This window comes from Apostichopus japonicus, chromosome 20, assembly GCF_037975245.1.
Source record: "Apostichopus japonicus isolate 1M-3 chromosome 20, ASM3797524v1, whole genome shotgun sequence".
NCBI classification, from domain to species: domain Eukaryota; kingdom Metazoa; phylum Echinodermata; class Holothuroidea; order Aspidochirotida; family Stichopodidae; genus Apostichopus; species Apostichopus japonicus.
The window spans coordinates 29107453-29161813 of record NC_092580.1 but is presented as its reverse complement, the minus strand read 5'-3'; the positions used below and the strand labels follow the sequence as shown (position 1 = coordinate 29161813).

General features: G+C 37.3%; 2 protein-coding genes and 2 long non-coding RNA genes across 5 annotated transcripts in view; 1 reads left to right on the top strand and 3 right to left on the bottom strand.

Annotated features, from left to right (window-relative positions):
* The window catches only part of LOC139961401 (uncharacterized), a 5201-nt gene extending 3794 nt beyond the window's left edge, over window positions 1-1407 (bottom strand). Inside the window, exon 1 of the long non-coding RNA XR_011790833.1 lies at window positions 1037-1407. This is a non-coding gene — a long non-coding RNA (uncharacterized lncRNA). The remainder of the gene's footprint in view (window positions 1-1036) is intronic.
* Window positions 1408-7927: 6520 nt separating this feature from the next.
* On the top strand, window positions 7928-11937 carry LOC139961945 (histamine H4 receptor-like). The gene has a single exon (XM_071961651.1). It carries the CDS (start codon window positions 9735-9737, stop codon window positions 11010-11012), a length of 1278 nt encoding a protein of 425 aa, XP_071817752.1. The 5' UTR covers window positions 7928-9734; the 3' UTR covers window positions 11013-11937.
* A 2024-nt stretch (window positions 11938-13961) lies between these two features.
* Window positions 13962-51393, bottom strand: LOC139961383 (conserved oligomeric Golgi complex subunit 5-like). Its single transcript, XM_071960531.1, has 20 exons — window positions 51203-51393; window positions 50326-50465; window positions 49322-49434; window positions 48624-48693; window positions 47524-47644; window positions 46656-46786; window positions 46313-46478; window positions 45438-45547; window positions 44037-44114; window positions 43245-43326; window positions 42562-42727; window positions 41417-41578; window positions 40915-41014; window positions 39831-40004; window positions 39140-39243; window positions 33231-33356; window positions 27397-27505; window positions 24407-24610; window positions 20246-20325; window positions 13962-16598 (listed from the first exon to the last, which is right to left on the bottom strand). Exons 1-20 carry the CDS (start codon window positions 51237-51239, stop codon window positions 16457-16459), a joined length of 2415 nt encoding a protein of 804 aa, XP_071816632.1. The 5' UTR covers window positions 51240-51393; the 3' UTR covers window positions 13962-16456.
* On the bottom strand, window positions 28180-31225 carry LOC139961399 (uncharacterized). Of its 2 annotated transcripts, none has more exons than XR_011790830.1 (3): window positions 30895-31225; window positions 30061-30217; window positions 28180-29789 (listed from the first exon to the last, which is right to left on the bottom strand). It is a non-coding gene; the product is annotated as an uncharacterized lncRNA (long non-coding RNA). The 2 variants fall into 2 exon arrangements; XR_011790831.1 differs by having other exon boundaries at window positions 28180-29784.
* Window positions 51394-54361: the final 2968 nt, after the last annotated feature.

The window sequence follows — 54361 nt, the reverse complement described above, 5'->3', positions numbered from 1 at the left end:
TCTCACAACCTTATCGAAGCTACCGTCAAAGCTATACCAGAAGCTGTCAAAGCTAACATTGCTTTTATTTCCTCAATCTAATTTGGCAGTGTATAGAATCGACTTGCGTGTTGACTGCTCGATAATATGTATTAGTAGTCACCGTCATCGTCACCGTCTTCGTCGTCATCGTCGTCATTGTCATCGTCATCATTATCGTCATCGTCATAATCATAATCATCATCAATACCACCATCTTCTTCATCATCATCATCACCCCCATAATAATCATCATCATCATCACTACCATCATCACCATCATCATCATCATCATCATCATCATCATCATCATCATCATCATCATCATCATCATCATCATCATCATCATCATCATCATCATCATCATCATCATCATCATCATCATCATCATCATCATCATCATCATCATCATCATCATCATCATCATCATCATCATCATCATCATCATCAGAACAACCACAACCACCATCATCATCATCATCCCCACCATTATCACCATAGTCATTATCAACAACAACTGTTAAAAAAACAACATCATCATCATCATCATCATCATCATCATCATCATCATCATCATCATCACAACCAGAATAATCATCATCATCACCACCATCATCAACACCATCATCATCATCAACACCATAATCATCACCGTCATCACCACCAGCACCACCATCATCACCTTCATCCTCATCATCATCCTCATCATCATCATCATCATCATCATCATCATCATCATCATCATCACAACCAGAATAATCATCATCATCACCACCATCATCAACACCATCATCATCATCAACACCATAATCATCACCGTCATCACCACCAGCACCACCATCATCACCTTCATCCTCATCATCATCCTCATCATCATCATCATCATCATCATCATCATCATCATCATCATCATCATCAACAGCACAATCATTATAATCATCATGATCATCAACATCAACAAGAAAGACAGCATGATTGATTTGCAAATATTAATTAATAGCTAGTGTAGTATACTTACCAATATTGGAATTGCAAAACTGCTGGTGTGTTGGTGGAGGACTCGCACAGATGCAACAATTAACAACAGATATGCCGAAAAATAGTATGCAGGTCACCAAAAGAATACGAACAGCCATTTTATTTAGTTTGATCGAAAGGTTTTCGAAGTAACTCTTTGTGAATCAATTACACTTCAACAGTCGATGCTTTCACAAATGTAGTAAAATTTCCATAAATTTCAGGTTGTTTTTTTCCCTTTTCATGTAAAAAGTAGAAAAGTCAATGTTAGGCCGAATATTGATTTGAGATCACGTATAATCTTGAATAGTGTCTAACACACTTGCTAAATATACGTATCTTGTAGTGTTTGTGTGACGCATTTGTCATTTGGCCAAAATGTAATATTTTGTATCCCCATAACAACATGTTGTTATTGTCTATTCTTATCTCTATAGGGTTACATCATTTAATGTAAGGTCGGTCGATGGCACGTTCATCGGTTCAAAGGTTTACTACTTGTTAAGCTAAAACACCTGTTTTCGATAAGTCTCTGTGGGACGTCATATAATCCAGAGCAAACTAGTAGATTTTTAACCCTGACAGATAGACGGTTCCTTTCTTTTAGTAAAAAGTCACGTACGATAAAGCTCGTGAAAGAGAAGCTATAATAATCCCCTCCCTCTCCTTCTCTCAAAATCTCATCACACTCCCCTACCATACTGTAAACATGTGATCATGCTGGTATTTCGTCAAGTATGAAGAATTACGAATATCTTCCAATTAAAAATCGATACTACAGATCAAGAAAGACAAGATCGCAATCTGATGTCTGCAAGCGATAGATACTCCTAAAATTAAACGTGACCTAAGTTGAAGCTGGATAGGGATTCTACCAACATTACACAAACGAGGGATAACATAAGATTGAACAATTGATCAAGCTTCTGTTTGCATGGGAGGGCCGAATTTGCAGATCTTATCATCGAAGCAATATTGCCAGATTGGGAGGGCATGTTATCCCTCGTTAGTGTGATGTCGGTAAAACCCCTTTCAAACTGCAACTTAAGTATCGTTTAAATTTAGGATCCTACCACCATCACACTAAACTTCGGAATGACATGAGACTTTAAAGCAGTTGTTCATGAGCATATAAGACAACACAGAATCGGTAGCGTTACTCGTTCAATTTTATTAAGAGTTCCTGTTCTTGTTTAGATTCTTGTACTTCTCTCATCGATGATGATTCTTTTTAAGATCAATGAACTATAACACAAATCAGAATTCTACTTTAGTTGTACCAATATCTCGTATCTTTAGTATATGAACGATATGCTGCCGTAGTTTAACATAATGAGCTTCTTTCCTTTTTCCCAGCATAATATTACACACGCTCTTTCCATCATTTGCATGGTAGGAACATGTCAAGTCCCCAGTCATTCAATAAAGTTTGTGCAAACGTTGTTTGCTTTCCTTAAATTGGTATATTATAGAACATGGCAACGTTTCCTCGGACTTCCAGCCTGCCACTTGGAGGATATTTTTAACCGGGAGATTATTTGCTTCTGCCGCTGAAAAGGCTGCTGACCTAGTACTGAGAGCTTCTTAATGCTCCACATTTATTCCAGAGGCTGCCTCTTCTTTAAGCCACCGTGATAACGAACTTGTCGACACATATTTGTGTGGTGGCGCGTTACTAATAAACAGTTATGTCTGATATCCTCTTAGGTGTAATGTACGCTTTATATAGCTTCTAAGGAGTTCGAGAACGTCTAGGCTAGCAACAGCTTGGTACGATTCTAGTACAACTTCCATAGGTATTGAACCTGGTCGAGATTGTTTCACATGACTGTTTACCATGAAGCGTTGTCTCTATTGATATGGAGATCTTTCGTATCTACTACTAGTAGGGTTGGTTGAATACTGAAAGTTTGGCTCAGGGATGTAAACTGCATTATGCAGCCATGTTAGGTAGGCATTTGTGTCTTTTTATACTCATTACTAGGTTAGCACTTAGGCCTGGAGTTTTGAAAATCATTGTCTGAAACTGTAAAGAATGTTCATGAAACATGGAAGGTGTAAATTCACAACAAATGTAACCATAACAGTACATTGTATCACGCTTGTTATTGTGGACATCAAGGGCCCACATTAATACATTTAAACTTTCATAATTTTCTTTTCAGGCAGTACAGATACATAGCATTCCGTCAACAGGTTCCATGTTGCTAGGGGGTCCTAACATGACTAGTCAGGGGTTTGTTACCATCATGTGCAGTCCAAAGGATCAGAAGTGAGTTTCCATCCAATGGTATGTACACTGGATTCAAGTTGCCAAGAGAAAACGCTATTGTATAGGAAGCCTTGGTTGAGAAATCCCTCCAGAAACATCTTTTCTATTCTACGATTGTGTTGGATTATCAATCCGTCAGGGTTCCTTAAGTGTTGATATATTGAAATTCAAGACTTTTAATTAAGGATGAAATGGTCATTTTCCAGACCCAATATCAACAATGAAATGAAAAGGCATGTTTTGAAGCATTTGGATACATGTATTGGCGTGACAATGATGTCATATAATATGAGCATAAGTGAACGGGGATTTACCATTTTCGGAGCATTTACCTCCCAAACATGTTTGCTTCCATGATATTTGTCAAAAAGTCATAATAAAGATTAATGGAGGTAGAAGAACTCTTGAATGTTTAGAGTTGTTTCTTCAGCAGCAGGTGGTTTGTTTGACAATCTTTCTTCAGAAACTCATAATGCGTGTCATGCTGTGTTTCACGTTGCGTCAGTGTTGTACGTGTCGTCATGTGTGGTAACATTGTTGCATGTGAGTTGCGTCATGCAGTGTTTCTTGGTTGAAATGACCCTTTATTCTGTTTGCCTCTGGTTTATTCTAATTAATTTGTCACAACAACGATTGATGGCAATGAACATGTATCTTTTTTAGGCTTGAAGCCAAAACTTTCATGTAAGTTGTTTTTCCTTAAACCTCCTTTGATGTCACAAATTACATCAGTGTAATTTAAGAATGATATTGTCTATGAAAAGTACAGTTTTATATTGATGACATAAAGCAATGATTGTTGTTAATGTTGGTTTAGTCACAGGCTTGTTCAGATTGTCCAGAATGACGACTGTCTAGAACTGATATTGAATGAACTTCGTTCAAAGATTTAATATTTGAACTACGTTGTGCCAATTTTTGGCTCTGTGACTGTTTAAAATAAATCTCTGTGAGATTTAAACACCCTTTGGAATATAATCTTTATAACCTTATTTTGACCAATCCCTTTCACCCTCACTCCCTCCCCAACATAAAATCAGGTGCGTATCCAGGGGGGGCGTTGGGGGCGCGCGCCCCCCGGGTAAGGAAAAGAGGAGAGAAAAAAAAGAGAAGAAAAAAGGGAAAAGGAGGGGAAAAAAGAAAAGGAGGAGAGGAAGGAAGGGAAAAGAAAAAGAAAAAAGAGAGAAAAAGGAGAAAAGGAGGGAGTAGAAGATAGCCAAGACCTCGGGAAGAGAAAGATCCCTATTATATACACAGGGTAGCCAGTGACAGATCAAGGATTACGGAGGGGGTGTGCGCCTCACCCTACCCCTTACCCCGACAACTCCATTTTTGACGTTTCCGTTTTTCCTCTCTCACTAATGTACTTGAACTCGACCGAGTCATCGGCGAACATAACGCATTTCGGGAAGGGGGCGACCGCCCCCCCCCCGAGCAAATTTTCTTTATGACATCGCTAGTAATTTCAAAATAGACAATGCTTAGATGCAACTTACAAGGCCTGGGAAGTGTCATTTCCAGCGATCTGGGAGGCATTTTCGGCCAAAATTTTTCTTGTACGCTTCGCGCCAACGCATGGTGGCGCTTCGCTTAAATAGTTTGCCTACAGGCTTCGCCCTCCCTTGGCAATCACTCGCTACACGCCTGTTCGAATTTGTAAAGCAAAGAGCAGATATAACATCATATCAATGAGCATTGAAATGCATGTTCCACGATGTACAGCCTCAAAAACTGTCAATGTGTGTAGTCAAAGAAGCACGCATTCAACATGTCGATGCCAATATCATATAGGCAAGATCGGTCATTACATTGTATGGCATCGTGTACCGCACGGTCCGTCAAAGTTGCACAGTATACCGCCGGATGCTAATGTAAACAACCAAATGTCTTATGTAGATGGAGAAAAAGCATACAGATCCATTATGTCAAAACTCTCTTTTACAGTAGTAATGTCGGCCAAGCTTACAACTTTATTTAAATTACCAAGGAGATCATTTTAAGCTATTCATTGCTATTTATTTTTCTTTCAGTAGGTGCCCAAAAAAAATGGGAAAAAAATTGGGGGGGGGGGGCTGCAGCCCCCGCCTCCTACGGGACCTACGCCAATGAGTGAAGTGTTCGGTTTCGATATACCTGATATCGGAAATATCTCCTATTTTTCTGTTCCTTCAACCAAGTTTTGTAAAAGCCATTATAAGAGGTTGCAATATTTCTACACCAATAAATTAACTGTGTCGGAATTTTCCAAAATTTCCTCACCAACATTCTTCATCATACTTTCCTCTACTCGTTCAATTTTGACCTGTCTGTTAGGGGTTCAAGGAGGTTTTTCTATATTGGTTGTTTATAGATTGAATTTTGTGCAACATTATGGGTATGTTTTCAAGTGATTTCAGGCGCGGCGGAACGTAAAAATTATTGGGGGGGGGGGGGGGGGCTAATGTGTGGAGACTATCTAAGCGGAGCGCCACCATCGGCTGGCGCGGAGCGTACAAGGAAATTTTTCATTGGGGGGGCTGAGCCCCCCCAAGCCCCCCCCCCCGGTTCCGCCGCCACTGAGTGATTTTATTCACGAGAAAAGTGAATTTTCAAATTCTCAACAAGTAATGGGCTTAAAACCTTTAAAAGTGGGGCTTTCGGATATTGTGGGCCGTGACGTAGAATAACCTACAAAAGCAATGATCCATAGGACATGCAATCAGGTCGAACATGATGTGTGACTGGTGACAATCTTCAAAAAGGTTATGGATGGAAAAAACTTTTGGGAAATACTTGGTTCTCAGGCAAAAGTGTACATCTGGTTGCTCATTTTCAAGCCCGAGAAGTGCCATTTCCGGTGATCTGGGGGGTATCAAAACCAAAAATTTTCTTGTACGCTCCGCGCCAACCGATGGTGGCGCTCCGCTTAGACAGTAATTCGCGCATCCCGGGTTAGAAAATCCTGGATACGCGCCTGAAAATGGTTTTCCTGGGATACGAATAAGAAATAACTAACTGACCCAGCATATTCCAGAAAGAAATTGTGGCACTGAGATTTTTCACAGACGGTGTAACCCATCCCTTCTGAAGCTAACCTTATAGTTCTTACTACACAACTATAGGGCAATTAAGGGGTGTGAATTAAGATGATAATGGAAACACTCTTCGTCTTTTGCGACTTCAGTGTAGTAACGCTAATACTAGCATTAGTGCTTGGCCGCGCTTCCTCCAAAGGATCGCCACTTGTCCCACTGGAGGTTTCCTGTTCCCCGCTCTGGTCTTAGGAGTTTTTAATGTGGGGTACTTGCCAGTATGAACGACTCGTTTATGTCGACCCATTAAAGCCCATTTGTTTTATTTCAGTAGAAGGAGCGATCGTAGTCTGCTTCCGTGAAGTGTTCGCTACATACGGAGCTGTATACTGGCTGGTGTTTTTTTCGTCCTTTGGCCAACGATGAAGGCTAATTGCACGGGTTATGACATAACTGCAGACTCCAACAACACAACGGACAGGCATTTTTCTCTGATATTTTACATGTTGTAAAGAAAAGTTGAAATCTCTAACGATATAGCGAAATACAGTGGTTGTTTTTCTCAGTGTAAATGTATGTGAATGTGGGACGGTATGATCGTCGCGCATCCGGTACATGCCTGTGCTTGGCAGTTGTGTTCCTAATATGGCGTCATCGTTTTCTTGTTTTGAAATCACATTTTTCAGAGGTCTGTTTTCGGATGAGAATATGAGAACGTTAATTCCTAATTAGTCCTTGAGGTTTTGAAGGTGATGAGAATAGTTTTGAACATATAATTTCTCATATTTTAGGCAATTAAGAATATTTAATAGCATATACGAAGAGCATCAAAACTGACATCCAAGAAAATGACAGTGTCATCCATAAACTGTTAGATTTTTTATCTCTTCGGGGAGGAATGGTATTTCCCAGGGTGTGAGGGGTGGGGGGTCCATGACGCTCAGAGTTAACAGCTTGATAAATAAAATGAAACGATAGAGGCTCAAAGGACACTCTTGACGAACTCCTCTATACTTATTTTAAAATCCGTTCAAGAAAAACATTGTTCAAAGGTCTCTAACTGCTTGCCCAATTTGGTCATTTCTCCTCAAAACCAACAAAATGCAGACAATGTCAATAAAGTTCCATTCAATTGTATTGAAAGCTTTTTCAACAATAATCCAAAAACAAAAATGATGCCAATCATTTTGGGTGCATGTAACTGATGATCGATGAGATCTAAAACAAAACATCGAACATTTTCCCAATAAATCGATATTTACCATAAAACCAGCTTGGATCAGAACTGCATGATTGCAGAAGATATAACATGATTACGTCCCATCCCTATAAGCCCTATAGCTAACATTTTGTTATCAGAGTTGAAAAATGAGAAAACGGTCAAAATTGTGTTTTATTCTAGCAATAGTTTGATCTTTTCCAGCAGACATTGTGAATAAGAGAAATAACAGCACGATCTTGCTCGGCTCAATATATCGTATATAATTGACAATTGTACTAAATTCTTGATAACGGGAAGAAAGTTAAAACAATCAGCGGAATATTATAGTTTGGCAGGCAAAAAAGGAATATTAGCTGTACACAAAATCCAGGGGTTGTGTGAGCAACCCCCCCCCCCCCCCCCCAAAGGACTTCTTCACTCCTATCCCTGTACTTTCCATGGTAAAACCTCTTGGATTGATTTCAACCCTATGAATAGTCGACTAAAGTTAAATCATGTCCTACCTGTAACGTCATTGTCGATTCTGCAGCAAATGCTTTTGTCGCGTGATATTCATTATCAAAGACTTATTTCGTTCTTATATGGAAAACAAAAAAAAAACAAATTGAGGTTTGTTTTGTATTTTGCGCTTAATTTTGTCTTCTTCTATCGACTAGTTTCATATGAGTGGAGATATAAACCCCAATAAGAAATACTATACATTTAAAACAGTTTCCAAAAGACTGAATCTAATCGAAATTTGACAATACGCACTCAACATAACCAGGGACTCGAATTAGGACCTAGAATAATGAATCAGACTCCACTCGTATTTATACATTGCTCATATTGTAAAGCTGACGATTGCAAATAATTAATACATAATCGATCGAAACAAAAGGATGAATTATACGCACACACTACCCCCACCCCCCCCCCCCCCACACACACATGCACTAACAAAGAAAACTCCCCGAACAACTAACGAACCGAAAAATCAAAACGGATATCGGACTAATCAAATTCACGGAAATAAATTGCAACTATAAGAAGCGGCTTTCAAATTTGCAATTTTGATCAACGTTGTCGATTTCATTCTTTACTAAACTCTCATATAAAGAAATGAAGATAACCTTCACCTGCACAAGTCATTTCTTATTATTCCAAATAATGATGTAAACAAGTAGATTGAAGAAACCTGAAACTTAAAGAGTAAATACGTCACGAAATAGGACTTAAATCTTTGATGTAGATGGCAAGGCAGCAGATAAAATTCTTTTACCGGTTTCGTAATGTTTGACATAACATCCAGTCTACGTAGCCTAGTTATACGGCATCTGCATATAGGGCAGAGTCAATACGATTTTTTCTCTCACTTTTTTTTACAACGATTATATACTCAGTGCCGTCTCAAATAAACATGATGTTATTTTTTTTATATAATGTATGACGTTTTTATGTATTTCTAAATGATAAGATATGGTATATTTATAAATGTGTTGAACAATTAAATTGTCAATAAGCTGAAGGAAAATAATTTTCTATTGTTCAGTATATAACCGTATTCAATATAATTACAAACTGACCTCCATTCAAAGTTGTTTCCCCTTTTACTGCATCTTCGCAAATACGTTTGTTTTAAGTAATCACATTCTGTCCAATCACAAAGTCACTCTTGGTCATGTGAACAGGTGAATGGTAAATGACTGAATAAGGATTACAGTGCATTAAGGCAGATTAATTTCAAAGCTCAAATAATATCTAGGCGTGCGATCAAGTTTAAATGCCAAGAAGCATCTTTGATATATATGTTCACTTCATTAGTTACCTCCAAAGAAAGCGAGAGTGTAAGTGAGACAGGCGGAGAGAGATGAAGCGAGAGAGAAAGAGAGATTAACTAGGAAAACGGTCGATAAAAAGACGGGACACGAAGCTAGGTATATTTATATATTTGCATAAAATTAGCGGTTGCGTTTTGCTCTAAGAGAAAATATCGTCATTCAGTAAGAGTATATCTTTTCTTAAGGAGGAGATATTTACATTTATTCACTGAAAACTGTATGTTTTCATCGTTAAGAATTCAAAACGTTTTAACTTTACTGCAAATGACTAGAATTTATTCTTCTATATTCTGCTTTATTTTGATTTGATCGAAACGGAAACTTGTTTAATATTATACAGCCGCCTTTCGCCGCCAAACGAATTTATTACGAAGATGGATATTATGAACAGCTCTTACATGTCACAAGATCTCACAACGCCATGGCAAGACTCGACACATCCAGTTCTTTGGATTATGTTCTTGGTGTGTTATGCGATTGTGTTACTGACTACAATTGGCGGCAATATCATCGTCATAGCATCCTACGTCCTCAACGATTTCGTCAGAAATACCGTTGCAAATATTTTTATCCTGAATTTGTCGATATCGGATGTTTTAGTTGGTTCGATTGTGATGGTAGTGGATTTCTTAACTTTGGCTATTGGTTCCTGGCCATTCGGTGATATCTTCTGTGCTGCTTGGTTATCGATGCACTACTTTGTGATTTACATGTCTGTGGTGACTGTCATTGTTATCAGTATTGATCGATTATGGCTGATATCCGATGTGCTAAGATATAAGAGATTACAGAATCACACCATTGCGAGGGGTGTGGTCATATTGGTGTGGATCTACACCACGTTGTACACCATCCTGTATTCGGTGTCGACCAACGACATTATGAGCCCATCAACTCGAAGAGGGGGGTCAGCAACATGCCTTGTTGCGATTCAAAATACAGACAACATGTTATTGTCCATCATTTTGGAAAATTTAGATTTCATCATTCCTTTGGTATTATTGGTTGCAGTCAATGTAACGGTAGCCTTCAAGGTACATCGAAAACTTAATAATCGTAACCTCCGGAATTCTCACCCGAAAAGAACGATTTCTCAAGAAACGGACGCAGATTTGAAATCTGTAATTTCTACAGGAACGACAGGGATGGCAGAGAACAGCTCACAAGGTGATCATGGAGGGTTTGCAATAATAAACGATGGATTTGAGACAGACAATAGACTCGAAGGCAATGAAAACCAACACGCAGAGCATGATACCGACAGCGGCGTGAAATACGTCACCTACGAAAAACGACAATGTACGGGAAGCGAGGACAGCCGTGTTTGTTATCGAAAGAGGGTACGCAAGCGAAAAGAAAATACTAAACTTGTTGACCACTCCAGTGTTGCTCGAAGTGTCTTTCTGTTAACAACCGTATATACTGCATGTTGGTTACCATACCACATCCTGGTGTTCTTACAATCATGGCATATTTATCAAGCTCCCGGGTTGATCTGGGAGATTCTACAGCGACTCATCTGGTTTAATTCTATGCTTAATCCGTTCCTGTACGCGAAGATGAATATGCGTTTCCGTCTCGGCATGCTCAAGGTCCTCTGCTTTAGGAGAAGTTTTCAAGATCGAGTCAACCGTTTGCGGACAGCTTTCTAATGCTGCAGCCCCCCCCCCCCCCTCATATAACAGACATCACATTAGAAAAGAAATGCTATTGCAAAGCTTAGTAGCTACGTTAAACGTAGCTTATTAATATCGCACAGGGTCAGACTAAAACCATTTCAAGAGCGCGAGATGAAAGCCACACCAACGGTAGCTTACAGTAGTCAACCAATGAACCCCTTACTTTGATGGGTTAAGTAGATTGTAGTTTGTTCACCTTTTGTAACGTCGAAGTTGACAGGCTAGAACATCTCTTTTGGGAGTTTGGCTTCACTGCTTCTTTCATTGTAGATGTAGAAATGCGTTTTCTTAAGAAACAGTTCTTTTTCTCAAAACAGGACAGTTGCTTTGGCTGGGGTACAGGTGTGATACACTCATACAATGTTCTTATTTTACACGTATAGTATTATTGCGGACTAAATAGTCGCGTACCAGAGTTTCTATCAGTTCAAGTTTGCAATTAGTATCGGACGTTTTAATAGTTTGGTAGTGTCTAGATCTAGGAAAAACCGTGTTACTTTCTCTGACTTTTAAGATTTTACTCCCTGCCAAGTTCTATTCCAGTATTGTTTAAACGAATTGTTGTCCATTCACCCCATTTTTATGCGTGTCTTCGGCTTCGGTTATTATTTGTGTAGTTTTTCTGTCAGAACGCTGCAAGGCGCAGGTGAACTATAATTGTAAATATGCGAATCATTGTATCTGTTAGTTAATAATCACTGTACATTACATGCAATCTGAATAAACGGAGAGAGAAAAAAATGTTAGTCACGTCATGCATTGCGAACTTTATAACTACCACCCATAATACACACCAGCTTTTAGACCTCCGTGCCCGAAGTTAAGTCATTACAACCAAGCGCAAGCAATATCAAGAGAAATGCTAAAGCCGGCATGCTGACGCCTCGATATTCCAACCGTTACTACTGCCCCCCCCCCCCATCTTCCCCAAAAAAGCCTCTTATTTTAAAGCCCAAGCGCACCAGGTTGGATCACTAAGACGGTAGCACTTTTCATGATGCCATCAGTCCGTCCGGTTAATACAACTTAGCCTTAATTATGGTACAGCCGAGCTAGCGAGCCGATTGCGCCAAAACGTTAAGTTACCCTCGAAGAGGATATCGTTCAAGTCCTGATCAGTTTCCTTAAAAGGTAAGCAGGGAGGATTTTCTTTAGACGTGAGAGAAAACGAATATCAGAGGGAATAAGAAGATTTTAGTTTAACAAGGGTCATCGCATGATTCCGATATGTCGGCCACAAGTTATATTACGCAATTAAAACGCAAGAGTGTCCAGTCTACTCCTATGTTGATGGCTTTCAGTCCAACGTGTTATGTGGATAAGACACATTCTCCTAATTCAAACCTTTGCAAAAATGCAGTAGATACCCTACCCTGGCCCCCAGCAACCCCCCCCCCCCTCTGAAAGGGACAATTTGGTGGCAGGCAATGTAACCCTTATCGTGAAGAGAACAATATTCTAAACTGCTGGATTGAAACTCAGCTTGTTTCGACATCATCTATGTATATTGTTTGAATGTTTACGATTTTCACTAGTCAAACACAATTATTCAAAGTGGTCTGTGATGTCATTATTAAATATGTTCTTGGAGAAGTTTACTTCCTATATTAATATTAACTGTTTATACTTTAATGTGTGATAAATTTGAAATGTTTGTTTCGTTGTCAATGTTTCACTGCATTTCAATTTTTACAGCGTGGTCGTATTATAAGAATATTATTTTCTTCGCTGGATAAATGGTTTGTAAATTTGAAAAAAAGGTGGAAAAAACGAAAGTTTCAGCTCATTGGCCATGAGGACATCATTTAACTTGGCTGTTGCCATCCATCAGTTTCCGACCAACTTTGAAAGTTTGTCAATAAACTTTGAAAGTTTGTATCTCCACGAAACATAATGCTGTTAGATGTTGAGAAACTTTCTGCACCTTACATCAGCAACTTCTACCACCGGAATATCCTCTTAGATACACATATATCTTATAGATATACAGATATCTTATAGATATACAGATACCTCGGACATACAAATACCTCAAACATACAGATATATTATAGATATACAGATACATAAGATACAGATATCTTAGACATAGTGTTTGTACCATATTTGAACAATGTTAATTAGTTGTCTTGTCAAATAAAAATAAACCATTCCTTTTTCAAAGTGTGTGTAAATGTCACATGATTAATAAATAAGAAAAGAATAGCAAACATTTTTTTCCAAATGGCAATGGTTTTTAATTTATGTTTATTTACTTTTGAAGGAGAATGAATTGAAGTAGCACCTAAGGTTATTGTGCGTTTTGTATTTTCTATAAAATAACCGAACTTTACACAACAACAACGCCTACTACAACGAAGAGTTAGCACATCAAATTATGTAACTGAGAAAGAGAACCTTTGTAAATATCCTCAAAATATGAAGGATAAGAACATTCTTGTGATGCCCTAGATTTCAATTGTCATTTTCTTTCCAATCTGTACCTCAAAATAAAGAAACGCTGTGGTGTAATGTTGCCTTATATCTTTGCGGTCTCCACAATGCAAAAAGTAGAAATATTCAAATAGCCTATTTCGCAAAAAAAAAAGAAGTTCATTTTATTATTGCAATGCAAAGATAAGGGAACGTAGCCAATTCTAGTTGGCGCCATAATTGCACAATGAACCCTCTACACTTTGTGCACACACCGTGAAATGAGCTCCTTGCAGAAGCCCTATGCAGAATGGGAGGAGCGATATGACTGATTCACTCTCCGAATCAACTTGGACGAGCCTGGTATCAGCTTGCTATACGTTCTTTTGTTCTGCAGACAATACACTTTATCGAGGCAAAAGTGTGCCGATCTTTTGTATAGTTTATCTTAGCTCAAACAGTTACCTTTCCAGTGATTAAATACAGAGTAATAAATGAGAAAATTATTAGTTTGGTTTCATTTCGATCTTCTTATTTTCATGTTCACATGTTACAAATTATACTGAACCCGAACGAACTTCCACCCCAGTCGCACTCAAAAAGGAAACAAAAATGAAAGAAGGAATAGAAAATATATACCTACATTTTGCAATATCGACCGTATGATACATTACTACCAAGTTTATACTGTAAATTCCATTTGTTTTATTAACATTGTCTTAAACATAATTCGTTCAAAAATGCGAGACTGTGCTCTGGAACCGGTTTAGAGATAGTTACGTGTCAGCTAGCTGAAGACAAAATTTACGAGTTTATACAGTACTTCAACGGAAATAGGCAATAGACTTAATCTATCCTTAAGCCGTCTATTGGTTTCTCCGACATTATATTACGTGACCGGCTTATATTATATTGACGGCTTAAGGATAGATTCAAAGAACATCTGATGAGCTCTTTTGGTGGTCAGAAAGGCGCTATTAACCTTCATTGTATTGCGCACAAACATAATCTGCCTACTTTTGTTGACCATTGTATCGCTATTGGTAATGAACTCCAGTGGTTCAGGAGGAAGATTAAAGAGAGTCTCCTGATAAAAGACTTAAATGCTGACTTAAATAGAAACGTAGCGAGCTACGGGTTGGAGCTATTCTAATCCCTATTTACTTTTTATTGCTGGTTTGTTCTAATCATTCCTAGTTTAACAAATCACTCATGCTTATCACTATTGTCGTCTTCGGATGTATATTAGCCCTTGTATTTAATTGATCTTGTACAATTGCCTGACGATGGAGTGGTGACCACTCCGAAATATAGCAGTAAGTCGTTGTTAAAGATATTCGCTTATATAATATATATATATATATATATATATATATATATAAATATATATATATAAATATATATATAAATATATATATAACCTAATTAAAATGAAAGTCTCTTTCCTGTTGTTAATGGTACATCTTGAAGAAAGAAAAACGGTAGTTTATGTCAAAACAAGATCCGATACAAACATGTCTAAAGAAAACCAGCAACACAAATATGATACAAAAGAACTTACAAAAAACGAAAAGGCAGATTTTTTTTTTTATATATACTGTATATATGTTACAAACTTACAATAAATATGTAATATCTTCAAGTATTAGAACTTAAACAAATATCTTTAAATGCATTTTTTGTTTGCTTTAACTTTACATTCCGTTTTCACAATTGACGTAAATACCTGTATCACAAACAAGCTTGTGGAATCTTACCTTGGTATGTATTAAAATTATATAATGACTGGATTAAATTTATTAGAAATTAGATTTGACTTTTGAAGGTCATTTTATCAAACAATATAGGATAATGACACTCTTTATCCTACCATCTGCTTTGCCTCCAAGTTTAGCCATAAAAAAAGTTGCAAACAAAATAAATAAATAAATTCAAAAGTGCTCTGCTGGAGATTTCAGACTCTCCAAATTATTCCCTGATGTTGAGGAATGTTAAAGTTAGACAATGAGAGCAATCAGAGAAGTGGGTTTGAGGAGAGGAGCAAATCAGAGAAGTGGGTCTGAGAGGAGCAAATCAGAGAAGTGGGTCTGAGGAGAGGAGCAATCAGAGAAGTGGGTCTGAGGAGAGGAGCAAATCACAGAAGTGGGTTTGAGGGAGGGGCAATTGGAGAAGTGGGTCTGAGGAGAGGAGCAATCACAGAAGTGGGTTTGCGGGGAGGAGCAATCAGAGAAGTGGGTCTGAGGAGAGTTCCACAAATATGTACTTTTTGAGTTATCATATTTACAAGGTTTGACAGTCTTTGTTTATGTTGACCACAAATGACCACTGACATACACCAATTTCACTAGGGCTCTTGTAATCACCAAGCTGGACCTACATACCAAGTGTGACCTTCAACAAAGTTGCAATTCTTGAGTTATTGTATTCTACAAAGTTTTCAGACTCTGTTGACCCCAAACTACACAGAAAACAATAGGCTACTTGCACAAGATAGGAAGCATCCCCAACCAAGTATGAAGTTAATCCACCATGAATGTTTTGAGTTACAGTGTTTAAAAGTCTCACAAAACACACATGCTCATCGCATAGCTTCCTTCTGCCTCCGGCAGCGAATCAGTAGCACTACTCTCACTTCTCCTCCAACACATTGCCGCTTGAGTTTAACAGCTGGAAAACACAAACCACTGATATGTCAATTCTCCCGTTGTTGAATATAAACACATCGATTTGTCAAAAAAACATTTACCGTCACATTTGGTTTCTGACCGACAGTTTCACCGTGTGAGGACACCACTGCTCTATAATTATAAGTGTCTCCATGACGGTGTGATTTGAGTTAAACATCTGGAATACTCTGACTTTTGGATGGAATATTTCTAATTGTCAGATATAATTAACACATCGATTTTTCATTGAAAACATTACTGTCACAATTGGCTGTCCATGATAATGTCATCAATGATGAGTGTAGTGTAATATTTAGTTCATTATTACATTTGCTTCGTTCATCTTAGTTTCTGTCCTTTGTCTTGCATCTCGATTGCAGCGGTTCCCTTCTGCAACAGATCCAACATCAGTGGATAGATGGAAGCATACTCCTTACCATGCCGGGCGTTGACTCCCTGGACATAAAATTCTAAGGTACCCCTGTCGAATAAAGAGTAAAAAGAAAAGAAGAAATGGATTGAATCGAAAATTAGAATCAGCGGTGGACCAACAAGATATCATCTACTTCATTAAGTTAATACTATCATATGGTCTATTCAAGGAAGTTTTTAGTGGCAGTCTATAGGGTATACGAAAAAAACTTTTTCATCGCCACAGTCCTAGTTCGGGGATTTTCATCCTACGATTCAGGAGAAGTGAATTTTTGAACCTCGCACCAACTTTATCTAATATATCTTGAGCAGTGGAGAACGATGAACTACAGTGATGTCATCGCGGCACTTCGTTTCGGGGGCTGTAGCGAGGAAAGTTAATACTTCTGAAAGTAAAATAGCGATTTAGATGGAAAATTCCTGTGAAGTTGCAATTCAGCAATGTTTTGGAGAGTTAAACATTCCAGAGCTACCTAACTAGTTCTTCTTCATAATATGTTGTTCAGATATTTGTTATTTGAGAGATTTCTTTTAATCATACGCAATAAAATCATTCAGCCATACGCGAAGTCTGAACACATTTTCTGTGTATTGTATCAAGGCCAAGCTTACAGTAAGTCAGTGTTAGATTCAAATTTTCTGTCAGGACGGGCCAAAATTTCAAGCACTCTATCACGGAAACTAAAATTCATCACAGGGCAAGGCTAAGGGCGATACAAAGACAAAAAAAAATGATATGACCGGAAGGACTGGATCCCATTTTTCACTAAATATTCTTTAAATTGGTTTAGCTTTTCATAGTAACAGCTCTTTAACAGCAAACATGACCTAAATATGACCTCCCTCCATGAATTAAATGTGTCACAGATCTCACTTCAAAAACCCTCAATAACTGACTGAGTTTCTAGGAATATTCAATAACAATCCTTCATTTTCTGTCATTTTTCAAACTTTGAAGCAGCTGGAAATATCAATAATAAATTATCATTAGAAAGAAAAAATAGGTTAAGAGAAGGTAACATAACAATATTGATAAAACAAAAACAAATTGTCTGTCCTTCACACTCATTTAAAATCACAACTAATTATGACCTTCCTCCATGAATGAATTGTATCACAAATCACTCTCAAAAAACCCCTTAATCACTGACTGAGTCTCTAGGAATATTGGCTAAAAACATATGTTTGATGGAAAAATCTAATATGCTTCAACAGTCACAAATGGAGCTTGAGTAATTATAAATGAAACAACAAATATAATGAGTTGTTTCAAATCCTTACGTGTACTCTTCAAAACTTAAATCACGGGTGAAGGTAAGGACAGACTCGCCTAAGTTGTCTTTGACCAAGCAAGATTAACTCAATCCCTTTGGAATTAGTCATAAGAAGTGGAATAAAACAGCTAAAAAATGTGAAAGTACACAAAATATAGCAATAATATTTGTGACGTCATTTTTGGGCTGGTCAAAATCTTCTTTACAAAATCTTGTTTATACCAGTGAGAGCTAATTTAGTTGAGTGCATTCTTTTGGTCTTTAATTTCTAAATTATGACTCACCATGGCCTTGGTTAGTCATGGGACAACGGTTTCATAGCCTATCATAGCCTAAACAATCCTGCTGTTTACGCTGACAAGGTCATAGCTGTGCCATACAAAGATATGAATCACAACAGAGTCATTTATCATAGCCTAAACAATCCTAGCCTAGTTTTCATGTATTTAACTTCAGACAGATATTGATGATAGCAGTGAAAACTGGTTATCAACCAAGTGCCCTGTTTGGATGACTTCTAAAAGTTTTTGTGACATTGACATGGAACTACTATCAAAGTGAAATTGAGTTGGTTGTGAAGTGCAGTTAGTTTGTGCACAGGGACTCAAGGGTGGGGGGGGGGGCAGAGGGAAGGAGTGGGGGAAGGTGCAAAATTAGGGTGTGCACTTGTAATATGCAGTCATTAAAAGATGGTCGAGGGGGCGAACGGAGGTGGGAGATTGTGCAAAATTGTAAATTTCCCCAGAATGAGTTAGTTAGAGGCATGAAACTTTATGGACTGGACATTTTTCTGACAATAGAGGTGAGGGGAGGGTGGATATGTGCCCCCTCCCCCCTTTGTACATCCCACTGGCTTGTAATTACCAGAAGTAGCCTAGATACCTTTGACTGATGGAGCATCAAAGAAATATTGATCGTCATCATGTTACCACACTTCCTCTATCCTTTACCAAAGCAAACACTGAATAATTTAATCAACCGGATCAGACAAAATATATGATACGGTATAAATGCTCCCTGGTAACACCATTCTTAGTTTGCCTCAGCTTCCAAAAGTAGAGTTCTTTCAGCATGGCAGAGTACTACAATTTTTCTGGCAACATTTGACATTTTCCCCCGGCCACATCCCCCCCATCCCCCCCCATCCAAGAAATTAAAAATAAATTTTCATATTAATATGATCTAATTGACAATACTGTGGAAAGCTAACCAGTTTTGTTGTGACAAAACTTCTCCTCACGATTTAGAGGTTTCCTATAATACGTGTGATTTTGATAGGCTAATAAAAAATAGCTGATGAAATGCTTCAGAATATAACAAAGTCCATTAACTAATGAAGCTCATAAAACTGTCAAACCAATCAAATCTCCTCTCTTGAGAGGAAATTCAAGGGCAGTACATGGAATGCAAATATCACTGCCATGTCAGGTAGTAGTCAAGAAACACAACAGAGGCTTCAGTGTAAAGAGGCTTTTCATTATAACCTTCATAACGACTTCCAATCTATATAATAGTAGTTTGATAACAGCAAAACCTCTCTGCGGTTTTCTTTTCTGGCTTTATTTTTATTCTTCTTGTTTATTGTTTCTATTGAAAAGCGAAAAGTCATAGCAAGACAATGTAACTATTTGTCTCTTTTGAAATGGACCATTCTAATGTTCAGTGGGGATGAAATGGGGAAACGGAAAATGCAACGGTCTTGTATTTACTTGCAGACACTTGCTCGTATAGTACCATCTTTGAGACACTGGTCAGAGATGCCATTCTAATTAAGGTAATTTAAGCCATCGCAAAGCCATCACTGGCTGCGATAGTATATCCATAGACCATTCACTCCAATTCTTTAAATGTGGAATTATTTAAAAAAAAAGCATAATCCTTGCTGAAAATATCTAGAAAAGTGTGTAGCCACTCATCATAACCTAAAGACTTCACAGAGTATGATTTTCAATGTGTTTTAACATGTTCGTTGAAACATTGAACAAAATTCTGAGAAATTTTCCAAGGAATTTAAATACTTAATTTGGGTGAATATATTACTGAGGTGTCCAGCTAACATGTCCCACACTGTGAATCAGTGAGACATGCGCTGACTAATAAAATTACCATTTTTTATGAAATAACATCTCAAATAGTTTTGAGCGTAATTGATAGACACATGGACAATCCTTACCAGGGTACTCAGTTTCTTTAAGGCAAAACACAGTTTAATTCTGTGTAGGACAAGGACACCAAAATATCACAAAGTTGCATGCTTTTTATAATATGGAATAACCTATGAACATAATATGTTGGTTGAATTTATGCCACATTAAATTAAGCAAATGTAATATATTAAAAAAAGTATTGAAATTCTCCTCCCCACCCCACCACCACCACGAATTGTGTCCACAAAATAGCAGAGACATTTTCATCTTCTCACCTGATTAAAGCTAAACGTTCCTTTTCTGTTGGGTGCTCGCATAGCCATTGTGAATATCTACTGATAGACCAACCTGCTCCCTGAAGTAGAAGAAAATGGGAGAGAAGAAGACGAATTAATAGCACCAACGATACAAGACTCATCAGAGCCAGGCCTGATTTATAGAATTCAAAGCACCAACGATACAAGACTCATCAGAGCCAGGCTAGACTGTATCTAAATATTGAACATTTAAAGGATGACTGTAGGCGAAATTATTAGTATTGATATGTCAAAGTCCATGACAAAAGAAACACATGGGTATGAGTAGTGTTTCTATTGCTATTCTGGGTTTCAAGACATTCAGATTTATAATATGTTTAATCTCTGGAAAGCTCCTTTAAGATTGACATAAATGATATTGGCTCCCCAGTGCATTATCATGTTTTTCATTCATTGTTTTTGTATTATTAGCTCCAATAACCCAATCAAACCATGTTCTTTTAACTTCATAAGAACAGTTGGTTTAAACTTCAACACCATTTGTTCTAGAATATGATGTAAGATATTTATTTGAGGCCATAAAAGTGCCTTGTTTGTTACCTACTGAGTTTTGTGATGCACCCCAGGAACTGACCTAATCGTGATTTGTACGCTACAAAATGTAAACCAGCCACTCTACTTGATGAGCCTCCTCAAAACTTTAAAGGGTTAATCTCTTAACAGATCAAGATGGTTACAGCTATACACCCTGGACATAATAACAGTGTTCTTCCATAAATTGTGTTTATTTATGCCTAAAAATCAGACTTGGTATATTCATAGCAAAATGGACGGCCAAATATGTATTTTTGACATATTGTCCTGTGACTATAATGAAGTCATAAACATGTAATTGCCAGCACCTATGGTTTCCTGATTATTCTAAAATGTCTCTTTTCTCGTTATTGACGGTTTCCAAGTCGCTAATGAGCTATTGTTCATTGCATGAGATTTCTGCCTCGTTGAAGGCCACTTTGCTAATTATGTACTTAATGGAATCTACAATTTCATTACAACTATCACGTTTGACAGAACTTACATTGATGGGGCTTATAAAACGTGACTTGAAAGGACTATTAAAAAAGGAAATATAAATGAATTGGCTGACCTTCCTCAAGAAAAAGGGTCTTTTCTTTAGAAAGTCGTTAGTAGCAAACAAAGACTAAAGGAGGCCCAATTTGTTTTTTGGTTTGTATAATTTCTTCTTTCTTTTCTTCTTTTGATCAAACTGAAAAATTTCCAGTGTTGTGAAAGAAACTTAAGATTAATATGAACCTTTAACCAGCTGTAATCATGTCACCCTGGGGGAAGGGGGGGGGAGGATTCATAACCCACAAATTAATTTCTACTTAATGGATTGTATCGTTTCGTTCAAGTTTTAGGTGGAATTGTTGCTGTCATACGAACATGTGATAGTTTACAAGTGTCATGTAGTAATGATATACTTTCCAAGCCCTGCAAACGTGTTACAAATGACCACCATACAGTGATCTTTTGTCTGGAATACTCATGGCAATTTGGACTGCGCTAGCCAATTCGTTGTGGCTAAATCAATACGTGATACACATGGACACGGGATTGGTTATTCAATCGTCCCTCTGAACCTGGCCAGGTGCATAAAATGCGGACCTGAGAGATAACTCGCAAATATACAACTGTGTGTTTCGGAATGTGACTCCACCCTGGGGATGTAACCCAGAGGATGCATAGATGTGGCACACCTTAGTGTTCCCAGGAGTGTTTGCTTGAATCATACACACAAGGGGTTTACGGACGTGACAATTACCAGGGAACACTGGTTAATTGTTGTAAAGTGGTGTGAAGGGGCCTTGCAAACCTTCAAATTTAACTTTTTTTAATTTTTGTTCTCACACATTGTATTGGTAATTGGAATATTTGCAATGTTGCTAACTACTAGTGAAAACAGTACAGCCAGAAAACGGAAACGTTTAGTGGTTCCGATGCCAAAACACATTCAGATTGTGGTAAGCCATACATGTTAATATTCATGAACTTGTGCACACCAAAATGAAGAGGGATTATCTATTGACTAATGCGGCAACGTATAAAGGAAGGTACAAGGAATCAGTTATCATGTTGACAAAGTCTATTAAGTGACATCATATGAAAACAGACACATGAATGAATATTAATGAGGTCAAATATTATGATCTCATAAGCATGTACTGTATCTATATACTATACTTACATTTTATTATCTGAGTACATATGTAATTAAGCTAATTAGACATACTATTTCAGAGATATCTGATTAAGAATTTTATGTTCTCTGATTAATATTCGTGAATTGTACACAACATACAATAAGGTTGATTGTATGAATGTATGTAGTGTGACAAACCTAATAAAGTCAAGGATGAAAATCATGGAACATTTGATTCCTGTCTTGCATTTAAAAGCCATTTCTGGCAATTTGATGAATATTAATGACATAGAGATGGAAATGTCATTCAAATGTGCTTATGATGTACCAACATCACCATACTGGCATGAACCAAATTTTACGTTAAGCCCCGTCCATTCATGAATAATCATGAGATGGGAACCAAAACCAATCTACTCATTACAGGGTATCTACCTACTAAGTATGACAATGATTTAATTTGTTATTGTTGAGGTATCATATTTACCAGCTGTGTTTGACAATTTACCATAAAGCCACACCTGTCATGAATATTAATGAGGTAAAAATTGTTGTTGCAAAAAGAACATGTATATGTAGTTACATCACCATACCAAGTACAGTATGAACTAAAATTCGGACATACAGTTGCAGAGATATTGACATTACAGAATTTGATGGTAGGCCCTTGACCACTCATTAATATTCACGAATGGGAACCAAAAACATTAGGCACATGTACACATCGTAGGTCATCTACTGTACCTACCAGGTATGACATTGATTCAACTTGTATTTGTTGAGATATCCTGTTTACAAGCTGTTTTTGAAGATTTCCCATTAAGCCCTATCCACTCATTAATATAAATGGGGTAAAAGTGTTGTTGCAAAGAACATATACTTACTATGTACTTACATCACCATACCCAGTATGAACTGAATCGGACATTGTTGTAGAGATAGTGACATTTTCAAAATTTTACGTTAAGCCGCATCCACTCGTTAATATGCATGATAGCCCCACCATAAACAATAGGAATCATCTACTGACCATGAGCAACATATCACAAGATGGGAAAAGGCAACCTACACTACACACACACGTAGAGGACTAAGGTAGCCTATTACAAGATGGGAAAAGGCAACCCGTCACTACACATATATACGTAGAGGACTAAGGTAGCCTATCACAAGATGGGGAAAGGCAACCTACACTACACATATACACGTAGAGGACTAAGGTAGCCTATTACAAGATGGGAAAAGGCAACCTACACTACACATATATACGTAGAGGACTAAGGTAGCCTATCACAAGATGGGGAAAGGCAACCTACACTACACATATACACGTAGAGGACTAAGGTAGCCTATTACAAGATGGGAAAAGGCAACCCGTCACTACACATATACATAGAGGACTAAGGTAGCCTATCACAAGATGGGGAAAGGAAACCTACACTTCAAATATATATGTAGAGGACTAAGGTAGCCGATCACAAGATGGGAAAAGGCAACCTACACTACGCCGAAGATTGGTTTTGTATTGTCTTGATCGTGTCTTCATGACATGTGGAAAATGAATTACTACAGATGTTTGCCAGTGAAGGGATTACTGTATATCGTTACCCTAATGTTTATGATACATAGATGGATACATCGGACGTCTCCTGAGAGCATTCAGTGTTTGCTTGTTTGTTTGGCAAATAAAATATATTACATAAATGGTTTTATGTCTTCTAAGATATTTGTTCCTGTCAATTCCATGTTATAAACGGACTCAAAACATGAAGGTTTAACATACATTTTTCTTTAACAATGCTTACAAAACAGACATCAGCAGAGACAAAAAGGGATTTTGTTCATGTTCGAGGTAAAGGGGAAAAACATTGACAAAATCCCTGTTTGTCTCTGCTGATGTCTGTTTTATAATGAATGTCATAAAGTTCTCACAAAAAATTCTTACTCTTAGCAACTAAAATGGGAACAATTCTCACCTCGTGTGGCGACATCAGCTCTTTAGGAGCTTTTGAGAAGAGAAACTGCAATACGGTGGAGTACGGGACAATCTCTCCCACCGTTGTGTTCTTTACGATGTGTTCCGGAGTCTGGAATAGCATCGGCCGGAAGGCACGCAGGAGCTTGTAGGGCCTGCCAAGATCTGAGGGTCTATGGCAGAGTGGTGCTAATGCAAGCTCCATCTAGGAGAAAAAACAATTGGGTTAGTTAGAAACCAAATTTTGGACAAACTTCTTTAAGTTTTTGCTCTGCAACAGTGCCCAAGAAAAAATGAGGAAAAAACACATTAGGTTATTTCTAATGTATGTACAGCCATGAACAGATGGTTTAGTGATGTTCATAACAACTTGCATAAAGACAATTGCCTGTCAAAAACTTACATTTTCATCACCTTTGCAGAAAGAATACTGACGGTGCACTAAATTTGATTAAATCTTTATTACAAGAAATTTGAATAAGAATGCCTCTTTTCACTCCTGTACTAAAGGAAGCTTAGCAATGTGCCATGGATGTACCATACAGAAATATCATTGAAATCATATCATATGATATTCCTTTCCTATTAAAACTGTACATATTTGTTTAGTCCTAACCTGTAACTACTTCATAAAATGATCTGTCCGATCACTTCTCAGTTTGCCAAACAACATGCTCTTTCCAAACAAACAAACAAATAAGTTTGTATTTAGTTCAAATAAAATTCATAAGACTTCAGATGTGTTGATGACTGTGTTTAATGCTATGAGGCACCATGTGTGACAAAATTATATACCAAATATATTGATTATAACCTCTCATATATATTAGTTATGCCGCAATATATATATAACTTACTCGTACACCTCATATATATAGGTTACGCATAACCTATTTACATTATGAATAACATATATATCACAGTAAGTCATATATATTTGCAACTATAATCAATTTGTATAATATAGGTCGGTACGGCTTTCCGTATAATTTTGTCACACTCGGCGAGCTCATATATATATATAGGTTATAGACACGTGAGCAGCATGCGAATGGGCGGTGCCATGTTAGACACTTGTGATACGTGGGCGGGGCGTATGCAAATTCGGCAAAGCGCGGCAAAGTAGCTGGACGAATATGCCATTTACACACTGTACTATATAATACTATTACTAGCCTAAGTAGTATAACTAAAGTTACACCTATAGGTCATCGCCATGTCTAATTTGAGTGAACACGAGTTTTCGTCTCTGGTAGAAAGGTTGGTAATATTCATGACATCAGCACCAAAATCAATAGGGATCATATACCGCGAGGAGCTTAATGAGATATTGTGACTATGGCCCTGTGTCACACACATATCATTTCACAAATCATTTCACACATGTCTGCACACATAAAATACTTCATGAGGTTAATAACATTGTGGAAAAATGTATCACATATGCACCAAAAGGACATGGATCATAGTTGAACTCTGCATAGGCCTATGTTGCAGTCTGTATGTCCTAATTCTTAATCATTCATTCATAATGTTCATAACCATAATTTAAACATGCAAAATAGCTGTATGCAACTTACCATAGATTTGCTTCCAAAATCTAGAGTGATCCAAATTGTAATGTGATTATGTTATGATTATAGTATTTACAGTGCACAAGTCCAAATACAGAAAATATGAGTTTTGAAATAATTCCTTTTAGTGATGTACTAGAAATTCAAGAAGCATTACATTGCCATGTCATACCCATTGAACAAACACGGTATGATAGCTACAACTTATCTTTACATCTTGTCCTGTATTCAGGATAGTCATACTTTGGAACGGTTTTTATTTCCAGCAAAACAAATAAATTGTTCATATCTGGAGGAAATGGCTTGAGCAAACATATGTGATGTATCAGATACGCCGAGTCTATGTTCTTTAATAATTTTAAATTACCTAACAGGCGATCTAAACAAAATTTGGATTCCAATAATTCATATTTCAGGATAAAATAATACCCTTTTTAATGCATAAAAAGACTTCTTGTGTCTGTAAACATGACAACAGATCTGTTTGCTCAATTATTTTGATCTGGGCATGTGTAAGTTGTTTTAAGGTGAACTGGACTGAAATGAAATCCATTAATTACCAATTCTGAGTGTCTACATCATTTTCTGCAACCAGTTCTCTTACAAGTAAGCGAGTTGTGGTATACAATTGATACCCATGGCTTCCAGCGTCCTCAAGTGGATTGCCTGTTTCCCTCAGTATTGCAAGTTGATCTCTTCTAAGTGAATACTGAGTTCCGGGCACTTGTATTTCATGGTCTACCTCATACGCAGGTGGATCTCCTTCTGGGTAAATCCCATATCATTCCCAATTCTCATTTCTCTCAAACACACTCTCAATCCCAGTGTAAGATATTCGTCCAGCTACTTTGCCGCGCTTTGCCGAATTTGCATACGCCCCGCCCACGTATCACAAGTGTCTAACATAGCACCGCCCATTCGCGTGCTGCTCGTGTGTCTATAACCTATATATATATGAGCTCGCCGAGTGTGACAAAATTATACGGAAAGCCGTACGGACCTATATTATATATATTTATGTATATATCGATTATAATAGCAAAATATATGACTTACTATGATATATATGTTATACATAATGAAAATAGGTTATGCATAACCTATATATATGAGGTGTACGAGTAAGTTATATATATATATTGTGGTATAACTAATATATATGAGGAGTTATAATCAATATATTTGGTATATAATTTTGTCACACATGGCGCCTCATATAATGCAATACCTGTCAAAACTTTCAAAAGTAAAAGTATGGCTCTTTCCATCGACTTAAAGAGAATGAGCCCCCCCCCCCTTAACTTCGTTATTTTTTTCTTATTTGCTTCATTTGCTAGGCCACAGGTGTATGACAGAATAATTAGAGGTGTCCAATGAATTTAATAAAAAAATAGATCGGGAACTGGGTTATCCTCACCTGAGCACAATCAGCGGCCAATCTCATCTTCCCGCCTTCTCCTAGAGGTCTGAGCAGCGTAGCATGGATGATGAAGAGCTCAATGCCACGAGAGGCAACCGGATTGATGCTGAGAGAAGAAATACATGCAAGGACATGAAATTTCCCTTTTTGAAAAGGTACAAAACAAATAACTTCACAGATAGGCCATCAGCTGAAGCTCAAAATGTGGCTGTAAAATCAGTTTCGTTCCAGCAACACCGGGTCTAGATTTTTAATGCATTTTTGGGTAGTTTAATGCATCACAAACATTATATCAAAAGTTCTCCAAAAAATTTCCTGCAGTATTTTTGTAAGAAACCCTTGAAATTGGGTATATTATGTAGACATTACGTGCTACGATGCTATGTATTAGGAACACATGTGCTAACGTTAGATTTGGTACAGTGGTGCATACATAGCACTCTTTTCTTGTATGTTAAATTACGACTGATATATTTTTTTTGTATAATAGTTGGGTCAGGGTTACAAGAATGGTGGAAGAGGATTCTGGTCTAAGGGTCAGTGAGGGTTGTTTTCAGGCATTACAAGTTGTGCCCCCCCCCCTCCATTTTCGCCAAAATGGTAAAAAATCACATTTTCAACTTTGAAATATGAAATACAATTTTTGCACATTATAACTTAAGGGTTTTAATTATAAAAATGTACCACTTTTAATAAACTCAGATATAATGCTTTGTAATAAATCAAATATTTTTAGATTTTCCCCCTATGTTATGAATGCATTTCGTCTGTGCATGTATGCGTAAATATACACATATAATGAAAAGTTCCTCTCCATAATTGTTACACTCCCCATCCAAACTGTTTTACAAATGCGACCCCCTCCCCCTCTACTTTACATGTAGCTAAATCCCTAGTTACAATGAGATGTACCAATGCCCCAAGACCAGTGAGCTATTTCTTTTGTATAAATCAATATATAAGTTGGCACACTAAGACGTCATGGCATATTGTAGATGTGAAATAAAGTTATAGTCGGTATATATCTGTTACCTTAGTACTCTTTCTACAGTCTCCTGCAAAACTAGGTACTTTCTCCTTGTTACTGAAACGACATGTTTATAATTCGTATTCCTGCAAAAAGAGTTTCCAAGGGAGTTAACGCATAAAAGAAAAGATCGACAAGGTTTCGAATGGTATTTTGAATAATAATAGTTCTATATTCTACAAATAATATGAATAATAAAGGTGAATGGTACAAATAAGTGAATAACGAAGACAGTTAACTTAAGCCCCAGATATAAAGAAATAATGTATCTATTAAGACTGGGTCGATACACTCAATGGTGTAGTAGAGCTGGGCCTTTGCGATGATTCAAGATACAGGTTCTTCATCAAAAGGCGCGGCGCGGAATTAATAAGTGATTAAAAGTTCATCCAAGGACAGTTGTACTAGTCTTAACAGTATCCACTTCAATTCACTGCATGGAAGTCAGATATGGTATGGAAAAGGGAAAGTCTATTCCGTAGAAGAGGTGAAGATAATTAGATGAAATAAAAGTCACTAAAGACTTGAATATCCTTCAGTCAATACTTGAACAGATGCACAGAACATATTAACAATATGAATAAAACAGGTAACGAAATGTTACAGCAAACAATAAAGAACCGTGATATTGGAACAGGGTCAGGGGCGATGGTTCCCCAACAACAGTATATAAACCTTTGACTGGTTTCAGTAAATGTAGTTGTGAATATGCAAGAGGTAAAGCATGCCCATAACACCCTCCTCCCCCCTCCCATCCCCTCTAAAAAAAAGTGTGATTTGAAGAAAATGTGGATATTTATCAAAGGTGTCTGGTAGGTAGGGTAATCTACGTAAAACTACTAATAGCTAAAATGAATATATGAATAAGATCATGTTTACTGGTTCCTTTAAACTCTGGGGAACAAAATAATGACAACATGACTTTGAAAAAGTTAACCCTCTTCACAAACTTCAAACTTGATTAAAATTTCAGACTAAGATATCGAGATTTAACACCATCACAGTTCATCCTCCAAATCATCTTCCCCTGCATCAACAATCTCAACATCTTCTTGGAAGTTGCTGCAATTTCTATATTTACATAGGTCTGTACACGGTAGTTGTGCATTCATTCAGGAACATCTTCCTTTAAGACATTTGCCGACTCTACAGCTACTGCTGACACACTGAAGCAAAACATCTGGGTCAGGTGGCTTCGTCATCCAAGTGATTATAAGGTCATCATTTCAAGTTTACATCCATGTCCACTCTGGTGAGAGTGCATCAATCCTTGGCTGCAATGCCCTACTGTGAATAGCAGCCTGGTTGGTGCAGCGCTTAACATGCTGGATCAGAGCATCTTTTGTTGGTGGTAAACTCTGCTCTGAGGAGGAGATGAACAGAACACCTTGTACCATGAAATTGGATATTTTTGAGTCTCACATTTTATGATGGGGTACCAATATAATTACAATTCAGCTAGAAATATGTTGCAAATTTCTTTAATAATTTCAATGGAAAGATTAACCTGATATTGCATCTCAAAGCGTTTAGAGAATTTTTTAATTTTCCTTGGGGGAGGACCCCCATATTCCAAAAGTCCTAGATCCACCCCTGAACACTCAATGAACCACACATTGAAGAGAGTACTTTACCTTTCAAGATCTGTATGTCTTCCTTGTCAAGAATTGTATCTAGTTTCTTCAACATAGAGAGTGGTACCTCACTTCAATGGCAACACGGTCTTTTCCTCTAATATTCATAAAATCTGGGCTCATCTTTTTTCCGCTCTGCTGCTTGTCGAAGCAATACCTTAATAAAATGAAATAAAAAAAGCAAATTGTTTTGCATTTTCTGTTGATCAAAATGTAAGTTTGAACAAATAAGAACTAAGACAATTTTATTTATATACCATGTGATCTGCTCATCTTCTATGGACAAACAAAGACACATTCAAATTTTGCAAACCAGTGTCATGCAAAAAAGAATTAAAACAGGCTTCTTTTGACAGTACAGTACATTATCTCTTAATGTTATGGTCTAAATTATACAATGGTAGATTATATCTGTTACTAATAATAAAGGAGACAGATACTTGTTCATTTTGGTAAAGCTAGACAGGCTGACCATAAGACCTTGCAAACCTAACCTTATTGCACCTTTGTTACACTTATTTTTCTAACTAATATAATATCTCTATCATTCAAATAAAGGGCCACAGTAAGAAAACTATGAAGCCTGTATTTAACACTTAGGCTAGTGCCCCAGATGGAGAATTTGAAACAAATTTCCGTTCCTACCACCTTATAACAAAACAAATCAGATGACCATGCCACTAAGTAATTATATTATGTTCAGGTCCAACACTGTGCCCTTTGACTTGGATTCTATCCCTTAAGAGCTACTGATCTTGCATTATGCAACTTCTCTTAACACTTCAACTATGCCACAGAAGTACAAGTAGAGTCGTGTAGTATGCTTAGGCTTACCTCCATCGAAAGTCTCTGCCTGCTGCAGCTTGTCCCGTTTGCAACGCCTAGTAATGTATTGTTTCTTTTCCCACATATAATAAATTGAACAGGCAATACACCAGAGCTTCTGCTTGGTTTCCTCGATCTTTTCCGTCAATTCTTCGTTTAAAATCATATGGGGTCTCCTCTGGAACTGTCCGTTTTCTTGCAGCAATGTGCTTGCTATCAATGAACCGCCTGTAACACTTATCGTGGAACCCCATCATACTATGCTGTTGAACACACGCTTGATCGTAGTAGGCCATGGAGTAATCAGTAGTACGGCGATATCAATGTCTCCGCCGATGAGGTTAAGCCAATCTTTAGCACAGGAAGTAACTTTATTCCATCGTTTATTCGTCAGTGCCTTGAATGCTTCAAATTTTATAGATTCAATGTGCACTGAGCATGGAAGATTTCCGTGTGTCGGAGACTGACTAGCGCCTGTGGGAGCCGCCATGTTTGTTGTTTTCTACAAAGATTGCACACAGAACTCATGGCTCATTGGACAATTCATATCACATGGTACAGATATCTCACTGGCGCACAACTTTTGAACGTAAAACGGCAGGTTTCTTAACATACGCAATAAAAAATATAGTTCGATCTTTCGAGCGGAATTGCAAAAAAACTGCAGGAAAGTACATGGAGAACTTTTGGATCATTAATCTTAGTTAATTTATGTATTCAATGCTGTAGAGAAATTTTAGACCCGCAGTTGCTGGAACGAAACAAGCGAATTTCGACCTTCAGCTGATGGCCTAAGAGATTAAAAACTCTAATTCTAACGCGGGAGAAATTTGCTGATTAGGAAAACCAAGGAACAAACTCGTTGCCCAAATAAAAAACACTTGGTTTTTAGTAATGATCACAAAACGAGTTCAGGTGTTCATCTGTTAAACAGAAATAACGGGGGGAAAAAACAAGCTCTTACATGATAAAAAGAATCTTACACAATCATTACAAGATGTTAAAATTGTTATAAAACATATTCATAATGAGTGCCAAGAAAACACGTACAGAAAATGGATTTTTTTTTTTAGAGTCTTGATGCTGGGGGTTGCTCGTAAGAAGTATTCTTTACCATACAGGGTCAGTTGGGCTTTCTTCTCCTTTAGTATTAATATCAAAAGTTAAAAGTTAAGGTAAAAAGGGAATAAACAATTCAACCAAAGATAAAAACTAAGACAAGAGGGCAATCCACAAAGTTGCATATCTCATGGCCAGCAGACACTGAACAAATTTATTATTAGCTACGCAATCTGGCAATATCGGTTTTGAAGATAACATGACCTACATTCTTTTATGAACTCTACACTGAATAGAACTAGGCTTGGAGTCCTAACTCCAGAATCATACATTAAACAGTAATAAATTTATTGTGAAAATTTTCCCTCTTTTTCTGTGTCCATTTTTTGCTAACTTTTAACACAAGAGAGACTACCAATTCTGTCGCGTGAAGGTAATTATACATAACCGTGTCACAGACTGTGACTCTCCCATTCCCATTTTGAATGTGCTATCATCCTGTGGCACATTGATATTTTTGGAAACTCTAAAGCCTGTCAATTAAGCCAAGTTTTCACACATAACTGGAGCAGGCCAGGCACAGTATTGTACTTTGTAGCCTACTTGAATTAATCATTTGCCCAGGCCTAACATAACAGTTAGGCTTAGGCTAGTGTGGCTTAAGCAAGATCTAAGTTTAGTATAGGCTAGGTTTATGCTCCTCATGTTCACTAGGCCTTTAACTAAGGACTGGGTAGCCATATAAAATATACATTAGACATTTAACCCAGTGACTGTTGACCTCGATTACCATGGTAACCACAATATTTTGATAGTATTTGACATTGTCATGATACCTGTGAAAGTTCCATGTCAATTCCATGTTTCCCCTTGGAGATATTGCAAAAAAATTCTGACCTTTGGTTCTGGGGATCTGCGAGACAGAAGTGTTCTACCTTCCCACCAAGTTTGAAGAAAATCGGCCTCACCATTTAGGAGGAATCTTTGACACAAAATTGGACACACAAACACACCAACACCCACGCAAACATATGCATACAATGACACACACAACCTCACACGGACAAGTTTTGACCCCTCCCTCAGTCATGAACTTCCGGTCAGCCTGGGGTACCCCACCATGGCTGACCCCCCGAAGGTAGCTACTTAGGAAATCACCCTTTACCATGGCAACTGTTGCTATGGCCCAACTGGCAAAGGAACTACAATATCTCATCCTCTCTATGGTAGCAATGAGATAAAAAACATCAGTGAGAATTCACCTTGTTTCTGAAGGACAAGCTTACCTCTGAAGAATGAAATCTGTACACATGAACTGTGAGAGATACTCGGCTTGTACTCTCGATATAAATCCCTGTAACTCTCTCATGTAGAGGGAACACGGTATATCGGGTGAGTCCTTTGGTGCAGCCCTGCATTGGTGAAAGATGAAGGCATTCTTATGGTCAATATTAACTTCCCAAATGATTTAGTTTTAGTTCACAATTTATGCTGACAGAGAAGCTAGCTCTGCAGCCAAATTGTGTTTTATGGTTTTGTGACATCTTTCATATAACTAGCATGTATAAGGCAGTTTTACACCTTTATCCACATTTTGACCTCTGTATACCACAAATGTTACCATGGCAACGTAGTTATACAAGTCTGTGTAAGTATTAACTTGTTATGTACAGGGAATAAGTTAGTACTCAAATTTTGTATAGCAGTAATGAAGGCTCTGAGTGTTCCTCTTATGAAGTCTGCAAGTAAGGAGAAAAAAGCTGCTTATGTCCTAGGGATAGCTTAAGGGGATAACAAAGCCGGGATTACTTAGACATGTAAAGACTTGCTAAGTGGATTAAAGGATAGATCTAGAGATGAGGAGAGGGGTTTAGGGCAGTTGGGCTGTGACTTTTGTGAGGTGAGGATCGAAGGTATTAAGGAGCGACAAGTAAAGAGAGAAGCAGATTTTGTGTGAGAGGATAGCGGCGGCAAGGTAGCAGAGGTTGTTGATGAAGGATTGATGTTAGATGATTGTGAAAGGAAGCAGTGGCATTTTGTGGAGTCGGAAAATAAAAGAAAAAACGGATTGAATAACACTGTCTTGAACTTATTACCCCAAACAAGGTAACAAAGGCTCTGAGCGTTCCTTTACCAAATAATATGGTTCCTGTGTACAAATACTGCTATACTGTACATCTTCGCACTTGTATAGCAATTTGCCCATCTTGCATAATATTTCGTGATGCAATACTGCATAAATTATTCTCTTTATGTATGACAGCCTGTCAATTAAGCTGCCCTTTTCAAGATTTCATGTTTGCGAATTTTTATGTTCATATCTGTTGATTTCTAACAAACCTTTTGACATGCACCAAAGAAAGAGCTCTGTTTCTCGATATGGGACATGCCAATGCTGCTATGACTTAAATGCAAAGATATTCTAGAGCAGAGGTGGGCAAAGAGCTACCTTCATGCCACACAAAGCCCTCTTCCAGACATTCTTCACAACACAAGGAAGTTTCGAAACACCATTGCAGTACCATTGGAACTCTATAATGTGTAAATGTATTAGTTAGCCTGACGTTTCGATCCGTGTTTTTGTCCTTTCTGTTACTGTTACTTGTCATTTAGCCTTTGAAGACGATCCTGCTAGGATCGAAACGTCAGGCCAACTTACTTTTACACATTCTCTTAGACAGGCTCTCTGGTGGATAAGCAGTTTGCTAACAGTTTTATTTTATTTTGGAACTCTATAATAACAGAGCAATATTCATTATCCAACCACATCGAATGAAATAATGATTTCACTCGATAAACAAACCAAAAACACAGAACTTATGGGATCGAGTCTATTAGGTTTACGGAATATCAGATGGACAGCATGCATGTAGAACTTTCTAGTATGTTTCCATGTAATACAGTATTTCTGTTTTTCCTCACATGAGTGAGTATTTTCCTAAGTCTTGTGTCGGAGTGAGTATTTTCCTAAGTCTTGTGTCGGAGATACTAGATACAAAGTTTCACAATGGCTATCAATTTTGTACCGCCTCCCCTCTCCCCCCACCCCTGATCTAGAATTATGGTGTCACACACATACAAACACACCGTTATGACTGCCTCGCTTTGCAATCACAACGTTAAAAGAATAGTCAAGGTAAACATTTCTTTTTCATATGTTCAAGAGGAACATAATCTAAGCATTGTTGTGAAATTTACATTCAATTCCTATGCACCCTTTTTGAGCTATTGACAGTTGGAGTTGCCACCTTTGGTACCAAAAGTGAACTTGGAGCAAACAGGTGTGACATCGTTGCACACTGATATGTTTTCATTTCCTTTAAAATTTACGCCTAATTTTATACTCCACAGTTGGATGCATCCATAATGTGAATGAACCATAGGTATTGGTATTTTATAAACATCACATCCCCTTTAGACAAACTAGTAACCCTATCCAATCCAAGGTCAAATCAATAGACTGAAAAATAAAACAAGAGCATCAATGATGCAGTATCTCAATACTGGAAGTTTTAATTTTGATTCCTAATTTCAAATCTTTGCTCTGTCTCTACAATTATCAATATCAATCATGGTACAACAAATATATAACTTGCATTTTTGCTACTTTGCCACGAATAGTCTCTGCAGGTTACACTTTATCCTGCTAGTCTTGCCTTTAGCGCTCATTGCCTGTTAGTCGAAAGAACGACGTTGCAAGGTTTAGTAATGTCATAGAATATTTAAGAACTTGTTTTTCATGTGGTATCCTTCATCTTAGGTCAGTCTCTGTTGGACTTTTTGGTCATATAGTTTGATGTCAATGACAACAGCCAAATTAGAAGAGGCGAACAACTCGACCATATTCTTGATGCCTGCCTTGAGAGCTAGGCCTATTGACCTACTGTATGTTAATGTAGACTGTAGTGGTGACTACCATCAAAACTGTGTCCACTTCTAGATATCAAAACAACCCACGTTTTTCCATCTCAATTTTTCGGACATGAAGATTTCATGGATTTATGACTTGGAAAAAATAATGTAAAAGAAGATTACAAGTTTTTATATGCAAGTGATGGGTGGCCTCCTCTTCCCCTAATAGCCACCTCAGTTCCTCTCCATTTTGTTATTTTATTTTAATTCTTTGTACATTTGATGTCAAACATTACAGGTTCAAAAGAAAGCTAAACATACTTCTTATAACCTTATACATCTTAGGCCTATATCCTTATAAATAAAACATAACCTTATACAATTTTTATTGTCTTATCAAAGTTGTGATGCTATGGCCGGCTCCTCTTTTATACGTACCCATCAAACAAACTTACCCTGGTCCTTCCTAGGAAAAGCTGTCTGAACACCAGTACAATGCTAATGTGGCTATCACTGAAAGCCTAATAGGCCTAGTGGCCTATATATATATATATATATATATATATTTTTTTAAATTGCACTAGGCCTACAGTAAATAGCCTTCAGAAATACAAGAATGTGTATACGTAATTATACAAAATACATGAAGGGCAATCAAACAAACTTATCATGGCCCTTGCTCTGAAAAGCTACCTGAACACCATTATAGTGTTCAACCGATTATGCATAACAGAAAATACCGATTACTGATTATTTTTTCATAATCGTACCGATTCCGATTATTTGAAAATGAGAAAATATCCCGTTTATACGAAATCGGCAATAAAGTTTGACAGAAACAATTATTGTTGTGATTTTCCCCAGTTTCCTTTTGCTTCGTTGTTATACAAGGCTCTAAGGTACCATTTTGTATGTACCAAATTACCTCTGGAGTTTCTCGGAAAGAAATTTTTTTTTTTAAATTTCCAAAATACGGAGATATGACATCCTACCTAGTCAGCACTGTGCTAAGCGAATGGCCTAACCACCTCGACGTAAATGTCACCTGTTAATGGCTTGAAATGGGCTACGAATAGTTACTCAAAATATCCATCTCAAAAAGTATCTCAGACAAACCATCCATCTGCAATCTTTACCAAAGTGTAAATTTTAATGACATATTGCCTTCATTCCGACAATATTTTGTACTTATTTTCAGTATTACACCGTTTATGAACAAATAGAAATGTTACGAACTTGAAGTTAAACATACCTATTCGTTACCTATATAACTCCATTCAGGTTCAATTAGAATGTGTAAGCTTAGGCCAATCAAACTGAAAAGCAAATTGTACCATCGTAACTTGTTTAAAATTACTCTAAAATGTAATACCAGATTGATGTAAAGAAATAATAACAACTAGAAAGTTTGTAGAAACTACTCCAATATAAAATATAACATTCCCTCTATAAGACATATCACTTACATTACCTTCCAAACAAATGCCGATTTCCAGCAAATTGAAAGTTGTAAACTAAGCTACGCAATTCTTTTTTTTTTTTTTTGCAAACCGATGGTTAGGCTACATTTCCCATTGACTTAGTGTGGTTGTTAGGCTAACATGTGGTCGAAGATTGCAGTTTCCGTGGATATTTTTAGTTTTTATTTGCGACACAACTAGAGCGAATAAACAGATGTCAAGTTTAGATTTCCATGCAGTTGATTTAGTGTGAAGTAAGGCTACTATGTGGTCGGAGATTTGTGAGGATTTTAGGTTATTTTCGCTGGTACTGCAGGCCGTAATTTACCACGTGAAGTTCCCGGTGATTGTGCGCGACCCTCTCGCACTGCTTCAAATTTTGATGCGGGGTGAGAAAACTGTTTGCGCGATTCGCGATGCAACTGCAATTCCTAGCTAAAGCAAACGCATGTCACAATTAATTTTACACAGACACCTGATATAAAGAGGGCGATTTTTTTATATTTCATTTTTCTTTTTCGCACTCGTAATTGTGCTTTAGGAGGGCTTTTTAGCACTTGCGAGGGCGAATCGCCCGTTGCCCCCGCTTATTTCCTACCCTGTCCAGCACATTCCTGAATTCGCGAAATTGCTATTGCTGCTATGCTTACTGTGCCAAGAAATATGCAGCCAATAACCACGAAGGAAGCAAAATCGGCGACCCTGGCAGCCTAATTTGATGAAAGTATACACTGTGAAAGACGTATAGGGGTGCCTTTTTTAATATTTCGTAGTAAAAGAACAAACCTAATTCATCAGTTGATATTTTCAACTTCCATATGTTTTTGAATAATGATATTTTCACCTTCCATATGTTTTTGAATAATCGGTATGACATAACTGGTATTCCACGTAATTTTTACCGATACCGATTATGTACCGATTATGCAATATTCGTACCGATTCCGATTCCGATTAGGTTAATCGGTTGAACACTACACCAGTACTATCCTTAAATGGATGTTACGTAGAATTCAGCAGTACAGAATGTAATTAGCATGCAATACACTAACACCTCGCGTACCTAACTACAGAACAGAAAATTGTTCGCGAGGGTAGCCATTTTCGTATATCTAACATGTAGCTGTTATGAGTCATAGCCAATCTGCTACAAAACAGACTTGGGGGCGGGGCTTAATCATCAAAAACGGACCTTTTTACTAAAAGTAGGGGCGGCAGCTCAGTGTTGTTTTAAGAAAGAAAAATCATTTAAACATCAAATAAAGCAAATAAAAGCCATTAAATGTCATATACATGTAGTAAAATTCTTATTAATACCTACCTGTAAACAACAAATGGAAGTTTAAAATTTTAATAAAATATATAATACATAGGACCCTATCTTAGACGATACCACTGTTGAAAGACAGTTCTATTCTATTCTCTTTCATAAAACATAAGTTTTGGAGCGTGTGCAAAACAGGTCTGACAAAGTGTGTTTTCAGTCCAAATTGGCCCGATTTGGACATAAATCGGTGAAAAAGTCACAGAATGAGATACAATTCTGGAATAAAAAATAGTAACTTTTGTTGGTCTATATGATATATTCTTGCTCTGGAAATTCCAGAGAAAAAGAACTTTGTTTGAAGACGCTGAAAAATTTTTAAGAGAAGAGAAAGTCCCACTTACTGTTACAATATCTCTATACATGTAATGTATTGAGATAAAAAACGGTACATAGGAATCGAATGCAAATTTCACTACAATGCATAGATGATGTTCCTCTGTAACATATAAAAATAAATTTTGACCTGGACTTTTCTTTTAACTGACAATATTGCTTTTCCCCCAAACCCTTTATAAATTCAGACACTGCTGAACCTTTTAAATTCCATCACTCATACCCTTTGAAGTCTTCATTGTGCATCGTAAGGATGATGGCCTCGATCGAGTCACTGATGGAGTCTAGGAGCGGCTTCAGAGCTGCACTCATCTGATTGACGAGCTCCTGAATGTGAAAGAAAACGTAAGATGACATGTAAAATATACAAGTCTGAATGAAGGAAGGTGATACAAGGGGAAAAGTACACTACCCCTCTAATATTATAAACTGAATCAAAAAAAAGGTTGAAATATTCAGTGCCCAAAAAAGGCAACTTTTTAAACGTCTCGATTGTTTGTCAAAATATTTCTCCGTGTCGAAATCATCACAAATTAACAAGAACTTGAAGACGTTGTTGCGCGAAGCAAAATATACATAAAATTTTATTTTGTTCGATACCTTCTGTACACTTATGCAAAAAAGTGGATATGTGGGCCAGAATCAACCAAATTTGAATGAGCAGTATTTTCCCATTTGCATACTAAACCTAGGAGGTAAAAACTTTCTCTATTATCAACAATTTTATTTATGGTCGATGGTATTATAGCTATCTTCTGTTAGTCTTCATGCATCCCTCCATCCTCCCCTTGGCAAAATACACTACTAGACTGAAAAGAAAGAAGCACCCCCCAGCCCCCCCCCCCAAAAAAATAAATAAAAATTGGTCAATCAGTCGAAGGTCTGTCAAACTTTAATAGTGGTAGAAAAATCACCTGCATGGCGGAAACGATCAGCTCCATAGCCCGCTCGGGTAAATTCTGAAGACTGGCGAGGACTTTGCCCACGGACTGATGGAATCGGTAGAGGGAGTTGACCACTGCGGCATTTTTGGTTTGACCAGCTGATGGTGGAGCTATGACCTGGCTGGCTTCGCCATCTGTGCACAACTGAAAAATGTGAAGAAAAAGCAAAAAAAAAAAGAAAGAAAAAAGACAAATGTTATCTAATGTGGGAATATTCTGTGCCTTCGGAGGAACTGGGCCAAATGTACGCCGATACCAACCTAAACTTATAAATAAATTATACCACTGGGTAATACAGGTCAGCAACAATCGTAAAGAATGAAAACCACAGGTTGTTTTTAAATAAATAATGAATAATGAATTATAAATAATTAAAATAATGTCTGTGATTTTAATGCCTCTCACAAACTTTCATGATAATTTTTCATTTTTTACTCCTGATACGTACGTTTGGTGATGAGATGAGATCCTAAATATTGGCATGATAGTATTCATGTTGTGATTGCTAAATGCACAGTCTTGCATCTATTTTATGAGGTAGGTTTGGTCAACTGTCCGTTCTATGCAACATTAGAAGACCAGTTCACTGGCTTTACTAATATACTTTATTAAATTTATAAAGAAACAAGAAAGGGTCCAATTATCTGAAAACATCCAAATTGTTTGTTGCTTGTGATTTATAGCAATACATTTTTGGTTTGAGTCCAATAGAACCAGTAACTGCCCACTTATTATAATGCATTTAATAGTGTAAACATCCAGGGAGTGTTTAAGTTTGACCGATAGAGCATTAAATAATATTTGGGTTGGTTTGGTAAATTTACCCTGAACAGGTTACAGACCACAAAAAGGTTGGATTACACCACTACTAGACATCCAATTTACGCCCATATTGGTTATCAGACAACAAAAGAGCTATGCACAAATGTATGACTCAAAATAGTATGTAACACATTTTAATTGCACTGAAATTGAAATATTTGATTATTTCATAAAATCTTCTTTTGTCTAAGAAAGGATTTATTTTCTCTTCATATTTTTGATTCATACTCACCATTTGTTCACATTTTGATGCATACAGCTTCAAAGTCTTGGCTACATTTCTAGCAATTAAAATGCTGAGATTCTGGTCAACACTGGCAACACTTAGTTCACTGTATATTGTGGGAGAGATGAAACAGAATATTGTAAATAATCAAATTATTCAAGATACCTCGTCATATGTGAATATTAAGAAGAAATGGTCATATGGCCCATTTTGAAAGGGGTGAAACCATGATTCATCTATTTGAATGGGTCTTTGTCCGTGCAATCTTGTCTATTTAAATTGCTTTGTCTGTTTCAATTCTCGTCTGCCTCTACAAAGATTCCCTGCTAGGATGAAAAATTGTCAGACTGCCTAAATTTCAAAAAATCTTTATCACGAATAGCCAAAATATCTAAGAGTTCACTAGTTCGAGCAAAAGAAGAAAAGGAATTTTTTTGTTGAAACAAGGGAAGATGGAAGTCAGAAACAATCCAACATCTTAGAGATAGTGTTATCATATGTCACGTACCTGGAGACAGTTTTAGAGATGCCCTCGATGTCATCATTCGAGGGGGGATGGCTCGACCCTCCGGGGAAGGCCAGATTGATGGGGTCAAACAGTCGCGATAGAGAACGGGACAGGTAAGCTTTCTCAAATAAATCCAGAGACTCCTTCAGGGCCTGCTCTGGGCTGCACAGTGAGAATCAAGAGAAGAAAGAGGAAGAAAATTATGAGAAGTTGCCCAGGTTTGATGTCTTTACTGTCCACATATCATGTCCCATTCTTGTATCATCTGCAGCCAACATAACCACACACACAACAACTTTCACTTCCTCAGGCATGAGATTTTTCCGCGAATTCGCATAATATCCGTAATTTCTTTACTACCTCGGGGACAAAAACTATTATCCTAACACACTGTAGCATAAGCAAACTGGAGCCTATACCGCAAATTTTGCAAAGTTCTGTGATTTTTTTTTACCCAGGCTCATCCCTGCTTCCTGTCAAAAGGATTTCATTTACAAGAAAACACACAAAAGAAAGTTGAAAATCCATTTCATCACCAAAGCACAAAGGTATGGATATGCAAAAAGCAGTAATAGTGTTATGAAATGCATTGGCCTTCACGCCAGCCAGTAATTTTTTCCTCTTATCTAACCTTAGAGCATGTCCAACAGAGAAGATGTCACTGACAAGCATGTGAGCGACAAAATTTACAGAAATCAAATGGGATTTTTACATCGCTCACTTATCAAGTCTTTATTTGTAAATGAAGAAACAAAAGCTGACTTGTGCCGTTTATTCACTTTTAACATAAAATGCCAAAATTTCTCTAAAATCCCTTTCTTTCCACGTTCTGGATTGTATGCAATGAAGTTTGGAAGTGTGACCTCTAGTTAAATAAGATGCGCACGGCACTGTGGCTTCTGAAGTAACTCTATATAGATATCACCACAGACTAATGTCTGACTGGAAACAGACGTTAGTAGGGTGTAGGAAATCCTGACATTTTTCAAACACACTTTTTAATTAATTAAAAAAAGAAAAGGATAAATGACATCATCTTCTTTGGATAGAACGTTGACACCCAGAAGAATTTGGTAAAACATGACAGAAATTAACCTATCGATGGCCAACGGTCTCAACCTTAAAGGTTTAGACCAGAACCTTACTTGTATTTTAGGTCTTCCTCCTCCTCCTTATACCTGGGGCCCTGGATCTGTTCGGGCTTGCTGGTCATGCCCACCGTAAACTGTTCCAGTCTCTTCCACAGCTCATTGAAGGATCTCAGTAACTTGGGATATTCTCCTTCAAAGGCTTGCTTGATGAATGTATTTTCTAGTAAAAAAGATGTCAAAAGATTTTGTTTTCGTCTATCGCAATGAAAAGCCTCATATCGGTTGTTTCAGATGCAAAGCTGCTAACAGTGTGAGTGGGTATAGGAAGGCGGGTAGGTGATTTCACTACTAGGTCCTATTAGTTTCATGACCAGTGATTTAAAAATTTCAAATTTCACCACTAAGATTTTGAAAATGTCTAATTTTTTAGTCCAACATGTTACACACATACTCCAAAATACATTTTGGTTCATATGCCAAGGATTCTGTTTTTAATATTTATGATACTTTTTATATGTAATATTATGAGTTTTCCCTCTATTCATTCATACTACTGAAAGTGCATTGTCTTCAATGAGTATAAGATTCTGTGGAAATTGGTACCTCTTATTATTTGGAATCTCATCTTGAAAATGCATAGAAAAGTGGGGGTGCCAAAGTTTAATATAGTATGGTGGGGTGGGGGTGGGGTTGGGGTGGGGGTAGCTTCACCTAGATATTGTTATAGAGTAGCTCACCATTAGCATTAGATACAAATTCCTCTTTCACGATATATGTCAGAGATTCCCAGAAGCAATGCAAAATATTCTTCTGTTTTTCCTGCAAAAAAAGAGAAACAGAAACATTTCAACTGTAAGCAACTTATGGACTGTGCTCATACTCTAGTCAATTCATCAAACAAAGTTCAGTATGGGATAACAATGCTACTCACACACAATTCACTCAAAATAACTGGTTCCAGGGTCAAAATAGGCACTGGTAGAGGTCATATGTATACAATGAATATACCACTTCAACCAACTTAATCAAAATAGCTGGTTCCAGGGTCAAAACAGACACTCGTAGAGGTTATATGTATACAATGAATGCCTATACCACTTCAAACCAACTCAATCAAAATAACTGGTTCCAGGGTCAAACAGGCCTTGTAGAGGTCATATGTATACAATGAATGCCTTTACCAATTCAAACCAACCTAATCAAACTAACAGAAAAACTGGTTCCAGGGTCAAAATAGGCAATCGTATAGGTCATACATATACAATGAATATACCACTTCAAACCAACTTTAATAAAAATAACAAAATAACTGGTTGATTCAGATCCTAGTCATCTCTAATCTGAAATCATAAAATGAATTGCTACAATTCATAGCAAGGTATGAAGCATACAAAGAAACTGATCTTTGATACAGTGTGTCAGAATAAAACACTAATAGAGGTCAGTCTAGGAATGGACACAAACGCAACATATAAATTTCACAACACACAAAATGAAACTGGTAACTATATCCCACTTTTAATATTTACCTTATACAGCTCCTCCATGAAAAACACATGAGTAACAGGATCCCTCTTCTTTGATAAGACCTTCTGTAGATGGTGAATCTACATCAACCGGAAAATATGAATATGCATAAAATGCATAAAAAAATATATATATATAAAATGCATAAATAAAATGCACCAAGCTGTGACAATGCTATTGCACGCTATATGCATATCATACTGCAAAGTACTTTTACTATTTCTAATTAGAGAAAGGTTCCGAACTGGTCATGCTGTTAGTAAGAGTGCTTTGGTGCACACTAGTGAGAACAGCATAGAGTGGTACTAGTATTTACCAAAAAAGAAACTACCACTGTTCTGGTTCACATAAGTTGCCATTTTGTATCAGGAGGCAGTGGAAAATTTCAATAATTGGATATCGCAACATAGATTTATTATAATAATGATAATAACGAACATTTGTAGAGTACCGATATCTCATTTATAATAATAATGATCATGATAATAATAATAATCATAATAATAATAATGAACATTTGTAATGTGCCGGTAGCTGTCATAAAGACTTTCATGTCACAGTGAAACAACAGTGATGAAAGGACAAAGCAAGTAACAGACAAAGAATGAGATAACAAAAATGGTAAAAGTTAATTAGAAGTCTTTGAATTCTAGAAACAGATGAGTTTTCAGAGTAGATTTGAAGGTCACAAGAGAAAGATAGATCTTGATGGATTCAGGTAATTTGTTTCAAATATGAGGGGCAGCAGCTGTTTCACCAGGAACTGTTGGTAAACTATAGGGTGAGAAGACATTTATTGTGAGAGCGCAATTTGTGTGGTGCAGGAGAGGATTGTTACAACAGCTCTGATATATTGGTAATTTAACGAGAAATATGAACGGTAAACATATGGAAGTATTTTGAAGATGGTTCTGGGTGAGACCAGAAGCCAGTGTAATCCTCTGAATACAGGAGTGACATGTTCTCTGGAATTAACATGTGTTATAATCCTCGCAGCAATATTCCGAAACCAGAAATCTGATTATTTGACAGGCTGTGTCAAAGTAGTAGCCATATAAGTGAATAAGCTTCTTTCTGTACTATTTTGCCTATTTCTAACTATGACAAGACCATACCTATGTATAGTAACCAGTTCAATTCCATAACATTATCAGGGCCGTCCTATGCGCCAATATTATGACCTTTGAAGTGGAATAAGATATGAATGGTTTGATGGCCCGAAATACCGTCATTAGATTCTTTATTTGGTCGTTTTCGACAAAACATCATTTCGACAAAAACATACCCATTTACAGTCAATTTTCATAGCTAATTACTTGAAAATCATTTCTAATGCATTTATCATTCCCCAGCATGAGTTCCCCACACAGCAATAATGATGTCTTCTCTACTTGTCATCTCACCTGTCCGCATGTAGCATAGAGCTGGTCCATAAGTTTCTCTAAATTTGTCCAAAGAGTTGCCCTAAAAGCAGCAGTGTTACCAGGTGCTGGCATAGATGCCCTACCTGGTCCTAAAGAAGAAAACGAGATATCATTAGGTAACAATAGAATAAAGCATCAGATGATTGGCAATTATTTACACTATATTTAAATTATGACTTTCACATGTTTTAGGAAAAAGTAAGCATCAACATATATGAAATACATTTAAATATCAAATTATTGTTGTGTTTAAAATTTGAATATGAAAACATAAACATCTCAAAATTCAAACTGCATTGTATCTCCTTATCATCAGTGAGGAGAGAGGGAGAGAGGGTGGGGGGGAGGCGAGAGTAGAAGGAGATGGGCAGAAGATTGCAGGAGGGAACTGCTAACTACTCTTCCCAAAAAATATAACATATCATCAAGTTGTATACAATGTACGTGTGGTAGGGGAATACCAAGGCTTTAACGAGTGACCTGTCTAGATCAGATCATTGGCAAAATATGATACTGGAGGAACACGAATGCTGATTTGCCTGCTAGAAAAGTGGAAGAAGATGTGACCATTTCTATACATCAGCATTAAACCAAAGATGACAAAGGGAGAACCACTCCAATTAGACCTCTCCATGGGCCATGGTTTCAACATCTTATGGAAATGCAAATATTACATATTTACAGTAAAACAGTATAATATATTCAATGCTACCCAAGGTTGTGAGAACTGTAGCTTCTGTGAAATACAGAACACAACAGTTTATGTAACACGAATCTCAAGAAAAACAGTCAATGGAAAACCGTTTCCAAACTGCATGAAGTTCGCTACAAAAAACCTTCATAATTGTCCTTACCTCTCATTGGGATTGCCGTTGTCGTGGGCAACAGTTGGACCGACAGGGCGGTCTTAATGTTTCTCCTGATGTTACTCTCACAGTCCGACAAGACCTTCTCGACTGTCTCTTTCAAGCTGCCGAGATTATGGAACACCTGCAATGACGTTGCTACTTGAGTTTGGTTCTAAAGATAAAAATGGAACGGAAAGGACTTAAGAAATGAAAGAAATCATTCAGTTGCTACTGCGGCTTGGATACATACATTTGTAAAAATCATATAGCTTTTGTCTAATGTATATTTAAAACATCATGTGGGGAGGTCATGAAGCCTGGTGTTTCACAACATGAGATATTTACATACCTGTGTTTCCATACCCTGGTGTAACATTTTCTGCGCTTGTCTTTCGATGTCTTTCCTGGCCCTCCTGATGAACATAGTATCTTGCTCCACGATATCAATGCCACTAAGATCTACACCATGGAACAGGTAATCTGTGGGGTCAAAGGTCAAACTCGTATGTCAAATCGAGAAGCTGATATAATAGTTAACTATGACGTACAGTATAGTTGTGAGACCGATGAACAAACATTCCCCATAAAAACAAAAATGTTTATTTTGGTAGGACTGCTAGTTTTAAGAGGAATACTGAATGAACTCACTGCCTTAAATGTGCACAATGGGACTGTTGTGGAGATGTTATCATGCACAGAGTTTGAGCTGTGGAAGTATATGTTACCCTCCAAATGTAAACTTATCTTTGGTGCTCATTGATAACAGCTTCATCCATAAAAGTCACCTCTCCATTGCAGCAGTGTTCTCATTACATGACCCAGCCTAGATTACCATAGGTTCACAGTTCCCACACAAAGTCCTCTTGTTGCCTTCCTACATGAACACTGGCATGGCTTGACAAAACTCTTTCATATCTCAACGGTTAGGAAATTCTTACATATTTGTAGCAGATACCGTAACAACAAAAACATCAGCTTTCTGGAGGTGATTTTAATAGCCATCTAGCTACTGTACTCCAATTTCAGAGCAGTAAGGCAAATTGCCAAATGTAAGTCCTTTGTCAGTTTTTAAACTTCAAGTCTGGTACCCCCATTAAAATCAAGTTTTCCTCACAGAGGGAGGGGATACCTCTACTTAGATCCATTGCCCATTGATACTCTTACCAGTGAAATGTATTAACTCCTCTGACCATGTCCCTGCAGCTGGAAATACTCACCGAGTTCGTTGAGACTTTGGGCAGCTTTAGTAATTTCCCTTGCTCCTCCTTGCAGCTGGCCATGTAACCTCTTACTCAGGTACAAGATACGGATGATTCTCCTCAGGAGATCACAGGCTCCCTACCGAAGATGATGCAATTAATACAACATGGAAGTTATTGGAGTATTCCCATTGGCGACAACTATTGCCTTAAAAAGTTACCTATCTGTAAGAGCTGCACTTTCAAAACTTTCGAAACATTTCGAGTCGAAGCATGAAGAGACGCTGGCGGAACTCTACGCGCTGCCCTGATACAAACAAGGGCAAATTTGTAATGGTTGTCCAATCATCCGAGACAAGCAAATTTCTGTTCTGAACATTCAAATCAGTTTTGAGGGAGGGGGTGTCTCTGCTGTTTACATCAGGGGTGATTCTGATGTTTACATCAAATTCAAATTACATTGTAACAAAATATCCCCCGTATAGATGAAATGATAAATTGATATGCTTGTTTTCTATTCAACAAACCAACACATCTCTCTGACAGTGTCCATATTTGGTCATAGTTAATTTGCTTTATTTTTCGGACAACAAAATTTGCCGATAAGACAACAAAATAGTCAAACAGAAAACTATCCAAAACAATTTTGATACACATATGAATTCAAAACTATCTAGGGATTGCTACCAGCTAAGGGGTGGATAGCTCAGTTGGAAGAGCGCTTGGCTTGTAATCCAGAGCAATTCATTGGTTCGAATTTTGTTCTAGCCATAATTACTTTGCTCATTTCCATTGTCTAAGATTTCCTATAATATATATATATATATATATATATATATATATATATATATATATATATATATATATATATATATATATATATATACATATATATTAATATTAATGTGCAAGGCTCCTTCAAATACTGTACAATATGGAAAATAATTTGAAAACATCATTTAAACAAGCATTTGTGTGACACCAAAAATGAAACAAAATGTCATCAAAATGAAGTCTGTGATGAAAACCATATTTTGGCTTTAGGAAGTAGCTGCCTTCTAATGTTTTAGAATGCTCACACTTTGAGCATAACCATGAAAGCACCTGATTCTTCTCACCTGTAATCTTCTAAGTTGAGCAGTTCTGGCAACTATTTTCTCGTACGGTTCTACGACTTTCGATCGAATTCTTAGACAAGGTGAAAAGAAGAGACAGGATGTTAAAAGATGATAAGACACATACAATATAGTCCTGAGCAAACATTCTAAAAATTGCATGGACTAACTTATGGATAACCAACTGTAAAGGGAGTGCTACAATCAATTATTACCTAACCATATGTAGTCTATGTTGCAATAACAGTCGGGCCAATGCAGTTATGTGGGTACAGGTAAGCTGTTTATTTGCAAGGATATTTTACAATCTGTGTTAATAATTTTTGTGACAAATAACATGCAAAAATTTGTGGGGGAGAGCATTGTTATCAGTAGAAATGTCACAATGTCACCTCTGCTAACCTTTGACCTCCACAGTGAAACAGTATGTTGCTGGGCTAAAGTACAGTGAAGCCCATTTTGCTTATGGGATCTTATGTATGTTGGACTACATGTTCAGGATTTTCCCTACAATTATTTCCTAATTAAAATACAAACAAGCAAATCCTTACATAATGCTGCTCCACTTTCCAACATAGGTTGAATGAGTGAGTGGGGTTGTGGAAGGCATCCCTAAGACATGTTACTAGTTAATGCTAGTGCTCTAGTTATGTGGGTACATGTGGGTGTAGATCATACAGTACCTATAGTATTAATCATACCTGTCTACTGCTGTCTGCAATGCATGGATTCTGGTCTGCATCATCTGTAGCACGCCCTCGAGGTTCTCAATACCAGTTGCTTGGGAGAGCAGATCTTCATGGTGGTTAGCCACCTGATTGAATGAAAATCAAATATAAAAAGTTGTATTAAACTTACAGCTAACTATTGTAATTATTCATTAAAGTTAGCCTTACTTCAAATGTTTAAAATTTGACTGACAGGTGAACCAATGCAGGTGAGCAGGTTGACAGAAACACAACCAATAACACTGCAATATTATTAGCCCAAGCAATTCATTGCATTTCATTACTGAAAAGCTTCATAATTTAAGAGAGAAAAACTGCTGTACTGTTGGCAAACTGCTTACAGTAAATCTACTGCAACAAGCCTGTGTAGCTAAATGTATTTTGTTAGAGGTCCTGAAATTTTGATTCTGCTCTTCAAGGCAACAGATGGACTGAAAACTAATATGGTCCCAATTTAGTTGTCTGTCCATCCATCTACAGTAGTTTTAAATTTTCAGTTTGCCTTCGCAGAAGCTCCTGCTAGGATCAAAACCTCAGATCGTCTTTCATATACAGAAAACTATAATATGCCATCCTGAATAGAACTTCATTGAGTTCATTTTGTTACCTGTCAACCAGTGCCAAAAAAGTACAAGAAAATGTGATTTCCTTTTCGCTAATCTTTCTTTCTGGACTGAAGTAAATCAGTGGCTATTACTACCAGAGTACCAGTAATAAACTTTTTATCTAGTTAACTTCCATAAGTTCCAAGAGCTGTTCACCTAGACCAAGGGCTTTAATGCTTTGCGTGTGTAGCACTTTACATATTAAATTGAATGACTCCATAAGTTTTAAGGGATGATCCCTTTTCACTGATATCTTTTCTTCTTAATCTTATATGTGTGTGTGTACTCTTCATCTAGTAAATTGATTGACTCCATAAGTTTCAAGGGCTACAGGTAAGTGTATCCATTATCACTGATATCTTTACTACTTACTTGTGTGTGTAGCTCTTTATCCAGTAAATTGATTCCTTCTGTCAGCTTCAAGAGCTGTTCCCCTATACTGAGGTGTTGCAAAACTTTATTGGTGTGGTCCTTGACATCAAAATCGTCTTGTAGAAATTCGTGAAATGATTCTGTGTTACAAAATTTAATAACAGACCTTTCATCAATGATCTAACAATCAATAAATTTTCCTCTTGTTGCCTGTTAATGCACAAGAACAGCTTATGGTAATCATTAAACCTATTCATACATTTTCCATGTTAGGAATAGATCCAATAAATATTGTAAATAGTATCTCCTATATATTGTCACTTTGATAAGTTACAAATATCATATATTTTAAACCTAATTGTGAATAGGCCTAGATCCAACTTTTCATTGCATTTGAAGATCACAAGACATTTTGTTGTCTGAAGATACAGAAAGCAGCATTAAAAATGACTTTGTTTAAAAAGTGTTTACATGTACATCATGAACATTTGGAAAGATCTGAACCTATTCAATGAGTAACTACTGATAATAATAGAGGCCTAGCCTTGGCCTCAAGGAAAGAGTCATTATTGAAACGTGTGAATGGACTAAGCAAAATTGTTATCATCTACATAGGCAACAATACATCTATGTCTACATCAGACGTATTGGTGTAAATAGATGCAAGTTATATGAATTTACTGCACATCAAGTTAGTCTAGGCCTAAATTAACTGATTATAACTGTTACAACAAGGCTATACTAAGGTATGGGCTCTGGCCTGGATCGTAGGCCTTAAGTAACATTAGGAATAGGATCATAGTACTTAGCAGCCTAACAAGTAACATTAGTTCTGCAACATAAAACAGTCGTAGATAAGAATGTAAAGTGACAATACCATCTTCCTGGAGCTGCTTCAAAAGTTTTGGATCCATTGTTGCCACCCAAATTCACAACTTCAATAAGAAACCAAAACAAAGCCAGTTTCTTTCACGTTCTTCGTTTTTATTTGGCTGCTTGATGATCCGATTCAGTTCTTATCGAATTTGTGAAATACGTGTACCAGGGTGCTCATAACTATTACACCAACTACTGCAGTCATCGTGAGTCAAATGGGACGAAAAGGTTTCGTACCATGCTAGAAGGATGCTAGAAGTGGGCGGGCGTATTGCAAGCCATTTTTACATTTACCTCGCTATTCTCTTAAGTAGAATTAATTCCACTTAAGTAGAATACAATTAAGCTTAATAGAAATTAATTACACTTAAGTAGAATTGCATTTTACTTAAAGCTTAATTGTATTCCACTTAAGCAGAATTCTTATTAGCTTAAGTCCAAACGGTTTATGTCTATATCGTATTTTACTCAAGTAAAATTCAATTTAGCTTAAGCTTAATTGAATTAAGTTTAAGTAAAATACAATTCTGCTGAAGTAATATTCAATTCTACTTAAGTAAAATGCTATTCTACTTAAGCAAATGGCTTTTAAATTTCATTAAGCTAAATTGCATTTTACTTAAGTGAAATAGAATTACGCTTAAGTGAAATGTGATTGGTCAATCAGTATGCTACTCATTGCATCACTGTACTTGCCGCGAAGTCCGACTTTGTATACTATTATGGGTAACTCACCACAATTAGAGTAGTGTTCACCCGCTCAAAAGGTTACCAATGTAAGAGAAAAGAGGTAAAATTACCTAAGGTAAAGCTTGTTTAAACATGTTATCAGTTACTGTCATCGTTTGTTCTGCCTTTATATCAAAGAGCAGTTCAGATGGTGTGAAAATAGGGAGGATCGAAGGTGATATAAGCCATTTTAGAAAATCTTTGGTAAAATGTTGATATTACTCAGAACGAGCAGATGGAAGGGTGGTGGCTCTAAACTTTGCTCCTCTTCTAGCTCAAAATCTAAGCGGTCATGATATGGAAGTTTGCAAGTGCCATGATAGGCCAAGATCTCAGCTATCATGTATGTGGTGGGTAGGATATAGCCTATACCAGTTGAAACTTCTATGCTTTGGCAGGTCTTGAAAGTGACGAGTCTAGTGTGTAAGTCAATGGAACAATTAATCGTTGTGCAAGACCTATAGAGTCATGTTCAAGACGTCTACTAGTTACCTTACCTGCAGATCATTTTCTTCATTTTTCACAGTCATACTTCTATTTCAAGAAAGCATGCACGCAATATATGTTTAGTTATTTCCCGGGAACCTGTGGCAACTGACATATCATTATATATGTTAAGTAAAATTTGTTCGATGTACGGGTTCCTGCAGGAATATTTATACCAGATGAAGATGAATGAAATGCACATTCTGGAGGTCGCAATTGACTGACCTGCTGACATCAGCGAGGCACCATCATGACGTTGAGCTATTCGTTAAAGCTCAATGGTTATAAACAAAGTTTAAAAAATAAAAGGTTTATGTGCTTGCCTATATGGCCTTCGTGATTTCATTTCAAGTCCAATAAGTGAATAAAGAGGTGGAAAGTGCAGACTATGCTGAACTATACTAGACTTTAATGGTGTAATGCTCATGATCATCATTTCACTTTGAACTCTTATTCCGACTCGACCCTGGTTTTTCTCTTTCAACTGTTTTTACGATTTTTTTTATGTGCTTCCCTATGACCTTCGTAATTACCATTCATAGCCCAATCAAAGTGAATAAAGGGACACACGTGACTATGTTATAAGTATACTAGATTTGACAAGGGCGTAGGAACCGGGGGGCTGGGGGGGGGCGCCAGCCCCCCAGTGAAAAATGTGGAGGGGCGGAAGTATCATTCCGCCCCCCCGCTTCGCAAGTCAGAAAACCCCTTTTTCATTTCCAAATGAGAAAAAAAATCTCATTTGGAGCACCAAATTGCATCTAAGGCCAGGTGAAAATACAAAATTAAGTTTACAAAATGGAGTCGGTGTTGAAGTGTGCTATATTGCACCAAATTCAGGCGCGTATCCAGGATTTTCAAACCCGGGGGGCGCGAATTACTATCTAAGCGGAGCGCCACCATCGGTTGGCGCGCAGCGTACAAGAAAATTTCTTGTTTTGATACCCCCCAGATCACCGGAAACGGCACTTCTCGGGCTTGAAATGACCAACCAGATGTACACTTTTTGCCTGAGAACCAAGTATTTCCTAATAGTCTTTTTCCATCCATAACCTTTTTGAAGATGTTCAACCCGGCACACATCATGTTCGACCTGATCGCATCTGCTGTGGGGCTTTGCTTTAGTAGGTGATTCTACGTCGCGGCCCACAATACCCGTCAGCCCCACTTTTCAAGGTTTTAAGCCCCATATTTGTTCAGAATTTGAAAATTCACATTTTTCGTGAATAAACTCACTTCAAAACATACCCATAATGTTGTACAAAATTTCATCTATGGACAACCAATATAGAAAAACTTCCTTCAACCCCTATAACAGACCGGTCAAAATTGCACGAGTAGAGGGAAGTGTGATGCAGTATGTTGGTCATAAATTTTCGAAAATTCAGACACAGTTAATTTATTGGTGTACAAATATTAAAACCTGTTATAACGGCTATTATAAAACTTGGTTGAAGGAAATGAAAAAATAGCAGATATTTCCGAAACCGAACACTACACACATAGGCGTAGGAGGCGCAGTGGCGGAGCTAGGGTTATTGGTCAGGAGGGGCGAGAATGGTCTGTAGGGGCGCTTTCGACACTATCTAAGCGGAGCGCCACCACTGGTTGGCGCGTAGCGTGCAGAAAATTTTTGAGTAAAGATATTCCCTAGATCGCCGGAAATGACCCTTTCCGGGCCTGGCTAATTTGCAGATAAACGAAGAATAAGGTGTCATCGCCAAATTACACCAACAAAATGTGACAAATGTCAATAAGTAGATGAGAGCGCAATACAAAAGTAAAAAGTGGTAAAGAGCTGAAAAAGGCACCAGCAGTCCATTTGAGTCCGTCAGGGGGTGGGGGCATCCGCCCCTTTACCGTATGGACGCTCCGCCACTGCGCGGCGGGGGTGCAGCCCCTAATTCGCCATTACTAATGTAAAAGAGAGTTTTGACATAATTGG

What these genes read in the sequence shown, in the direction of transcription:
- LOC139961383 (XM_071960531.1), bottom strand. Translation starts at nt 51,239, where the DNA reads ATGGATCCAAAACTTTTGAAGCAGCTCCAGGAAGATG. An exon ending in AACGGCAATCCCAATGAGAG is followed by an intron (nt 45,548 to 46,312) that starts GTAAGGACAATT and finishes TTTCTTCTTTAG; the next exon opens with GACCAGGTAGGGCATCTATG. An exon ending in TGGCCGCTGATTGTGCTCAG is followed by an intron (nt 24,611 to 27,396) that starts GTGAGGATAACC and finishes TTTTTCTCCTAG; the next exon opens with ATGGAGCTTGCATTAGCACC.
- LOC139961945 (XM_071961651.1), top strand. Translation starts at nt 9,735, where the DNA reads ATGGATATTATGAACAGCTCTTACATGTCACAAGATCTCACAACGCCA.